The sequence below is a fragment of the Micrasema longulum genome, unplaced genomic scaffold (assembly GCF_059751315.1).
Source record: "Micrasema longulum isolate JH-2025_06_02 unplaced genomic scaffold, ASM5975131v1 h1tg001269l, whole genome shotgun sequence".
Lineage (NCBI taxonomy): Eukaryota > Metazoa > Arthropoda > Insecta > Trichoptera > Brachycentridae > Micrasema > Micrasema longulum.
The window spans coordinates 3,091-75,179 of record NW_028278456.1 but is presented as its reverse complement, the minus strand read 5'-3'; positions in this window follow the sequence as shown (position 1 = coordinate 75,179).

The window sequence follows — 72,089 nt, the reverse complement described above, 5'->3', positions numbered from 1 at the left end:
ATTGTATATAACAAACAAGAATTTTATTGTGTATTTGACCAGTTTCAAAGATTGTTAAAGTACCATAAGATTTTTATAGTTTTGTGGGTGTTTTCTGCAAATTGAGAAATGCCATTTTTGTGATCGACACCTTTTTCCGGAGGTAATTAATACAGTTTTTTTATATGAAAGCAGTCTGGCTGTTTTCAGCAGAACATAGAATCGACCTTATTGCACCCGATAACATAAATATCTCATTTTTCTGAAATTGTGGACTGGCTGCTTTCTGCATAACTACGTTCAATTATAGATTACCGATGAAGATACTTTAAAGGTTCATGCAAACATACTCATTTTTGTACACAAATATAGATAGACATTCGAAGATAACTCTGTCAACTTCCCATCTGGGCCCAGGTTACTTATAATAAAATAAATATTTTATACCCAAAGAAGCAATGAACCGATTGGAGAAGATTTCGCGAGATCGAGGTATATCAATAAACGCAAAAAAGCGGTAGATGGAAGCCCTGATATTCTCCGTTTTCCTATATGGGGCTGAAACGTGGACAATGCGTGCCTACGAGAGGATGAGGATCGATGTATTCGAAATGTGGTGATGGAGAAGGCTGCTGCGAGTGCCTTGGACAGCCAGAAGGACGAATGCATCCATACTGGAAGAGCTCCATATTACAACTCGTCTATCAGTGGTGTGTTTGAGAAGGATACTGTCTTTTTATGGACATATTGCTAGACGTGAGCCAGACAATCTAGAAAAGGCAATAATGTCTGGCCTAGTTGAAGGTAGGAGAAGCTGGGGTAGAATCCCAAATAGATGGACTGACCAAATAAATGTGGCTACGGGGCTAAAATTTGATGAGTCAGTACGTCGAGCTGAGAACAGACTGGAGTGGAACAGACTAATTAGAAGTGTTCATGGTGATTACAATCCTCAGCATTGAGGGACCGACTTGGAAGAAGAAGAATATGAAAGTGCAGTGATTGGTGTATGCTTAATGCATACCGTGCTTAAGGTCCCAATTTTGATCATTGACAGAGACGAAGTAATTTGTTTTAAAGCTGGCTTAACACTGAAATAATTAACATTTTGTCGTGAATAGTCTTGATAGTTGATAAGTCTCAACTTGAATAATGCCAGGTTTTAAAAAGGTTGATTCTACATTTTTCTCTTGAACATGATAATGAACCTACGAACTGTGATTTTCTCCAAGAATCAAAAGGTTTTTAATTTTGATAGGTGTCTGAATCCGAGTTTCTTTAACAACTTACTAACAACTTAATGAACTAACATACCGTATCACCGTAGCAATCGGGAAAGTAAGATTGGTGGTGATGGACAAATTGACTTTCTAGACTGAACTGCACTGACAGTTATAAAGCATTGAAAGTAGTTCCTATGTTCAGGTGGGTCACGACAAACAAAAGCTCATTTGTGGATTAAAGAATCACTCGTCTTTTATTTATATAATAAAAAAAAGCTCATTTGTTAAGATCTATAGAGTTATGAGCCTATTTGCTCAGCCGGTCAGACAGATAGATGCATAGTTGTCCCTGAATCGAAACAAAGATTACTATTGCGTTTCATTTTTTTTCAAAAAAGAAAAAAAATTGACAGTGCATTTGTTTAACAAAGGCCTTTTTTCTTGCTCATTTGAATGATTGAGAGTTTAAAAAAATATAGGCGGTTACGGTTAGTTATTTGTATCAAAGGAGATAATATCTAAGTAGCAAAAAAATACAAATCTGCTTTCTTTCCATATTTTTACTTTTATTTACTTTTTATATATCTTGATTTTATTATATATTTTTGTATTTTTTAATTAAAATATTTTTTACTCGTATTTCTTACTACAGTGTTGAGTGAGTGTGAAAAAAACTGTTGTCTTGTGCCTCGAAAGTGGTTCAGAATAGCACCCCAGATTTTTTGCAAAGCGTCTTTTCTCTCAAAATCTCAAATACGATCGATAAAAACATTTGTTAAAAACAGAAATATTTCACAACTTATTTCTTCCCACGCATAATAAGCTCTGTTATATGTAAAGATGAAATAAATAGAAAATATAAATAACTTCTAGTTATCCCAAAATTGTGCCTCGAGAGTGGTTCAAAATAGCACCCCAGATTTTTCGCAAAGTGTATTTTCTCTCAAAATCTCAAATACGATCGGTAAAAACATTTGTTAAAAACATAAATATTTCACAACTTATTTCTTCCCACGCATAATAAGCTCTGTTATATGTAAAGATGAAATAAATAGAAAATATAAATAACGTCTAGTTATCCCAAAATTGTGCCTCGAGAGTGGTTCAAAATAGCACCCCAGATTTTTCGCAAAGTGTATTTTCTCTCAAAATCTCAAATACGATCGGTAAAAACATTTGTTAAAAACAGAAATATTTCACAACTTATTTCTTCCCACGCATAATTAGCTCTGTCATACGTAAAGATGAAATAAATAGAAAATATAAATAACGCCTAGTTATCCCAAGACCGCTCCCCACAAACAAGAGATAATCATGTGACATTTTCTAAGAACAGAGTTATTATTACGGGCAATGGTGACCCGTAGGGAGCATCTTACACATATTAAACCCAGTTGGAGTCCAACCAACAAACTGTCGCGTATTAAGGCCCATGTTAATGAGTAGTCTAAATAAAATACTGGAATCTTCCATAACAATCTGATCGAGTGCGGCGTTTTGGATACTACTAACGACTCGCTAGGAGTGTGAGTCGAAGAGTTAAAACCTGTTTATGAAATGTGAGCCACCGTCGTGCTGGGAAATTCACCTTGCGCGAGGTAGTAAATGGATTTACCTGTTCTCGACTACAGTGGCGTCCCTTTCATATATGCAAATAAGCAGTGTTTATTATATTAAATACAAATAAATATACCATTCATGATCACATAACAGAGATGATACGGGCATATAGGACGGAGACCATCTGATCACACAGTTAAAAAAGCGATGCTATGGATCTTCCCCGAAAGTTATTCAGAGGAAGACTCAAGAACTCCCGGATAGCTCAATGCTCTAAAATCCTGCAGAAAAACGGACTAGACGAAAATAACTCAAAGAACCGAAGAATACTGCGTGGTATTTTTTGTGCCGTATATTTATCAAAACACTGAAGTAAATGAAAAATAGCGCTCTTCGAAGACTACAGATTACCCATAATGACAGTTTTAGTGACATCGACATATTACATTGTAAATACCATATTTTTATCAGATCTGTTAAAGACATTTTAAATTTATCTCCTGCTTGACTTTTAATTATTTTTTTAATTTTATATTTCAATTATAACTTTTTAATTTTAATTCTTAAGTTTAACTTTTAATTTAAACTTTTAATTTAAATTTTTACTTTTACTTTTGATTTTAATTTTAATTTTAACTTTTAATTTCAACTCTTAATATATACTTATTCATATAAACATCTACTACCTGCATATAATGAATTATTGTTGGTTGTGAATTTTCACAAAGAAATTTAAATGTTCATGGAAGCAGGGAGAGAGGGAGGAAAGTAGAGTTGGAGCTACAATGTCTTCTCCCTTTTATGTACTTTTTATTTAATATTCATATTTTTACTTCTTTAGAATTCAATTATTTTTCCCCTCTCCTCCTGCATTCATAATAAATTAGTGTGAAATCTGTAATTGGTCTTAATTTTTTTTTATTGTTCTTTTGTACCTTGTTTTATATAAAGACTGTATGATTTCATTAATAAATAAATTTAAAAAAATCAAATAGAGACGATGATTCATATAACGATATTTTGAAATTATGTTCTGAAAAATGAGGGCTGTCACGTAAACATTGCCGTGCAAAACGCGTAATAGAGTAAAAAAAACTAACTGACTATGCCAGTTTACTGTGAATTCAAAGCTGTATGTCGCGCCTTTTTACGCTGCTTCACGTTTACAAGTTAGGTTCTGTGTTAAATGGAACACAAAACGGGTGATTAGTGCCGCATCTAGTTTATATATATATACATATATATATTATATCAAAACATTTTTTTTTTCACATTTTAAATGTATTTATAATAGTAAATTGTTTAGAAAAATTGCAACATTGTGTATCAGATGGCATTGAAAACACTTTTTTTTTACAGATTCTGCCTTTTTGCGTGGAAGGGCAGAACATACAGTCTATGAAAGAGCCGACATCAACAACCTATCTAGACAATGCGTTGGGACAGTGCCAGGAAGAAGAAGATTTATCATCATCTCCTCCGCTTCACACCTGAAGTTGCAAGACAATATACAACATAAGTCATATATGCGATTTGCCAAGCTCACAGAAAAAGTTTTTATTAAAGCAATAGATATTGAAATTCATTGAGGAAATTCGTATTTTATAAATTAACTCGTTTATTGACAAAAAATGTTTCTTTAGTAGTAATGAGTGAAACTGATGAAAATACTCTTGGACTTTAAAATTGTTTTCGGGAATGTGGAGGAAGTGCTTTCATTGCAATGGGGCATAAGAAACTCCCTCGGTAATGAATAAAAATTAAGTGATCAGTCTTACGCTTCTGGTGCTGGTCCAGAGGTAATGAAATTTTGCAGTGCAAAACTACCCCCGAGTAGCAAAAGAGCGGAAACCTTTATTGATGTAGTCAGGTACATTTGATTGTACCGGGTAATAACTGAGAGTATTTTGATATTAGATACATTAATGAGGTGGAACTCAGCCTTGTCTATAATCATTTGGACATACTGAAAATAGTGTTTATTAAACTAACTGGTATAAAAACTAAAAATGAAAAATCTATGCGATGAATCTAGCCGTCAGGTTTTAAAAGTTTCAGGTCTTTAACTTTACGAAAATCAGCAAATGAAAAAGTTGAAGGAAATGTTTACAAATATTCGTAAAATGGTGAATGTTGCCGTGTGTAAAGTTATCACTTTAAACCAGCCAAAGATAGGCCGTAAGCCTTAACTTTCATATTTCCTTTTCAAAAACGTTTTCCCTCGCTATCCCAATCTCTAGCGGCCTTTATGACGTAATGATTAAGACGCTTGACTTTTACACGGAAAGTTCCGGGTTCGATTCCCGGTAAGAACATCAAACAAAAGTTATTTTTCTCAAGTCTGGGTGTTCTGTGATGTAATTCAACACTATAATTGAGCCTTTTGGCCAAAGTGATGCATTAAAAAATATATATACATCAATTTCAACATCGACTACAGTGAACGAACTACCGATTCAAAATACTTGTGTGAAGATAATTGTGGGGTATGATTTTACTTAACAGAATATATGTACTTATAAGGAATATGTATTACGTTATTTTTGTAACTGCATAGCCTGAGAACAACTCTGTTTACGCCACTGCTCAACTGCTTACAGTATTGTACAATATCGTACATATATAAATATTTGTACTGCTTACAATAATGTCAATCGTTCTGGTAGTTTCTAATTAAGGGTTTTTGACTAATTTCATGAAATCGTCGCCAACCTCCGGTAGAAGCGGCAAAAGAAGAAGAATCCATATTTCACAATCACAAACATTTTGTTCCCGCAAATGATTTTAATAAATGGTAAATTTTGCGTGTTTCTAGGGATTTTACCTATAATTCTTTAAATGGATATTATTATAAGTGTTTCTTATCAAGGTCACTAAATTAAACACATACATATATTAAAAATGTACATTGATAGATGTTGATGCTTCATCTGTTAAATATTGCCAATATGTTTAAGGATTTTATTAGTGTGTGGCCAAATATAATTACATTTATTTATATTTATTTATTTATATATATATATTGAACGGATAGTCTATTTAACAAAACAAAGAAATTATTCATCAAATAAAATACAAAACACTTGTGCAATGAAACAAAATGTAAAAAAAAACTTTCGATAAAAGAGTGGCAAATATAGATATTATTATTATTATTATTTATTTTATTTAGTTCTATGATTAAGATAGTCATATATTTATTTACAACTCAATATTTACATCTATACTTATTCTAACATTATTTATTACTATTACACACTATTACCCACTTAATATCCTAATTTATAATACTCACTGTTTCATATGTACATTTTCATTAATTATATTCACCATCTACACTATATATTACCTAATATTTTTCACAGATATACTTTTTACATTTAATTTTAAATATATTTACATTTATTTAATTTTTTATGCTTTCTGGCATTTCCTCAAATAATTGTATTCCCTTGTACATAAGGCAGTTCTGGGACATTGCTTTTGATTTCTTTTCCAGTCTTGTATTTTTAGATCCTCTTGTTGCACAGTTTCTTTGAAAAAACTCATTATTTTTTAGTTTATTTTGAAAATATCTCGGAACTATTCCTTTAATAATTTTGTTTATTTCATTAGCAACATTGAATTTGATTCTTTGATCAATTGTCGTGATATCTAGAAGTTAAATAATTTTCTTAACTTTTGTTCGTCTCTCACATCTTAATATTATCCTCATCGCTTTGTTTTGTATTATTTTGAGTCTCTTATTATATGACAAAATAAATTATAAATATTTTTACCTAAAACATACATAAGTATATCTTAATAGAATTACAAAAACATTATACAATTAATAATCATAATTTCTATTTTCACATCCAGTGGTGCAACGTATTTACATTATTTTGGTTTTGTGCAAAACAAGGTGATTAATTTTACTCATCAGATTCCAGTCTAGGACAATGAAACATTTAAGTGTAAAAATCGCAATTTAAATAAACATTTTTCGTCCACCTTGCCAGCTATCAAACCCTGGACCTCAAGCGTGGTAAGCAATTGCGCCAACCACTACACTACGAGGTGGACTTATCTCCACTCGAATTTCTTATTTGGGATTTTTCCTTGAGAGTATCTAATGACTCCAAAACATAAGTGCAAAACGCTGAATCTATTTCACATACATTTCGATCATTTGTTTCCAGAAAGTAATGCCAGTCCAGGAGCAGTTTTAAATTGCAATTCAAAACCATCTTCAAACAAAATATTTCGTATATAGTTCCCAGGAATCAAACCCAGAATCTCAAGCAAAGTAAACTGACTTTTTTCCGGACAATTTCGTTTTGCAGGATTTATTCCTCAGAGTAGCCATAGAGTCGAAAATACTCGTCCAGGATATTCTTTATCCTCCTGGACACAGACAATAATTGCCATGGTATAATGAATATCGCAAATTGTATTTTAAATGACGGCTTTATCAAAACAATAGTTTGTTTTTGAATTCATATCCGCCATAAATAAGCATTGATTCGATTTCTAAATTAGATTCTGGTTAGTAAAACTTAACTTATTATAGCAAAACATTAACATATCTTTCACATTTGTTTACGAATTCAAATAAATTTTCCATTGGCTCGTTTAGGAAGGTAATAGAAGCCGTGTGACAAGGATTAAATTACTTTTAAACAAAGAACTTGAAACCATCTCACATCTTGTTATATGTATGTACCAATATTCTAATTTCTAAATTGTTTGTTGTAAAATTTTATTAAATGCCGAATTTGGGTATTATTTTATGCAAATAAAAGAATATGTTTAAAAATAATGCCACCGATTTCCATCTAACTTATTGTTTACGTGAGATTCGGATAAATTTCGAATGGATAAATGTCACTGGAGACATTATATTTTATGATAATTTAGTAATCGTATTAAATTTATACGGTTTTACAAACAATTTCTACCAAAATTGGATGAGTTTTTCAAGAATAAGACCGTGACTTCTTTACAAATGGATTATTATAATTTATTTTACGGCGACAAAAATAAAAACATGTATTTTCATCTTATTTTGCATGTTTAGTATCTCTAAGTGACAGAGATTAAAGTTGTAATTAATTAAATATATTTTATGAGAGCTTCGTCTGCGAATATTAACATGTTTCCAAAAGAAACTATCAAATGAGCTCGGGTATTAATTTTAATTAAACTAACATTTCTAATACGTCTATATGGATATTTCAGAACATTTTAACAAAAAATAAGCATGGTTGACCTTGTTTGGCTGGCAAATTACAAAAACCGAATTAATGGTATTCAATATCATTTTCTGAATTGAATTCTAAAATCTAACCATTGGATAAACATTAGTTTTTAAATACGTCATATTATTTTATTTAATATTCTTCTCTTTAATGATCTCCAGGTAATCGTTATTTTATCGGAACAATATCGTAAATAAACTGAATAAAAATATATGTACATATTCGCATCAGCAGCGTCTCGGTTAGTGAAATCTAAATATTGAAAATTTACTAATCTTATCGATGGATTACTATTTTATTATTACTGAATTTATAGACGAAAGAAATGAATAATTAGACAGCATAAAACAACGTGGTCTCAGCATTTATAGCCAATGTTTGAATAGGGGTGATTGGATCCTCCCTTCAGTGGCTTGGAGAAGCGTATTTTGGAGCAACTTAGGTGCTCCAGGCTCTTTGGCGAGCAAAGGAGGGCAGCAAAAGAGTAAGCACACTTATTTTTTGTGACTTTTTTATGTTGAATTTGAAAAACAAGACGGTTATGCTTAGAAATTGGCTAACGGAAAATTATTTCAAACTAAAGAATAGTTTCACATTAGCATTGATCAATTAAGAGAGCCTTTTATTCAACAACTCGTGATATGATATAATAATCAAATTTAGTATATTTGTAAAAAAATGTCCCTTTATCAACATTTCTGTATTTATTTAACTTTTTGTGCATAATGTAAATTATACACTGGCGGGTATATTGCCAAATGGCAATTTCTTCCAAAATAATTGTTATATTTATATAATTTAAGTTACAAAACTGAAACCATATAAATTTTTTAAAAACCAAAGATATACTAAAATAGAAATAACTGTTTTTGTGTATTAATTACCCTAAATCAATACAATTACTCAATATTCAAATAACTTTTCAATACAGCCCATTATACGTTGCATCGTTAAAATGGTCACCCTATACCCAGTAAGTTTATACTCCTCCCTTCCTCTCCTTCCCCTTTTTTACAACTATTGTTAGACTATATTAAACATTAAACATAGTCGGCCTCGTAGTGTAGTGGTATGCGCGTTTGCCTACCATTCAAGAGGTCTCAGGTGCGATTGCCGACATGGTTGATTTGAAATATTTATTTAAAGGGGTGTTTTCACACTAGAATATTTCATAATCCCTGGACTGTTACCTGAAGCGAGGAACTGATCATCTTACCTTTATGCAAAAAAAATTTCAAGATACGCTGTGATTGGTATATCAATGCAGTTTTTACTATAATCAGTATTCGTTGGTGTTGCCTTCTGATACCGTGAGTCCTATAAGCACGTTGGTATTAAATTTATGTGCGTCTAACTTCATAATAGAGTGATGGTAATTATTGTCCTGACAATGGGTACGTCTCGAAGCCGGTAGACGTGGAAAATTTGGAACAGTAGTGTCATACATATTTTTAGATTTCTTTGGTTATTTTAACTAAACGATGTGAAAATATTTTTCGAATGTGGTATTCAATACACGACAAATTCTTTAATCATTTTAAATTATCCGTTTGGCTATGGACATTTTAAAATTAAATTATTAAAGCGTGTCAATTGTCTCTGCTAGCATCGGCATTTAGCTATCAGCCAGTAACGACATGGACCTCTTTAGATGGGATTAAATAGGTACTTGCCATCTTGTATTTGTACGAAAAAATAATTATTATTAATCATAAGCATGTCATAAATGCCTAGAAATTAGACGTCGAAGCGTGAAATAAAGGCGTGAATTACCACCGCACCATGCGGCACAGGGAATACTTTTCGATACTAATATCATAAACAGCGCCGCTGACAATTGATGATAAATGAGACTCATGAAGGGGTGCAAAACCGGTTCGAACCGGTATTTCATTTTCATTTATTCGTTTACAAAACAATCCACCAAAAAATCAGATAATCATACATAAATACAGGTCAAAAGTACTTACATACAAACATTATACCTACATTTTTTAAATGTATAATTGCTTTTTTAATTTTTTTTTATCATATATGCAAGTACAATTGTTTATACAAGGTGGCGCAAAAGTCATCACCTTATCGGAAGATGCCATAATTTTTGCAAATGGTGGCAAATGTAAGTTCTGCTTTGACGTTTGTGAAGAAAATAGATATAACATACACTCGCGACTCGGTAATAATTTATCGGTGGTGTTGGCGCAGCGAAAAATTAGGCGCAGATTTCCCGGTTGTCCAACGCCAACTAGGCAAACACTATAGCGTTTAGCCGCTCGTCTAAAAAAGTATGAGACAACACAAGATGCTGCCAGGTCTGGCCGGTGTTGGAGTAGCCATTCTGCTGAGACTTTCGTAATTGTAACTCAAGATGTCACAGAGGACCCCGAAGTATTGACCAGACGACGTACTATGCAATTCAGTATCAATTGGCGGTCTTTACAGAGAATTTTGGTAAAAGACTCGAAGATGTTCCTTGATAAAGTGCGAACAGTGCATCAACTGTTAGTCGTTGACCGCCAAGTGCGTTCATACAGTAAACATTTACAAAATAAATTATACTGTACAAATTTACAAGGAAGAAAAAATAAACGAATTTGAGATGAATAAGTCACTCAAATACCAAATTAATATCAAAATTTCTAAATTTCACACAAGTCGTTGTCAAAATAGTTTTGTCTTCAAAGAAATTAACAATTACAATAATCTCCCCAATGGACTTAAAACTATTAGAACTACATAAAATTATATTAGTAAATAAATTAAAAGTAAATTTAAAGAAATTTTCGGAACTCGAGTAAAAACAGCTTTCTGTTTTAATTAGTGTTAGTGTATTATTATTTTCTGTTTTTATTTTTATTTCGTTAGTCGTTGACCGCCAAGTGCGTGTAACCTATGTTCAAGCCACCCTTAATCTCAATCACAAGAAAGACAACACTTTATCGAAAATCATCATGAGCGACGAGGCCGATTTTCATCTCTGTGGATTTGTGAATGGGCAGAATTATCACTTCTAGGGCACTAAAATTTTGCGTTTAGCCTCCGAAAACCCATTACATTCGCTCAAAGTTACTACATGATGTGGTTTTTACGCTGGAGGCGTCATCGGGCCTAAACACCACGGGCCGAACGACTACTGTGGACGGCGAGAGCTACAGAGCCATGGACAACGACTTTTTCCTTTCTCAATTGGATGAATTGGAATTGAAAAACACGTGGTTCCAACATGATGGGTCCAATATGTATACTGCACGAGCCACAACCAATATTCTGAGGGCTGCATTTCCGGGTCGTCTAATCTCTCTTTTGGTGCTTTGCACTGACCGGTAAGATTGCCCGATTAAACCGTTCCAGTCTTTTTTTTGTAGAATTTCTTGAAGTTGCGAGTCTACGTCAACAAATTATAGACTATCAAAGCTCCCAAAAAGAACATCCATTCAGAATGCGAGAACCTATTGCCGGAAATTCTGTAAAGAGTGATGGAAAATGCCATAAATCGGGCCCACATGGTTATCAATTTTGGCGGCGGCCTCTTGGCCAATATCATTTTCTCGACATAATAAAAAAATAGTAAGACATCAAATAAACACATTTCAAAGGCAAAACTAACTTTTTTCATTCATAAAAAAAACTACACCATATGAACATCGGGTGACACTTTTGCGGCACCTTGTACATTCAAATTCAAAGATTTTTTTGAAACACGTAATATTACTAGCGCTTAGATATAAACAGTTTTATATAGGCATTGTCTTTTAAAGAAAAAGAACATACTTGTCTAAAGTTTATACATTCTACATTTGCCATACGAAGTATTTTGTTTATAAAGAATAGTAAAAACGGTTAATCTGTTTTTTTTTTTAGAAAAAACACCGTTAGTGGAATTTTACGGTGGAGTGGTGACCCTGTTTGAAGCCCCTACTAGCCGGAGTATTAGCGCCTCTCCTGAGACCAAACGTCTCGGGGCGGGTAATGACTCAATTTTGAGAGAACAATTAAACAAGCATTATTTCAAAATTGATCATTTAGCCGCGGCATTAGGAATAGCGGCGCCCGCGGCCATATTCATGGCGGTGCGATACTCGTATCGATATTACTACTCTAGGACCTATCTACCGAGGTGCAAATAACGGCTGACTCTACTAACTAAAACGGTTCTATGAAAATGACATTTTTCAACTCTTAAAAACATAAAATGGTCATAATTTAGACATGTTATTGTTATTGCGTACTAAGAAAAAAGAAAAAAATATGTAGAACACAATAATGTAAGTAAAAAATGTTTAGAAATTTATGGAGGATATCTTTTTTATTTTATTTTTTAATCTCAGATATCTGAGTAAGTTTAAAATAATTGCTTTCTTTTTAAATACGGTACTTATTTTTTAAATTAAAATTTTATTTTCAACTGGACAAAAATATTTCAGATAAGCTAAACGTAATAACGAAGTAACGATAATAGTTTTAATTTATTTTTTTCAATAACTGTACTGTATCGTTTCTGTATCGTAATACATCGTTTCTCCATTCACATTTAAAAAATGACAAAATAAACCATTTAATATTGTTATTTTGATTTATAACATATTAAAAATAACGATTTATTAAAATAAAAGTAATTGACCGTAGTTGTGCACAAAACAGTCAGTCTAAAATTATTTAAAAAAATGATATTGTTGTTATCAAGTTCAGAAAGGTCAATTCCATGTTCTGTTTAAAACAACCAGGTTTCTTTAATACTAAAAAATATAATGATCTTCTTCTGAAAATTCCATGATGTCAAAATGTCATGAAAATGAATGTCACCCCGTACATTCTGAGTTTGTACGAGGTTTTGTTCAATCAGTCAGCCAGACTTCAAAATTCATTAAATATTTTTACTTTATTAGCGTCACGATTTTATCAAAAAATATATAATTTGTCACTATCATATTTACAACTTACTCTATAGATTGTCAAAGTGTGCTTGGAAGAGAAGTATGCGTTTACTGTAGTATTTTTTTTTTTTTTTTATTTATTAATTACGTTATACATACATTTGTTAAGGACAGAGACATAATGTATAAAATATTTTATTTTTAAAAAAAGTTCTTATTATTTTAGAATTTAGTTAGAAACTTTAAATGAAGTCAACCAACTTGGTAACACTACACCACGAAAAAACCACAAATATCAGAAGAAATAAAACATATCTACAAATCAATTTTATTGAAATGAACGTTTCGACTGGTTAGGAAACTTAACCCCAAAGTGATTGCACGGTCGATAAAATTTAACACTGAGCTGAACGAAGACTCTACCATGAAGTCAGGGTAGTCAAGATTATTAAAATTAACGAATTGCGTTGGCTAGTGCATTTGCGCCGCACGGAAGATCTGAAGCTCCCGAAAATAATATTTTTTAACGACCCAGTAGGAAGTGTTGGCAGACTAAAACTACGACGATTGGGTGATGTCGTGACAGCGTTTCGGTCTCTGGAGCCGCAAAACTTGAACGTGACAGCCAGATACATCACAAGATGGAGACGTTTCGTGACCCACCATGTGGTAACGCTGTGAACATTGATTGCGCGGTCAAAGTTTCAAAATATTGTCGGAAATTTTGTATTAAGAACTTCGCCCTAATTCGCATTCTCTTTCAGTGAGTTATTTTTTACTCGTTGAAATACAACATTTTCCATTTGTGAAAGCTCGCACGTCACATACCGCACATCCCACCTGAAAACTTATTAACCTGGCCGCGTCCAAGTAAGAATTGCCGCCCACATTTGATGGAAGAGTTCAAGAAATGAGGATGTTTAAGCATATTCAGAATAGTGAATCTTACACGGAATGTAAAATGGCCACGAGTCAATGACAGGTTTTAAGCCCTGTAAATGCCTAGACTTCCATACTTCCTTTTCAAAAATGTGTTGCCTTATATAAAAACATTAGATCTAAATAACTCACTACTTTCTTGGACTTTTAGGCACACCCAAAAACATAGAATTAAGGATAGTCCAGAAACCGCGTACGCACATCAAACACTAGGCAACCAAACTACTCATAAATTAGTAGGTTTACGTTTTGACCTATTAGTTTCTTCGTAGACGTCGCTCAGTACGCAACTCCTGATTAGAATTCAACTATGCCGTGCTGTGTCCTTTTAAAGTGTAGAAAAACTGCTAGGATCTTTAAAAAATGATGGTATCACATTTCATGCGTAATAAACAAACGTATATTGAAGTAGCAAATGCATAACTTAAAAATTGAATTATTTTTCCATCTGTCAGATTGTCGAAAAAACAAAATGGAAATTTCGCTAGTGTTGCCAGGGTAGAAAATTTGTTTAGCCTACTTTGCTCATCTAATGAGAGAATTAATGAAAATTGAATCTCGTATTAAACAATTCTGTTTTGGACATTTGACCGACATTATCTTCAAAACATCAAATATTATTTGACATGACACAAAAATGTCCGTTTTATGTAAATGAAATTTTTTTTATATTTTAAGTTCAAAGTTCATTAATTCAATTACTCTTATTAAATGACCCTTTACTTATCTATTCTGTTGTGTCAATCAATGTTTCCGCGATCACAATAAAATTTTAGAGAAATTAACAGATTCCTTTTTTTTACCTTACATTTGTGATATGATTTTTTTTCCCCATCAAGCAACATTATGCTGCAACCTCACGAATGCGCGCGGCGAAAGTAGGGCATAGTGGGGGAATTATTAGACACAGTCTGATGTATTCAAATATGATTATACGCTCCTTCTGGACTAGTCTTAATTCCATGCCCAAAACATTGTCGAAAAAATTATCTTGCCACAGAAAAATATAAACATAAACTTTATCGAAGTTCGATTACTATTGGGTTAAACGACTAGCTTCATACCCCGTCCTTTAATTGCGTAGGATGATAAGAACATAGCATCACTACATCGCTATGTGACTTACTAATGTTCCCCGCCGTAGTATTTATGTTAATGGCGAAGATGTAATAATGGACCTGTTATTTCATGATTGGATTATACTATTATACAACTTGTTCTGCACCAATAACACGAGGACTATTGAGACAGAACGTTTTGAAACTAATCAACCGGATAATTGAGTTGGAATTCTGTAGTCAAGTGATTTTCTGCTCACCTAGTTAACGTAATAATTGTACCGATGAAGGTGTCATCTGACTTTAATTAATTTTAACTAACGAGGAAGCTGTTTTTGCCGATGACGAATTTTAATTTGGACTGAAAGGACTTTAATTAACATAACAAATCGATGCATTAATATTTTACACTAATACTACAAAACTGAATATTTTACAATAAATTTGATAATACAAATTAAAAATAAGTTTCCCAATATGCGGGTGAAATAATTCGGTGTAATTTCACTTACACCAAAAGAGGTTTCAACACTTAAATTTATTTCAACAGAGAGGGAAAACATTTTTGAGAAGGGAATATGGAAGTCTAGGCATTTACAGGGCTTATGACCTGTTATCGGCTGGTTTAAGTGGCCACTTTACACACTGTAACATTCACTATTATGCCCATGTTTGAACACCCACATTTCCTTACCTCTTCCATCTGTTGACTTTTGTGAAGTAAAAGAGCTGAAACCTTTATCACGTGGGTGAGATTCATCCGGCTGAACCAAATCACCTACTAGGCAACGCTTGAAAACAATTTTCCATTTTTTATGCTTCTTCTTTTACCCGGTAATTAATTCAACAATTTTTGAGTATGTCCAAATGATTGCAGACTGGTGGATTTTCTCCCTAAGGAGTCATTCATATTTCTAAATGCCCAGACTTCCATATTCCTTTCTCTAATAAATTGAAATATGAATAATTCCCTAGGGAAAAAAATCCAGCCAGTCTGCAAGCATTTGGACATACTCAAACATTGTTGAGGTTTCAACACTTTGACTCAACAGTATTATTCTTACATTAGATGTACTTGCATCAAATTAATGGTGCTAATGTACACAAAAATAATAACAAACAATGGTCTGCAGGATTTTGGGTTTTTCCAAATGTTTGTAGACAAAGACTGGATTTAACCTACTAGTGAATTATTAAGATTTACTTGATTGAAAAATGTTTCCAGACATTGCCTAGCTAATAGTATTTAATATGTCGCTGCCAAATGGCTAAATCAGCCACTCTTGGGCAGTTAGCTTAGCCAAAATATTGAAAGCATCGTTTACCGAAAGGGCTGATCGTCGCTAACCCTCGCTCATTTTATTACAACAATAATAATTATTTTATTCAAAAATAAAAATTAAATCTTCAGTTACGTTAAGTAAAGATAAGTTATTATATATAAACATAATAAAATAATAAAATAAAAACACTTAAGCTTAACTTCATCCATAACTTAACTGAATAAAATATGTAAAAAAACAATGTTTTTTTATTATTAAACGGAATGCAACCTTTCCTCACCTACCTGGCGGCTTTTAGTTTAGCCGTTTCCAAAAGGCTAACTTTCAACCAGCTAAGACGTTGAACGTTGAACTATCTTAATTGATTCAACGAAAGACCTAGCCGTTAATCTGAATGTCAGCATTTAACTAACAGCCTAGTCGCCCAATTGAGTAACTGAATTAACTATTTGGCGGCGACATATCTACTCTAAGTTACCTAGTTAGTGAAATAACTTAGTCATATAAATCTCCCCCGCATCAATAAAAATTAAAGTTCTATGATCTCACAAAAATTAATAGAAGAATTGAGGAAATATGTATGCTCAAATATAGGCTAAATGATGAATGTCACACAGTAGGTAAAATGGCTACTTAAACACGTTAATGACAGGTCAAAAGCCCTGTAAATGCCTTTAGTTTCATATTTTCTTGTCTAAAATGTTCTTTATCTCTATTGTAATATGTTAATTAATAACACTTTTTTTTTTATTATCCAACTAAAAAAATATATGCTAACAAGGTTTACGAAAAAATATATAGAATTTTAAAACATTTCTTTTTTATTTGTGGGTGTAGGCACTCCACTAGCCTAAACACATAAGTCACCACTCCATTGCATGCATAGTAATTTTATATTTTATTGTATGAAATATACATTTTTTTATTCTACCATTGCAATGTAATGAATGCACATATTATATGTAATTACGTACGGCACATAAATTTAGTATTTATTTTAGATTCCATAAGAAAACATAAAAGCTAGCCATCCCATAGGATTAGTTAAATGTTTTACCCCTTTATATTACATCATTTTACATAATTTAAGAAACGAGCACTTAAATTGTTTTATTTACAATCGTAAAAGTTTTACTAACAAGAGAATTAAACTGAATTTGCAATAATTTTAATATGTAAGTATTTTAGTTATCTTTTTTATTTTAATGGCGATTATAAATTAGCATTATCAATAATCAATTAGCAGGTGGTTTGAAATTATCATTCTTTAGTTTAAATAGTCTGGTTAATTTGTAATTCTACAACTGGGTTTCGTCTTATCTTAATAACTTCTGATGGCTCTGAGAATAAAAACTTATTTAAGTGTGTTTTTTATTGTTGTAAATTGGTGTGTGTCATATAATATAGTGAGCAATCACATATTAAAACAAAAATACGTACAACATCATCATAATACCTTATTAATATTAAATACGGTAACAATTCTGAATGGTTATAATTAACATGTTACAACAGAGATGATGAGCATTTTAGAAAATAGAAAATGGAATTTCAGGCATTTTCAGGATTTATGACCAGTGATTGATTGGTTTAAGTGGTCAAAAAACATATTTCGTTATATTCACTATTCTGTTTATATTCATTTTCATTATTATTTGTTTTAAAAAACAAACTTTTGCAAAACAGTTCTTATTATATTTATGTTGTCTGTCTCTAAATAAATAAAAAATCTGATCTTCTTATCTCACAAAAGCTTTGTAAAAAAATGCTTTAAAAGTTAAAAATATTGTGAACAATTAATCACGAAAGTTCTCGATGGTCAAAGTAAAGCAAACTAAAATTTGATTAATATTTTTATCAAAATCAATAACCTTGGAGTGTTATTAAAAAATACCCACAGAAAAATCAAGGGTATGTATTCAAGAGTGATTTGAGTGGGAAACTACTTGATGATTTTTCGAATGTTTGAGTTTACTGTTTACCATATTGATGTGTCATGTATTTATTTTTTTAATTATCATTTTATTTCTGATCCTATTTAATATTAATGGTGGTATACTCGTATGTCTGTGTTAACTAATAACCCGTCCCAACTCAACACAGGACTTTTTGTCCCATTGCGTTAGGACTAATGTTTAAAAAAATGTGTAATAAACTGTTTATAAATAAATCATTTTTAAAACATCCTGAACAAATGAATTGTAGGTGCCCACTCAATGTTAACACAGTGTGGAATAAAAATCAAGTGCATTTACTGACGTCATTATCTATTCCATGTCTACTTCATCAGAAGATAATAAATTATTGATTTGATGATCATCGGCTTAAGAGACATAGTGCATGATTAAATTTTTAATTTACATAATAATGGCGACATACCAAAATGTTTAACAATAAGATTTTGATTGCCAAATGTCATTAAACCTGGTGGGAAACTATTTCTCACGTGAATTTGGGAAGAGAAATATCAGGAGGTGAAGCCCTAGGGCTTCTACGATATTACTGAGTGGAGTGAACTGTATTTAATTACTCGATATGCTGTATGCAGTGTCAATCGATCACAACCTCAACAAATGAGGTGGATAGCGGAAAAAAGGTTTATGATGCGGCACACGTTCAACAAAATAAACGCTCAATGTACTACACGAGGCCTTAATGTGGCGGGTGAACAAAGGATACTAAGATGGGAAATTAACAGTGGTTGTGGGTACAAAGGATGTAAAAATTGTGACAATACTTGACTAATGCATACCCACATATTTTGCAACCAAAACCTTTATAGGACATCTAGAATAAAGTGGTTATTAAATACACCACCAGAATTGAGGTAAATATTTTAATATATTTTGTTATAAAAATAAGCTTTATGTCACAGGAGCATCATTTTAACATACACTGGTTATCAGTCTTCCACTCAGTTCTTTCAAACGCAATAGGTTTACATAAAGAAATTCTGATATTCGTGTTGAAGAACGTATTATGAGATATCTTCACAATAACAATTTCTTCTAATTTACCAATCACATAATCAATTTTAACTGACTTTAATAAAAATACAGGAGTTAAAATCTTAAATACAAATAAAAAAGTGTTAAAAGTAATAAATATGGAAATATTTTTCATTAGAACAAATAATGTTTCTTTGATCAATAAAATCAAACAACTTTTCAACATGGCCCGTTATACGATGTTCCATTGTAATGGTCATCCTATACCTATTAAACTTACGCCCCTTCCTTCCTCCTTTCCCTCTTTATTCAACTATTTCTCCCACAACATAAAATATTTTTATAACCTAATCAGTGCATGTAAGGGTGGGTTGTTAAAATGCATGTCGTGTTGGTTTTATATATTTGGGAAACAACTATGGTGAAGGTGTATAGTGGGTTTTGTATCTTAGTTTAATTGGTGTCCTGATAAAGAGCCGGGTACGTCTCAAAACCGGTAGGCATAAGAAAAGTCGGTTAGTGGTTATATAGAAATATTTAATAATATGTAGTTAAATGCTAGACCACAAAGATAATGCTTTAAATATTAGAAAAAAGTTTATTATTTTTTAAAATAATATGTTCCACTTGGTTAACAAGACGTAAATTAACGCTAAATAAGTGCTTCATAACGGGCTTAAACTCAAAAGATAAAATAATAGAAATATAAAATTTATTGTTTATTGGTCAGTGCGTTTCCCTACCATGCAAAAGGTCTCGGGTTCGATTCCCGACATGATTGATATGAAATATTTATTTAAAGGGGTGTTTTCACATTGGAACATTTCATAGTCCCTGGACTGGTAGCTGAAGCGTAAGACTGATCATCTTACCTTTAAGTAACAAAAATTATAAATATACGTTGCAATTGAGTACCAACGCAGTTCCCTATGCACCATTAGGTGCGGAAAGGAAATGATGATGATGACGATGATGTTTATTCCAAACTTATTTATTCAATCGACAAAAATAATAATGAACCTCCACCAATAGTTTTTACTCTTATTCTAAAAGTAAAATATTTTTAAGCAGTAAACAAGTGATTTTACTTACTGTAAATTGTTTATAACTATAAGTAATGTATCTTTACTGACACATTTTTCTAAATACGTAATAATAAAAAAACATTTTTGTAAAATACGTACTTTTATTTAAAGTGAAATTCAACGAAATTCGCATTTGTATTATTTCAAATAAAATGCAGTTCCACCAAAAAATGACAATAAATAAACTTAATTGAGTATATATTTAATGATTTTAAAGGATATATCAATCACCAATCGGGAGTTTTAACGATTAATATCAACGAAAACATCACTTTTAATCATTGGATATTTTATTGACTCTCCATTTTTTTTTTAAATAAGATCCATTTTATTTACAATCAAATAAAAGTAATTTTGCTGGAATTGTTTAATTTTTTATTTTGGTAATTCAAAATAATTTGCAAATCTCAACGACATGCTAGTATATTTTTTTGTAAATACTGTCTACGTCGGAAACTTAGATTAATGGGTATAATATTTTTGCCTAAAAAAGATTATAAATTGTAATATAACTTTAAGAGCGGAATCGTTATCTGTGGTCTGTACTCTCTAAAGTACATTTACAGGGACTGGACAGCCTGTTTTACCATCTAAGTCAAGAACTTGGAATAATGAGTATTGTAGTTTTGTTGAGAAAGTTAAGAACTATTGTTACTTTAAGACATATTGTTGCCTATAGGTACAATTATCAAGAATTTTTTATTTTATTTTATTTTATTTGGGATTTTTACAGCTATAACATAAACAAAATGAGTAGAAAAATATTAACAATAGTTAAGCTAATTAAAAAAATCCACTGTTAATCTAATGACAAATAATATATTAGAAAAGAGTTTACGTAATTGTATGTGAGTGACGTTTGTATTCATGTGTATGTGAATGTGTGTATGCGTAAATGAATGAGGAAGAGGGTGCGTGTATGTGGGTGCGTAAGCATAAAAAAATTATTATTTAAAGCTTGTAAATATATTAAAAATGGTACAAGAAAGAGCTTCGTAAAAAGTTTGAAACTTTATTGTTAAAATTTAAATCAAGAAATGTTATAAATTGTATTTTTTAAAAGTGTGTCAAATTTCAAAACCTATATTGTATTCTGAAAAATTAGCATTTTATTTTAAAATTCAACTGATACACGCTGGATGAATAATGTGTGACGAGTCTTATACAATACGAGTACGGTAAGTAACCACAAAATGCAGTAAATGCGATATAATATCAACAATAAAACAAGGTTATACGCCTTACCCTATAATTCCATATCGCAGTAATTAATGAACAGAGAAATAGTACACTTTTACATATTTGAAAAATACATTTCACGTAATGTCTGTAAAATTGTATAAATAACTCTAATTAATCTGATTAATGTGTTTGTTATTTGTATTTAGTGAAAAAAACGTGATAAAAATCGACGTATCTATCGTGCGTGATAGATCTAAAACTAGCGAAATCCGAAGCAAACACCTTTTAAATAACCTCATGACTTTGTAAATAATTAATGATAAAGGTTTTAGAAAAATAATTTATGCGCCATATCGATATATCATCCATCTCATCAGACAACAGTGATCCGTCGTAACCTTTATGTCCCATACGATGATTTGATAAAATTATCACAAAAAATAGCCGAATATTGATTGCCACTTCTTTGTAGGTATACAAGTAAGCATACATAGTACATACTATAGGTATATTGTATATCTTCATCTAAGACTTTAGAAGATTTATTAGTATGATAGTAGATACATCAAGGATGATACAGAAAAATGCGAAAATCTGCAAGAGAACACACTCAATTTATTATATTTAAATTGCAAATAGTGGCATGTTGAAAATAAAAAGGAAACATTAAAAAAATAACACATGTTTAGTCATGAAACTAAAATCCCAACCGTCTGTGTGCTCTGTAGTTGAAAGACGATTGGGGATATTAAAAAAAAGCCGCTTTATAAATTATCTCGTTTATTTATTAAGAAGTTCTAATAATAATGAAGAAAGTATGTAGTTCCTTTCAAAACGATGAACTAGGTAGAAAATTTAAAAATTATGTTAACCGTACGTAGACTAAAAAAATTTGAGTAGATTAATACTAGAGTCTTTTTTTATTTTTAACTTATCTACCAATGGTTTTAACATAAAAACCTATTTTAAAAGGTTTTTTCACACTATAATATTTCATAGTACTTGTACTGGCACCTGAAGCCTAAGACTGAACATCTGACCTTTATGTAACAAAACTGATTAAGATGCGCTGCGATTGGTCAACCAATGCAGTGCCCTATTCACCATTAAAGGCGGAAAGGGAATGCTGATGATGATGGATAAATAATCAAATATCATTTTAATATAGCCCACATTTTGAGTTCAACCAAAAGTGTAACTTTCAACCTCCTAGCTCTTCCTTTGTCCAAATCTCTACCCCCACCTATTTTCTAACATATCACTTAAATTATTAACTTTATTTCTAATTCATGTTCCTCTTTGACTCTACATGTTATTTGTATATTTTTTCGTAAATACTATGTATACTAAAGTGATGGTAAAGTTGGTGTAGTGTTTGTCCTGACGAAGAGACGAGTACGTCTCGAAACGGAGACACAATAGGTCAGTAAGTGGTTATATACCATTATTTACTTACATTAGTAACTTATTTTTACTCCGGGGCACAAAACATACATGGTACTTAGTATTCACAGCAAGCAAAACTATTTTAATTGTATTATTTCTGGAATTCGTTACAAATCTTTGCTCTCCATCTTATGTTGCTGGAATCTTCAGAAATATTACCCGATGTCAGTACTACCTCCTGTGGATTCCCATTTCCCTAATGGGCGCTAATGGCACTACCTGCTGACTCGATGTGCCCTCCCCCAATATTTTTAAATTTCCAGTTTTTCTGTCTTTATTTTCCAGAACGTGCAGATTCAATTTATTTTGCCGCTGTGGCCATTTGCGTCGCTTCAGTGTGTTCGTTCGCTGAAGAGAAATGTTGCAATGCCAAGTTGGGTTTTGAACTTTTATTTGTTGTTAAGAAGCCATTTTTTTTAAATCGTCTCTTTAATGTGAATAAAACTGTAATGATGGAATATTTTTTACACAATAGCATATATTTCGTTAATTTGAATAAAATCATTGTTGAGACAAAAATGATATATTTTTTCTTAAAAATAACTCGTATCTCAAAAAATATACATATTTCTTGAAATATAGCTTAAGTCAGTAAGTGGTCAGTAGTACAGTAATTCACATTTATTCATTATATAATTAATAACAATATATCAATTCTCAATAAATTTAAATTCTGTGTACAGTTTGTTTTATTTAATTTTGTCCGTGTCCGAGATAACGAAAAATACAATTCTGCGTATGAAAAATAAACAACCCCTGACAAATGTTTTCGACTCAACGGCTACTTACAGTTGAAATCCTGAAAAAAAAACGAGAGAGGTTACTCAGCCTCGCGGTTTAATTACTTATTTTTTCTTTTTGTGTGATTGTGATTTGTATGATTTCCCTTTGAGCAAAATGTTTTTAAAAACAATTCCTGCAATGGTTATTTATTTGTTCATTTTTAATTTATAAATTCCCCTTTTTACATTAAAAATAATGTTACTTCACTGGAATGTCTCGTGCTGAGGGAAACATTTTATATAATTTTGAAACATGCCTAACTAAACATTCTTAAATTATAATCTCAAAAACATGTAAAACATAATAAAAACACATTAAACATACAAACAAAAAGACTATAAATAAAAAAAAAAACAGTTTTTCACCTATTTAGCCTGCTCTACATATCAATATCTGCTGTTAAATGTTACCCGACATGTTTAATAAAGTATTATTGAAAATGAACCATCCGTCGGTTAAATATTAAGCAGTGTTCTAGAAAACAGATAGCGAGCAATATTTTATTCTCAATATGGACCGTAGAGATGACAGTGTTAAGAAGTACAGCGTACAAATTATGAGAAGATTATGGATCGCATATATCACAAAAGTAAACGCCAACTCTTTAAAATTTCTTTAGAAAATCAATTATCGGTGATAAAACTGTGTATTGTTGAAAACAAACCTGTTACCTATGTGAATACTACTACAAATTATTCAAATATCCGCGTCGTAATAATTTAGTACAATATAAAATTATAGCTCACGTATTCAACATTAACAATCTCTACTTTTTATACGTATACACCCAAGCAAGTAATTTTAACTATGGATAATAATGTAACACTCATCTGGAAATCAATGCATACTGTTATCTTACACACCTTTGTCTTTATGATAGTTCAGAAGGTAAATCATACAATTCCTGTATGTAAACAATAAAAATCCAAATTACTAATTACCTAGTACGGATGCCGAATTGCTGACAGTCAGGGAAATAGAAAGAGAGCTCGATTCCCCACCACTTTTGGACAACTATTATATAAGAAGAATTGAAGAAATATGGATGTTCAAACATAGGCAAAATGGTGAATGTTACACAGTGTGTAAAGTGGCCACTTAAACCAGCCAATGACAGGTCATAAGCCCTGTATATGCCTTGACTTCCATATTCCCTTAATTAAGGTATTCTCTATCCTTGTTGTAATTTGTTAAACTTAATGACCCCCGAGGGGGTGCAGTCTTTTGTCTACGAACATTTGGACAAACTCAAATATTGTAATGAAACCGACTGGTCCAAAAAGGAGTTTAAAAATTGAAAAATTGTTTTCGGGCGTTGCCTAGTAAATGAAATAATTCAGTCAGATGAATCTCTTCACAACAATAAAGGTTTCAGCACTTTAACTTCACTAAAATCAACAAATGGAAGAATTGAAGAAATATGGATATTCAAACATGGAAAAATTTAAGAAATATGGAAGTCTAGGCATTTATAGGGATTATGACCTGTCATTGGCTAGTTTAAGTGACCACTTTACACACTGTGTAACATTTAGTATTCTGCCTATGTTTAAACATCCACATCTCCTTAACTCTTGCATCTGTTAACTTTTGAGAAGAAAAAAATGCTAAAAAGCGCATTTATAGACTTCTATATTATAATCTTAAAAATGTTTTCCATCTCTGTTGCAACACATTTAGATCAACTCTCTAGTTAGGAAATCCAGCCGGTCTGCAAACATTTGGACATACTCAAAACACTGTTGAAAGGCTAATATCGTTCAGATTGACAATTTGCAGACATAGAAAAATAAAAAAAGAGAGTATCCCATCTGATTCTGTACGCCACAAATATAATTTACTGGTTATTTATAGAAAAATATCGCCTTTAGTATCTGCAGAGTCATAAACTGCTTTTAAAACTAGCTCGCTCGTAATAAATAATTTATATGAGTGATCGATTTAGTGAATTAAAAGCGTGTGAAAACTAGACATCCATTAAAATTATTAAACACTAAAGAAAAAAAGAGAGCTGTATTCTTTTAAATCAAAATTCTGTCTGATGTTTTAGCTTGTGTGCGTTGTTCATCATTTAGTTTGTGTGCGTAATATTACAAATATCGGTATTTTTCTGACGATTTTATTGAAAATAATGTGTATCCATGTTTTGATCTGTTATTTCAACAGTCGCGTTTATATGAAGGAAACCTGCGTCGGAACGAAATTCGCTCCCTTTCATTATTATTTTTTTGCACCGCATTAGGCCAGGAGGCCCAATTACAGTGGTGAATTATAGCACAGAACACCTAGGCTTTTTTAGCGATCTTACTGGGAATTAACCCAGAACCCTTCGTGGTTGAATCTTTACTTTACGGAGGCCGCTTATTTCCACGGAGGGACAATCTCATTAAATTGATCGAATCGTGTGTTAATATTGATATTTTTTAGTAGGTATTTTGTGAAAATACAATATAGTTAAGGATTTTTACAAAAACATCAATTAAGTTCACAGCTTTTATTCTACTGTACATAAATGTAATACTTCCCTGATTCTTATCTCCTAAAACTTATATATAAGTCAATAATGTTGTAAACGATTTACTAGTCACATACACACTCAATCATCATCACTGTTTAAAAATAAATATTAAATCAATAAGAGTCTATGAAATACTGCAGAGTAAAATGTTTTTATTTTTTTGTACTTAGTGGCACAAAAGATATTTGTATATTAAACATTTTAATTCCCGCGAAAACGGTTTATTGCATTGAATGCGTCACGATTCGGTAAAATCTTGAACTTTGTTTGTGATCGTTTAAATTTGAATAGAATTGTTACAATTATCAAGGCAAAACATGTCGTGTTTTTGGGGGTGAATATTTTTTAATAATTAATTTTAAAAATAATAAGTTATGGATGAAGACATTTCTCGACAATATCCATATTGATTTGGAAGATACAATTAATTTTTCGGAATCCATTTTATATATTTTTTATCGGTATTTGTATGAACGTGATTTATTTTTCTATTCAATGCTTTTAAAAATCTGCTTATATTCGTTATAAATTATTTTTATACACAGTATAACTCCGTTCTCCGAACTCCATTCATCCGGATTGCCAAATACCCCGACCGTTTTTGGGAAATAAAAAATAAAGGTGTTATCATAACGATTAATAAATTTCTTTGCCAAAACAATTAACTTTGCATGACATGTACAAGTATATTTTTAATGTGATTCCAATTCGCTGTATTATTACAAAAGCAATAAAAAAGTTATCTTAGAGTAAATTTCATCCTTTTTTGTCATTTAGTATTATCATAAATTGTTTTAATTTAACAAAGTTTTGAGTATGTCCAAATGTTTGCGGACTGGCTGGATTTTATCCTGGAGGGAGTTATTTAGTCACAAGCCCTGTAAATACCTAGACTTCCATAATCCCTTCTCAAAAATGTTTTCCCTCTCTGTTGCAACAAATTTAAATTGTTTTTATTTATTTATTAATACGTTATTTTTTTCGATTTGATTTATAGCAACAGAATATTCCTATTCATCTTTTTTTTATCAATATTTTTAAATTTATACCTTTGTTTTTTTTTAATATTTAAATCGTCGCATTAGGGTTCCACCAAACAAAACATGTTTTTTTACATTTAATTTTTATTATATTTTGATTTAAATATCTGTTCTATCTGCATCAAAATTTGAAGGAAAAACTAAATCAATCCTTTATTATTGTTATGTTTATAAAGACAATAGCTATACAAAATATTAGATAAAATAATGTCTCCATTTCAAATTTTTATGTCTTCAAAAAATATAATCTACGTAGAACCTTGTTTCACTCATGCGATGAAGTGTTTTTCATATACAACCTTTCACTGTTAGCATTTTTTTTTTTAAATTCTATATTTTGCTTATAACGCCTTAACTTAACTCAACTTACATGTATTATTTCAAATAAATATTAAGATGTATTTTTTACTTGTACGTACAAAGCACTAAATACCGCTTATATGAATAAAATAAAATTGAATGATTAACCTAATTATCATTATTTCTGCACAGCTGGGTAACGTCCGGCACGCATTAATCCGGATAATTACATTTTTAAACTTATAACAATACAATACGGTTTATGTTAATATATTTAATTTTAAAACACATAAATCTTTAAAGATATTACCTTAAATAAATCAATTGTAGGTAATAGTATTTTTAAATAAGAATGTCGGCATTCGAGCCTTTCTTTGTTTCATATGATTCCACAAAGTCATATTTCACACAATTTTGTGACAAATAAAATAATGTTCTTTAGCTTGAAGCAATGACACCGTACCGATAACTCAAGGTTTTGAAGCCCATAGTAAAAGAGGAGAGAGGAGTGATATTGGTAATTGGGTTTGGCTATTGTTGTTCGGCGACTTTTTCACTCTTTTCACCGCAAGCTAATCCCCGCGTTCTAAATGTTGCTGTGGGGGTCCACGGCGTAGAAATTATTTCTGGATAATTGATGTATATGTAACACCTTCATATATTATCTTACGGCGAGGATTACTCCACTAATGGTCCACTAATAAACAACGAAACACCTCTCGCATGTTTCTCAGTGGGCACCCCTAACTTAACCAATCGAATACATCTCACATACAACACCTCAGAAAATTTGATACGGTTAAGTTTAGAGTATTTTTACATTATTTCTATTTGTCATAATCTTTTCATTGATAGAATTCTCACTTTTCCGATAATTTATTTGGTTTCCCATTACATTGCTGGTTTTGTTTCGATGCATATTTTGTTAATTGTTTTTATTAGTATTCTATGAATTGTTTTTATTAGTTTTATATTAGTGAATGATTTTCAAAAAAAAAAAAAATTTAGATAATTTTTATTGTTCATTTTATTTAAATACGTATTTTATTCATGTTTATTTTATTATTAATTCGTACAATTTTTGCAATTTTACTAAAAATTTTACAATAATTTAAATTCAATTTAATCATTTATTTTGCTAATTTTATATAAATATGTATTAAGTAAGTGTTTACATGTAATTGATGAAAAATAATTAGTGTCTAATTTTTTTTATTGTTTCAATATTTATGTGTATTATTTTTTCATTGTTAGTAAACTAAATAAATAAACATCGCTTCATTTTTCTTGACATCATTACTTTTATTCTTGGTTTTAAAAAGTCAACCTGATTTTCAGTTCTTTACCATTTTTTATTTATTGCAAAAAATAAATAAATTACAAATGTTTTGTACATAGATAATTAATAATAGCGTTTCTACCCCTCTAATAGAGTAAAAACAAGAGTTTAGAGAATGAGTTCGTTTTACATTTATTTTTATTTACATATTATATATATTTGTTATACATATATGTTTTATATTTTATTTTCATTTCACTTTTACTATCTTAAACATTTTCCTTCAAATTAGATATTATATCCTTAAAGATACACAATTTTCTGCTGTATAGAGTTCAGGATGGGGTGGGTCTCATGTGTTTTTTAAATTTACAAAATGACACTCTAGTACTTGTTGTGGGATTACATGTTGACTGAAGCATAATCAAACTATTATTAAGTAAATAAAAGTTACATAAAAAATGTATAAATATATATATGTGTGCATATCCATAACATTGTATTATATTATTGATTCCCTTTCGTGGTGCGACGGATATCCTAATCAATCTTCTGAACACATCATGTGATCATGTCTCTTTTTTCCTCTCTCTGATTACCGAATGGAGCTTTTTGCTACTATCTGTGGCCTTGTTATAGGTTCTGTCAGATAAACACTTCTAGTGGCTTCCGAAAACAATTTTATAACTTTTAAAAAGTTTTTGTAATCATTTCGGCGAATTGATTGTGTCAAACCCATTTAATCCCAATCATTGAAGAAGTCAATTCCCTTTTTTCTTTAATCCAATGAAGTACATATTAGGTACTTCTGTTTTGCCTTCTTCCAGCACAAATATGCTAAGGCTAACAGATTACAGAGAGCTCCTTCGGAAAGCTTTTTTCAACTCAGCTATTTTTCTGTGTACATGGGCACCGCCAAGAAGACTTATGTTCTTAGATGCGGTGTGCGGTATGTGGTGGGCAAGTTGTTGTTGCATATAACATGGTGGTAAGATTGATAGGTAAAATAAATTAACATTTGAAGTTGCAAAAAAAAACTAAATTCTCATAAAATATATATTGCAGTTAAAAATTCAATTCAATTAACAAATGTTAGTTAATATTTACATATAACCACTGAGCAAAGGTCTCCCGGCTTTGAGAAGTTCTCGTCTCTTTGTTAGGACACAAATCACACTAACATGCTAATCCCACTATAGCCCTACGCCATAGTACTTGTTTAAATATCAGAAATAAATTATTACAAATTGCGATTGGAGAACCGATGCAGTGACCTATGCACCGCTAATTGCGGATAGATAAATGATGATGCTAAATAATTTTTCGGTTAAACTAAAAACGTGTTGATCCACATTTTTCTAAACCAAAAAATAAAACGAACGTCATGGTCTTTGAAAGAAATGTAGCTATGACTGAATGTAAGATTGTAGTAAATGGAGATAGTTTGAAACAGGTCGAAGAATTTGTATATCTGGGTAGTATGTTTACTAGAGATGGAAATATGGACAAGGATATTGAAAGGAGGGTCAGTGCCGGTAACAGAGTTAATGGTGCCTTAAAGTCTGTCGTAGCAAATAAGTGTCTATCGCAAGAGGCTAAATTAGCAGTTCATAATGGAGTTCTGGTACCAACCCTAATGTATGGAAGCGAAGCATGGAGTTGGAAAAAAAGGGACGAAAGTAGACTGAATGCTGTTGAAATGCGATCCCTCAGGCGAATGTGCGGAAAAACAATGTATGATAGGTGCCCTAATGTCGAAATTAGAGCAGAATGCAAGGCTGAGTTAAGCATTATCGACAAAATTAAGAAAGGTCTTTTGCGATGGTTCGGTCATGTGGAGCGAATGAATGATGAAAGAACGGCTAAAAAGATTTATGATGCGAATGTGTCTGGTTGTAGAAGTCGAGGAAGGCCGAGAAAGACATGGCATGATCAAGTACAACAAATTCTTGAAAGTGGTCATGTGAAAAGTCGGAATAATCGACGTGCGTGCATGAGAAGATGTATGAATGTGAAGGAAGCAAAGGAAGTGTGCCAGGACAGAGTGGTGTGGCGTTCTATCCTCTCTGCCTACCCCTCTGGGGAAATGGCGTGATGGTTAGTTAGTTAGTTAGTTAAAAAATAAAATAGCTGTTTTTTAATGAACAAAGTTACATAATGTCAAATGCATTACAAGGAAATTCTTGTCTCAACGTTGATTGTCATCAAGCTTAATCTCTTTTATCAAAATGCATGAAAACCCAAATAAGAGAAACAGTCTTTTCATCATGGTTAAACTGTACCCAATGGGGGGTTTCGTGGCTCTTAATATCAATTATTTCCTGTCAAAATTTGTTTTATATTCAAGAGTTAGAGTTTGATTTTCAAAACCCGAACGTACTCTTAAATTATACTCAATATTATTTCAGTGATCATAAATTTAATTCTCACCTTAAAGGAATTTCACGTATTAAATTTACACATTTTTTTCTATCGATTTGAGATATCTATCTTGCAATTTATTAGTAAAGCGCATTGCACAGTTAAGATTAAATGTCAATTCGATTAATTAATCATGAATATCTGAGATTCCTTTCATTTTTTCAATTAAATCTTTCTGTCTTTTTACAATATTAATTTATCGTAATTTACATCAAGCTGAAAATGAATTATATTATTGTGTGATATGTAGGTGAAATAATTCAGCCGGACGAATCTCACCATGAATAATTGGTTTAGCTTATTTACTTATAAGTCGTACTTGGAATATTGTTTTTACATAAACCAAACAAAGTGATACTATGCTTGAAGTTCTGAGTTCGATTCCTGGGAAGGTCAACAAGAAATATTTGTTTATAAGGTGGTTTTACACAGCAATATTTCACTGTCCATGTACTAGCACCTGAAACGTGAGGCTGATCAGTTAATTTTTATGACAAGAAATTGAGAGATGCTGAATTAATGTTATCAATTTAGTGTCCTTTACACCATCAAGTTCGAATAAAAGTTTGATGATGATGAATAAAGGATTTTTTTTTAGGAATCAGAAGATTTTCATTATTACTCATTCCCTTTACGCACCTAATGGTGCAAAGGGCACTGCATTGGTACACCAATCGCAGCGTATCTTAATCACTTGATAGAAGGCAAGATGATCAATCTTACGCTTAGATTGCCAGTCTAGGGACTATGAAATATTTTCATATAAAATGGCAGCTTTTAAAATAAATATTTCGTGTCAACCATGTCGGGAACTGAACCCAAGACCTCTTGCATGGTAAGCAAGTGTGCTGACCACTAAACCACGAGGCGGATAAGAAAGAAGATACTTATGTAAAACAAATAGCTTTACATGAATCATGTAAAATATTATGTTCATAAAGGGTAGTACAATAATTTGTTGATTATGTCCAAATAATTGCAGACAAGGCTCGATTTCACTCACAAAGGAGTTTTTATTTTCATTTGTGTCCGAGCGTATTAGAAATACAATTATCTGTGTGAAATAGAATCAGAATTCTGGACAAGTGTTTTCTTCTCTCACGTAAAAATGTCCGACTCGTAGTGCAGTGATTGGCGTGTTCGCCTACGATGCTTAAAGTCCTGACTTGGTTTTCCGTCGTACGACATGCAATTTATAAGTTAATATGGTTGATGGGTAAACGAATCCCCACGCGGGTGCGGGGCGAGAAATAGCGGGGAGCGAAGCCCTAGGGCTTCTACAATATTATTAAGCGGAGTGAACTGTATTTTAATTTGAATGAAATAAGTGAATATCCTCGATATGTGGTATGCAGTGTCAATCGGTCACAACCCAACAAATGGAATGGATTAGGAATGGATGGCACTAATCTAGTACGTTCTTGGTGGGATTGCGGTGGTCTGGCTGGTCAATTGCGAGCGGTTCCAACACTAAGACAGGCCCTCAATCTGGAACTGAACACTGGTAGCTGGTGGAAACAAAGCCTATGATGCGGCACACGTTCAACAAAATAAACGCGCAATTTACTACACGAGGTCTCAATGTGACGGATGATCAAAGGATACTGAGGTGGGATGTGAACAGTTGTTGTGGGTAAAAGGGATTTTGGAGTGTGACAATTTTTTAACAATATATACCAACATAATTCGCAACTAATGGTTTCTACATAAATATTTCATTGTACCTTGACTGGACCCTGAAGCATAAGACTGATCACCTTACCATTCAGATGATTGTGATGTGCTGCATTTGATTTAACAGTACAGTACCATATGCATCAATGGGTGCTGATAAGGTTTTGATTATGTTAACTCAATAAATTTACTTCAGAATACATGCATAAGGTACATTTTTGGTCTTGGGAAATATGACCACATTTCTGATTATTGCAGGCAACTGAAATGGCTCAAAATTAGACGGCAGAGAGACTATCACTCCCTCTCACTTCTGTTCAATGTACTTCATAGTCCTAACGCTCCTATATACCTGCGTGAAAAATTTCAACGCTTATCAGTTCATGGTCCACCTCTTCGTTCTAATTCTCAAGGCACTCTTTTAATACCCATCCACAATTCCTCTTTCTTCTCTAACTCATACAGTGTCCATGCGGCTCGACTGTGGAATCATCTCCCATCCACCATCAAAGATGTTACTACATTATCTCTGTTTAAATCACGTCTGAAGAAACAAATTCTTTCTCTTCCTTAATCTTTCCTCCTTTACTTTTTCCTCTTTCCTCTTTTTTTCCTTTTTCCCATTGAGTAATAGTTTTGATTTAAGGTAATTTAAAAACAAATACGTTTATTTCTATTTTTATATATTTTAATCTTTTTTTTCTATAGAATATGTTCTGTAACTTGAATTATAAAAATAAAACTTTTATTTTATTGGTTGGTTGGAAAAAATTGCCATTTGGCAATAAGCCCGCCAATTTACAAATAACATTATGTACAAAAAGTTAATTAATAATTATTATTTTTTAATATTTTTACAAAGATCTTCAAACACAACATTCTTTGAGAGAGAGATATATAAATATACGCATCCACTATGCCTATGATCTGTTATTAGTTTATTCAATTCAATACGTACTTAACCAAAAACATTGTTTTATTCAAATTGACCTTTTTTATTACAATGAAAAGAGCAGTTTTGAATTTTAATCAAGTTGTGTTTTGTTCATTTATTTTTAATTTTGTAATAATATCTCTTCTTTCTCTCTATCTTTTTTAATTTAAATTTTCATATGTTTTTTTCTCAATAATTATTTTTTCCATTTCGTAATACTTTTTAATTGCTTTAAATAAAATTGAATTTTGTGACTTTGCCTTTTTCCTAAATGGAAGTCTAATTTTGTTCTTTTCTCTAGTATTGTAATCGTGTTCATGCTGGTTCCGATCAATTTTTTTCCAAAATTCTGTTTTTTTATTAGAGTTTATAATTTTATGAACAAATATCATTGTATTGTAAAATATTATTTGTTTATATGTTAATAATTTCATTTCATTTACCGTCGACTTTACCCTCGTGTATCTGTTTTTTTTTCAAAATGATTCTTAAGGTTTTATTTTGTAATACAGTTAGTTTATCTATGTTTTCTTTTCTAATATTATGCCATGAGGTTTTTAAATTTTTTGATTGTAAATGTTTTTTTTCCATTATTCTTAATATTATGAATTTGGAACACCTTTCTATCCGTGTGTCTTATTTTGAATTCAAATTTCGAATGGAACCATAAACAAGTTCGTATTAAATCATGTCGCTCCTTATCAACAAATTATTCAACTTGTTCAGAATTTCAACAAAATAATTTATTTGTGTTCAGAAGAAGCATAAAACAAAATGAATAATTTATTAAAAATAAAGATATATTGGAATGTTCTTTTTATCCATTTTAACATTTTAATTTGGGAAATAAAATTTATGTTACTCGATTCGTAGGTACCTAAATATTCGGCTAATAAACGAAGTACTTAGTCAATAATATAACGGGTTTTATAGAATAGGGGATTTTCATAAATACTGTTAACAATATTTTGTATATTTTTCTGGCGGATTTTTACGATTTAAATGTTAAAATAACTATCAACGTGTTCCATATTTTTTTTATTTATATTTTTTTGGAAATAAACATGAGCACATACAAAACGGCTCACAGTTAGCATCACGTTATTTTGACGTCACGCGTCCTGCCCGCCGACTACGCTTTTAATAAACATTGCGTACAAGCACGTCGCGAAAACGTCACACGTGCCGTTTTTCCCATAGGGCGAGAAACGCCTGGTTTTCGGGTAATTCAAAATACACATATTTTAAACCTTTGTACAAATTTACCCGGCGTCGCACGAGAAAACTAATTAAACTATTCTTTCTAATGTAAATAGTTTTCGCTCAGCATGAGTTTTAACATACGGAGCTAAAATGCAGTTTTATGTATATTAAAATACTTATTTTTTATATTAAAATAAAAAAATTAAAATATATATTAAAAATGTTTTAAGTTAGATTCTTGATATGGTTAACATGAAATATTGATTTAAAAATATGTTTTTAAACTAGAATATTTTATAGTCCCAGGACAGATATCTAAAGCGTGCCTAACTTATGTTACCTTCATGTAACAAAATGATCAAAGTACGATACGGATGATGTACCAATGCAGTATCCTATGAACCAATAAAATAATTATGATTAAATTCAATTATTCAAATCAATTAATTTATTTTGAAAATTTAACAAATACATTACAAAAATATGTTCAATACGTATATATTATAAAAAAGAAAAAAAATACACGAAAGAGACTCATGTCAAAGTAGTAAAAGAATCCTGCTCCGGAAAACCCCTTCAAATACATGGAACAGATCAATATCCAGAGCGATGTTGTTCAGCATAGCGGTAGCCCTTCCAACAGGCATAACCATAGGCAGGTTGGTCCTGAATATCGGAATATGAAACAATCTATGCTGACGCTGTCTTAGGTAATTATCAGGAACATACAAACCAATGCTCATCATAATTTCAGAATTATCGATCATACCGCGCAACAATCGATAAAAATGTGGAGTCAAATACACATTCCTTCTTGTCTCTAAACTGTTGTAGCCAAGCATACCCTGGAGAAACTCGGTCGGGTAGAGCCAAGGATAATACCCGCACTCTCTCATGTAGAGATATCTCAGAAACATCTTTTGAATTTTCTCTATCATAAGAGAGTACTTCAGTTCATGTGGCCCTCAAATCATCGAGCCACTCTCGAGTCTACTTCGCACCAAGGAGTTGTAAAGAGTTCTCAGTACGCGGGTATTTTCGAAAACCTGGCAGTACGCAGAACAAATCCTAACATCTTCAATGCATTACCACTGATTGTCTCTATGTGTTCATGAAATGTCAGAGCGCTTACAAATCTAACGCCCAGATCCTTAACATTCGATGTTCGTATCAGATTCTGGTCATTCATTTTGTAGCGAAAAAAAAGAATTTTTGGGCCCTAGTGACGGACGTGACCGAACACTTGGAAATATTAAACCCAAGTTTGTTTCGCCTTCCCCATTCAGATATATTAGATATATTTGCTTGGAGAAGACGAAAATCGTCAGAAGTTGTCACCTTTAAGAACAGTTTTAAGTCATCCGCAAACAACAGAAAACGCGAGTTCAAAATTACATTTTTAATATTATTAATGAAAATTGAGAACAACAATGATGATGGGTTTGTATTCTTATTTATCAGAATATTAAACGTTATCCATTTAAGATCATTTCACATTTTTTTAAGCAAAAAGTTACAATGGTAACGGTATCAATATTTTTTTTGTGCGACGTTGGATAAAGTAACTACAAGGGTTTAAAGTATGCATATTTTGAATTACCTGAAAACGAGACGTTTCGAACTCTGCGGAACAAACGGCACGCATGACGTTTTTTGAATACCTCAATAGGAAAACCCGTGCCCAGAAAGACACACTAATAGTTTAGTTTGATTATTTTGTCATTTACAAATATAATCAATTTTTTAGCGAACTTCAATATTAATTTACAATAAATAAAGGTGATTATTATTATTCGTTGTGGGCTGGCAGCCTTTGCTGGTGCACCTATATCCAATGTACTGCTTTTTGTCTACATTCTTATTTCTTTTTAAAAAAATCCAAACGATTTTTGAGATAGTTGACTGAAATGTAACGAATGTCTTGTTAACCTAATTAGACTTAGAAATTTATTCCAGTCTGAAACCACCCTGCTGGAGAGGACGTTTTTTTTAGATGGAAGTGGAATTAGGGACGATAGAGCGTTCAATTACTACCACGTAAATTTGTGTCGGGATTTCATTAATCTGTGTTGGAATTTAAGAATACGAATCTTTAATGGTCTGGTCTCCATTTTAATATGTCAATCGCATAAATCATATTGAATCAGTCCAACATCGCTTGCTTCGAAAAGTAGCGTGGATCCTTGGACTAATTAAAATTAAAATTTCTAGTCTACAAAAACGTAGAACCAATATTGACTCCATATATATGTTCGGCATACTAAATGGTAAAATCGATGTTCCATCATTACTGGGACAAGTAAAATTCCGACTCGTTGGTTGAGAAACAATGAAGTACTATTCATCGATCAACATAGAACAAACTATAACCTTAATTCTCCAATGACCCGTCTTTGTCGTATTGTTAACTCAAGTCAAGATCTGGACTTTTTTGGTTTGAGTTTACAACGATTTAAACGAACACTAAATAAATAGTCCAAATCTTGTCTTTATGTCCCTTATGTCAATGCTTATTTTCTCCTTTTTTTAAAATGTTTTTAACTATTCTTTTATTGTAATGTTTAAACCCTTTAAATTGTACACATGGACAATATCCGTTAATAAATAAATAAATATGTTTTTATCAAGTTCCCTCTCTTCCGTCGTTCTTTCAATTATCTAAACCCTAGTGCTCTTAATCTACCGTGAAAGGGCATCCTTTTGAATAATTTGGAGATTTTCGTAACACGTCTTTGGACTTTTTCCAGTAACTTGAAGTATTTAGTGAAGTAAGGACTCCATACTTGATATCCATACTTCAATAAAGGTCTTGTATATTTTAATAAATGTCTTTGGAGTAATACTTTGGAATGCCTTTTAAATCAAATTATATGATTATGCCAAGATCTTTTTGACGCTTTAAGGGTTTGAGTTAGAATATAAGTATACATATTGATTTTTATTTTAAATATGTTGTTAAAAATCTCAATTATTAGACTTGTTCATCACATATTCGACATATAGCGTTTACGTTTAAATGTTTATATATAATTGTACAACGCACGTACAAAAACGTCATCATCCTAAATAATAAAAATTCAACATAATTTTTAGTTTATCCAAATCTTTGTAGAAAAAAACTGGATTACACCCTGTTCATAATTATTAAACCAGTTTTAATTATTTGTACTATTAATTATTTAGAATATAGCATTTTAAATTTATTACAGAAACAACTTAAATTTAACAAACAATGTAAAAAGAGAAAAATAATTGAGTGGCTACTCGTTTAAAAGTTTATAAATATATATATATAGTTACTTGTGAAAATAAATTAAAATATTAAAATTGCAAAAATGTATGGTACCTAATGTAAATAAATCAAAATAATAAAAAAAGACAATGACTGGTCATAAGCTTTGTAATTGGTTAGACCTCTTAATTCTCTTTACCTCTGTAAAACGTTATTTATATATAATGTAAAACATTAAATAAGAGTTAACCTCAATTATTGGTTTACCAATAAAGTGCCTTATGGAACAAACGACAAAAACAGAGAAATTATACAGATATTTCATACAAATTTGGCTTAGCTAGAATAATTTCCAACATACATTATGCATGTTTGTAGCTTTCCGTTGTACGTAGGCATATTTTTTCCAATTTATTGCGGAGTACGAACAGAAAACACATAAATAATTATTTACCGTAGATGAGTTTTACGAGCATAACCAAGGTTCATACGAACCGACCGGCAACATTGTTTCTTTAAGAAGGCAGAAATAATCATTCAATAAGAGCACATCGACTACGAAGAGCTTCCAAGAAGCACTTAAATAATTATTGTAGTTATGTGTGTTTTAAAACATGGCTTATAAAACCAGCCGAGCCATACAAAAGTAACCAGTAAACATAATTATGGATTATTTAACGTGCTAAGAATCTAATCAAAGTGTCTATGGAAATCTCAAATTGCTTCAAGACGTTGTAAATTATTTGAAAACTATTATTTCTATTGCTTGTACCATGTACCAGTATGTTCAAATTAATGCACTTGCATTTTTTTTCACTAAAAACCTCGCAAATGAATCGTTTATATGTAATGCCTTAATTAATACTTTAGTAGCGTTGGGGAAAATTTATGTCTAGCAAGTATTAAAAACGAAATATTATAAATTCATTAATCTTTAATGAACTATACAGAGATGACAAACAAATAAAGCTGTGAAATTTTTTATTTAATGTTTTAGTTATCGATCAAAATTGGTTTACAAAATAACAATAAAATTATATACGGTGTGTAGATACACAAATTATTATAACGTTACTACCTCTAAAATAGAGTGAAAACTCGTGTAGAGAGGGGGTTTGTTTTACACTCATTTTAAAAATAAGAAAGAAGAAAAATGAAAAAAAAAGTTCTCCTAAAGCTTAAGTTGCATCTATGCAAAAAAAAAATGTTTGGAAATCAAGGTTTCCGAGAATTTTGTAAATAAGTGTTTTTGTTTTCCTTGAAAGTTTGTTTAGTTTATCCTTTTTTTTAAGGTTACTTATTAAACTCCTGAATAATACCTTATTTTTCAACTAATGTCTTAAGACAAATAAAAATAAAAATATTAACAATTTCATTCATTTTGATAGAATGAAACATCAAATAAGAATTAAAAAACAGTATTCTTAGAGCTGTCATGCAAGTTTAATTATGACAAAATACTTTCCAGACATGACATTATTAAACAATGTTTTGAGTATGTCCAAATATTTGTAGACAGGCTTGATTTTAGTCCCTGGAGAATAACTTAAATCTAAATTTATTGCAACATATATGAAAAACATAAAAATATGAAAATTGAAAGGTGTTTTCAGGCGTTGCCTAGTACGTGAAATAGTGCAGCCAGATCATTCTTACCCACATTAATAAAGGTTTCAGCCCTTTTATTTCAACAAAGTCAAACAGGCGGAAGAAATTAGGAAATGTGGATGTTTAAACATAGGCAGAATTATAAATGTTATACAGCGTCCTGTAAGTCATGTAAATGCCTAGACTTCCTTATTAATTATTATTTCTCGAAAAAGGTTTTCCCTCACTCTTGCAATAAATTGAGTTCATTACTTTTAGCTGTAATTAATAATATTGGTCACTGTCACATATTATGTTAGATAAAGTTTAAAAATTTAAAAGTTTAAGAAGCTCCTGAAACAGGTCAAAGCCGAAACATCCCACCGATCCTTACATAATATATCAACTAAATAACTAAACAAAGTTTTTCATTGAAGTAAATTTAATAGATTTTTTTTTTTTAAGTTATCAAATAAATAACTATCCCTTTGAAGTAAATAAAAACCTTGTACATTACAAGCAAGGTAAAAGAATAATGCAACTCACATATTTAAAAAATAAAAGTTTAAAAATGTAATTAAAGTTTCTAACGGGATCCGAAAGCCGTGACCGAGCAGAAAGGAGGAAGCGATGCAGGACTTTGCTGCTTCTGATCCTCTATCCTCAGGATTGAAGTTGTAGAAGAAGACCAGAATCGATTTAGCAAATTATTTATAGGAAGTGTGGTACCTTTTACATACGCGAAAACGTGTTATTGGTTTGAATTTTCGTAAATCTTTTCATCATCGAACTACTTTTACTACTAATGTGAATAATTACATCGGCCCAAGATCTTAGGGTTTTTAATTGCTTACTGTATGCAAACTGAGGCTCACTTCATTTTCTGACACAAGAAATACAATTCAATACTTGAAATGGATTTAAAGGGTTTTTGAAAGAATATTTAAGTGCGCACTGGAATCTTTGCAAAAGGGGGATATTTTGTGGTTCATAAATAATTCCGTTTACAAGTGGAGCCTTTGAGTGCCTTCACAAAAGCGGGCATTAAACAAGGCGAACATCAACGGGGTCATCCGTTCTATATCTCCTATCGCAGGAGTCGGCAGACGGTGGTTGATGAGCTATAAGGACTCCTCTAAATCATTCCACTGCTGCTCAAAACGCAAAAGCGTAGTACTCTGCCGTCTAACAAATCCTTAAATTTATTTATTTTACCTAAACGGCATAAATAGCCTTTAACATATTTTAAACGTTAATAAGGAAAAAAAAATACATATTTAAAAACATAACAAAAAATTATAAAATTGCATAACTAAAACAATAGTAACAAGTAGGTAAATACACATAAGCAACCAAAAATATTAACGAAAAAAATACATAAATATTAAAAAACAAAAAAAGGAAAAACATTTTTAAATATAAAGAAAAGTTTAAAAATAATATTGCGAGAGAAAAAAAGAAATCAAACTCATTTTATAACTATCAAGTCCAGAACCAAATATATCAGCCTTGTCCTCATACTGATTGTCATATCTATGGAGTCTAGGGATAGGCGAGTGCATGTGATAGTTGGTTCTAGAACTTGCAAAACAAAAAGGAGATCTGTGGCGGGTTTGTCGACCAGGTACACGGAAACACACCAACTCCATCAAATCTGGACAGTCAATTAATGAATTGATCACCTTAAAAAGTAATATTATGTCAGTTAGGATTCTTCTGTCAGAAAGCCTTAAAAGATTTGCTGAAGACAACAATTGATTATAATTAAATAAAGCAGCTGAAATATGAAGTTTTAAATTAATATATTTTAGACATTTCTTCTGGACGCGCTCGAGTGAATCAGAATGTAAACAATAATGGGGCGACCAGCGACCAGACTGGAGAAATATATTCTAAACGACTTCTAACTAGGGAGCAATAAAGTGACTTGATTGGTGCGATACTTTCAAATTTATTAGTAACCCTAAAAATAAATCCCAACATACTTAGCGCCTCATTTGAAATCTTGTCAATATGTTTGATAAATGTAAGTTTATCATTAAAAACTACGCCAAGATCCCTAATGAAATCAACTCTTTCAATTGTTGCGTGGTTCAACAAATAGTTAAAAATTAAAGGTTTCTTACTTTTAGAAAAGGAAATAACCTGGCATTTATCTATATTGAGAAAAAGATTATTTTTATTGCACCACTCGTAAATTCTGTTGAGATTCATCTGCAGGGTATTGCAATCATCAGTATTATTTACAATCCTATAAAGTTTAAGGTCGTCAGCAAAAAGTAAATATTGTATATCGCTAAAAATTTCAACAATATCATTTATATAAATTAAAAATAAAATAGGTCCTAAGTGTGATCTTTGGGGTACGCCGCTTGTTGCTAAAAAACTATAGGAGATATGAGAATTTATTTTAACTTCTATTTTTCTATTATATAAGTAACTAATGAACCATTTTAAGAGTTCATCGCGTATTCCCAGTCGACCAAATTTCTGCAACAAGTTAGAGTGGCAAACTTTGTCAAAGGCTTTACTGAAGTCGGTGTATATAGCGTCGACCTGATGCATCTTATGAAGTGCACTAGCAATAAAATTCTCGTACAAAATGAGATTGGTGACTGTTGAACGACCTGTAATAAACCCATGTTGCTCAGGAGCAATTGTTTGTTTTAAAGGTATAATTAAGTCATCAAGTACAAGTTTTTAAATGGAGTATCTATGAAGTTAAATTTATGATATTTTCTTTTTTTATAAGAAGTGAACTGACCTATTGCAGTATTTAAATCCCATGTACATTTTTTGCATTCTATACGTTTGTTTTTAGAGATGAACTTAGTGAACTAACCGATGGCATTAGCATAAATGGACAAGTTTTAAATAATATCCGATACGCGGATGATACTGTTCTCCTAGCAGACGGTATGGAAAGGTTGTAGCTATTATTGGACAAAATACACACGACTAGTTTAAATAAAATGTTTTAAATTTACATTTGTTTGAAAATGCCCTAACAAGGCGAAACAATTGTCACGAAATTTTCGTTTTTATATTTGTAAAAATAAAATAAAGTGTTCAGTAGACTCAAATCAGTGTTTGATTTCTAATATTATGAGTTTATATAATTTTGAATACGAGAACATGAGAAAAAAATAAAAACATAAGATATATAAAGAAAAATCATAAAACAATAATACATTCATACCAATTAAAATTTAATGTAGTTTTTACACGTGTTCGAAATTTTTTTTAGATTTACTTTAAATTTATTTTTTGATATTTAATTTTTTAGTTAAATATTTAAAATTAAATAGTTTTAATCAATATTTTAGTCAAACTTTTTAACTGAATTCTCTCTCTCTCCTTTTTGAGGCATGTTTTGAAAATTTGTTTACCCGTTTTGTAACTTTTCCCTAGAAAGTCTTCTAACCCCTGTTCTTTATGAACTCTGCGCCAGCAAAGCTGCCTTTGGACAGCCTAGCAATAGAATCATAATAAAATACTGCCGACCGGCAACATTGTCCGTGCGTGATGGTGCCTGAGTTATAGGTCATATATCACTTAACTAATAATGGATGCAGAGAGAAGTCATACGTATTTGCTAGCACACAACTTTTCTCAGATTTACAATAAAACTCTTATTTGAATATACAAGTGTGCATTAGTACGAGTATGACTATGGAGTGCGTATTAAAACCGACGAATCCATAGATTCTTAAGAATATATATATATATATATATATATTTTTTTTAAATTTAAATTTCATTGATAAACCCTTACGGGTTACATACATTTAACAAAATATTTTTACATTTATAATTCACATTCTATTGTTAATAATAATATTTTTAACATCTTTTGTAAAGGTTGTCTGAGTCATTTGTTTAGTTTTGTCTGGCAGTTTATTGTATAATTTCAGTCCATGGTTTATTAGTTTCGATTGTCCTTTTAAAAGGTATTATATGATATTTTTATGATATTCTCGTATGGTGATCATGTTTACTACAGTTTTTTTTTCAGTTTTAATTCTTCGTCTACAATTACATCAGTGGCTAATTTATGAATAAATTTTAAGGTTTCTAGTTTAAAAAAATATTATCTAAGTTTAAAGAATAAGAATAATTTCTACATACACGATAAATCATTATGAATATTTTACTATTTTTAACTTTTATAATTACCCATAACACTTTGTAAGAATGTTCTTTAGTCAAAAATAGTTTAATTCAATTGATATTATATAATTTTGAATTCTCTATCCTTACTGTCATTGTAAAAATAAATTGAATTTTATAATACAGATGCCAATCTTAAAAATCTCTTTAAAGCGATGAAACCAGTTGCTAGATATTTTTATTAGGTTAAACAAATTCCTAGAGTGTTAAACCCACTTATTTGCAAACAAAGTCAAACATATTATTTGTTTTTGTTATTTTTAATTGGTAATAAGTTACTGTGGTAAAGTGAGGTACGAACCTATGACCCCCAGTCTGTTACACTACCATAAAGCCCGCAAACTGGCTGACATTTTTGGAAAAAAAAAAAAAACTCATGTTATTTTACCAGTCTGACGATGTTACCAGAGCGATGACATCAGTATTGTCGAAACAAAGTGGATTTGAGTATCAATTTTTACTTTAAGACTGCCTCTAAAGCATGTTTTTAATGACATTTTTTTTTCTCATGTAGTAGGTATGTATTCCTGGTGTAGATTATTTAGAGCGATCATTAAATTTAAAAACTCACGAATCATCTATTCACTCTGATGATGATTTTTTTGTTTTAAGATATGTTTTCAATAACACTACCTTTGCATTATTGTTTTAATGTTTTCAACTGTGACTTTTTTCGGACATTTTTTACTAATTTTTTAGAGTTTACTGGTCATCATCGTTTTGACAGAAGATTTTTGACATAAATCAATATTAAAACAAAGCCCATAGTAAACTGTTATCAATCAACAGGGCGTGTGAAAAACATTTCAGATGCCTATCAATAAAACAAATTGACGTTTGTATTACACCTTACCCTTTATTGTCTTATGAAAATATCAGTGACGCTAACGATAATTTCACAAATAAGTACAATTTAATGCCATTTCACTGTATGGGCGGGTACAAAGGAAAGAACACAGATGGCTTAACTATTTATCTTTAAATACAAAATATATGCAATTTTTAATTCACCCAAGCTGATTATTCTGACTTCGTCTTCACCTGATTCGTCACTGCTGATTACTTTTTAATATATGTACCTACGAGTATGTAAAACTTACATATTAAAATTTTCACGAATTTAGCGTGTTCCTTAAGATTATGTATCAGGCTCCGTAGAACGTGCATCTGTTTATGCCTTTATGAGAGCCTGCTATACATCATTCGTATGCTAATATAAAAAAAATATGTATTTAATTACAATAGACCTGAATAAATAAATTATCCAATTACGCTTGCAGGTAGCCAAAGATTGTCTGGTAAGTTAGACGTAACGCCTCTCGCTTTTCTTAATGTAAATGGTACCAATATCCAATATGAAAATTCTGTAAAAAAATTACAAATTCGACAAATTCTACACTCACTTAGAAGGCTTCAAAAATACGTAATAATTAGTACAAAATTCTCACTTACACAAACATAATTCATAAACATTCTTTATTACGCTGATATTTGCAAATCTGATTTCAGCCGTTATCTGATTGGTAAACTCGAACAACTTCAGAATACGTGCACTAAATATGTATTTGGTCTTTTAAAATATGACCGCATATCTAATTATCGTAGATAACTAGAATGGCTCTTAATTAGAGAGCGGAGAACCACTCACTTCTGTTTAATAGTCCTAACGCTCCACTTTACCTTCGTGAAAAATACTTATTTGATCATGGTTTACAACTTTGCTGACATTCAACCTCTCAAAAGCAACCTCTTGATTCCAATCTATGTGTTTTCCTTATTTTTATGCTGTTTTTATCGCATACGCTTCAAACCTAAAGAAATAAAGAAAACATTTAATTTTATTAATAAATTAATTAGAAGAACTTTCTAATTGCTAAATTGGCAATAAGCCTATAATAAATATTAAAAAAAACAGTCTTATGAAATAAATAAAAGAAATAAATCAATGTTTTAAAATTCCTCGGCGCTTTGAAGGGTTTGTGAAATTATTCCAGCTCAATTACATTAGGCTTGTTGAATGCAAGCGATATAAAGTGCCGACTGAGAGATCTGATTGACAGATCTTTATCTACCCTTTGCTCCCTGCACGGATTCTCAATAGCCCCGATAGGCTCCATCGCTTCAATAGGAATATAACAATGTGTTACAACACTGATTCACGATCCCAATGGGTATTAATAATATCGCACCATAAAAAGGTGAACACACATAGACATTACACAGTTTTCCAATATCTGGGTATAACCTACAACCTCTGCATTCTCTACTAGGATATTCACATACACAAAAGATTTTTAAATGTTAAAACATCAAACGCAACTAACCAATTTATTTCTGAATATTAATGTGCATATTGTAATTAGTTTTGAATTATTATGGATATTTAAAAATGTTACTATTAATTATTATTGATTCTCAGTTTTTAAAAATCTTAAAAATTTTATTACTTAATTTTTTTAATTTTAAATGGCAATCATCTGCAATCTGGATGTTTTTGTATCATAATATCAAGTTATAACATTATTAACATACATAATTATTGTAAACAACAAAGTTGGTTTCTATATTTCAAAAGAATTAATATAATATGAAAATAAACAGGAGCAAAACCAAAGTAATGACTGTGGCCCGTAATGAGCAACGAATGAATATAGTAATGTCAGTGGCAACTCTGAAAAACGCAAAAGAGTTTGTGTACCTTGGAAGCAGGATCACTTGGGATGGGAGAACAAAAAGAGAAGTCGACTGCCGCATACACCACGCAAGGCTTGCGTTTAACAAAAAATCAAAGATTTTTTAGTCAAATAATATCAATCTAAAACTCCGCAAGCAACTTGCCAAGACATATGTATGGAGCATATTGATGTACGGTTGCGAGACATGGTGCCTTACCGAAAGAGATAAAAAAAACTAGAGGCCTTTGAGATGTGGTGCTACAGAAAAATATTAGGAATTTGCTGGAGAGACCACATCATTAATGATGAAGTTCTCAACAGAATCGAAGAAGGTAGGCACCTAATCAAAACCATCTCAGACAGGCAAGCCCGATGGATCGGCCACATTATGCGCCATGAGGGTCTCCTGCACGACATCATAGAGGGAATGGCTGAGGGGACAAATTATAGAGGGCCCCCCCGACGGGAATATTTGGAGCAAGTGTGCGAAGATTTAAACTGCGCCTCATATGTCGAGCTGAAGAGGGCTGCAGAAAATAGAGACGCAGGACTTTGCTGCAAACCAATCCCCAGGATTGAGACTACGAAGAAGAAGAACTGAAACAATTTGGTAATTGGGATCAGAAGCAAGAGTAGATATTTGGATTGGTGAGGGAATTTTTAGTTTTATTAAATATTCAAAGAATTTGTCTTTATCTTCTGTGAGTGGACATTGGAGAAAATATAATTTGGTTTACCGGTGTCCTGACTACATTCACAAAATGGAGAGGTTACACATTTTATTTTAAAGAGTTCAGTCAAATATTAACATTTATAAATGTTTTTTATGAATGCCTATTAATCACTCGCACTCCTCTGCCTTCACCAGCTTTCCAGCTCACAACTTGTTGGTATTTCCGTAATTTTGTAATTGAAATGTTTTAGCACATCGTTAATACTCTAAATATTTATAAAAACATATTTCTGATACACTGTCTGAAGTTTAACTGCAGGGAAAGGAAGTATAAAATCAGGTTGTGGTCCTGTGGCTAGTGTCTCGGACTCACGGACCAAAGGTCCGTGGTTCACATCCCCCTCTACCCCAACTCGATTCCCATTTTCTAGTAGTGAGTTATTTACAACTCGTTGAAAATGGCCCTATAAATAAAATATTTGTGTAAATCATAAGAACGCAAATATTTATTTTTCTTTGAAAAAAAATTAAAAATCATAATAATTTAAAACATAATAGCTAGATCGCATTAAAATCAGTTTTTGATGCTTCTTTATGAAATTTCGAGATTGATATAAATACATACTACGTTCATTAAATTTCTACCAGACAATGAAAAATGATGCAAAATGATTTGAAATTAGGAATTATATTATTAACAAACAGAATGAAAAACATTGTCTTAATGAAGTTATAATTCGTTCACTTGCTTTAAAAGTAATAAGATTATCTTAATTTACTTTTTATTAACGGTTATAGCAATAATTTGTACAGATTAAATGTAATCATAATCATCCTCTTATAAAATTTCTTGATTTAGTTTCTTAATAACATCATTTAAACGCCACTTTAATTTAACCCTTTAAAGTTAACACTCCAGGAAGCCGTCAATTATCTCATTTAAAACCTTGGGCCAAAGATTGATTTCTAGTTTTACTGGTAATGACTTAGGATTTAGGAATTAGTGCATTTTTTTTTTATCTGTAAGTGAGGCCCACACAAAGAGGGTGGACATGTGTGTAAATATTGCACAAGTGTCAAGTGTCGAAAATATTAATATATTTAAAATATTGAGAATTAGAGATAAAATATAATAAAATAAAATAAGATAAAATAAGACTTTATTATTGAAACTAAGTATAAGACAAAAAAGTATGTTTTAAGACGCGCATTTTAAATGTTATTTTTTTACAATCAAATGGATCAATAAGGGGAAAGTTCAAATTATATTCACTAACCAAACGTATAAGTGGAGAGTTCTGGGCATAGTTCGTACGAACTGCTGGCACATGAAATAGAGAGCTCGACGTGTGACGGGTGCGGTAGCCGGGGACATTTAATGATAACTCTGACAAAAGAGCCGGACTATCAAGGCGTCCACTGAGTATGTCATGAAGCACCCCCATGTCCAACAGTAGACGGCGATCTTCTAAAGTAAGCAAGTGGTGTTTTTTGCAGGAAGACATATAATTGAGATCGGTATACCTGCATCTCCAGTTAAGATGTCTAAGAAATGTCCATTGAATTTTCTCAAACTTTTCTTTATGTGTGACATATTGTGGAGACCAAACAGAAGAGGCATACTCGAGCAAACTGCGAACATGAGCAAAGTAGACCATTTTAATACACGCGATATCTTTAAATACCTGACATGTACGAAGTACAAAACCAAGGTTTCTATGTGCACGGGTCAGTATGTCATCGAAGTGACTCTCAAATGTTATTTTATGTGTGCTCTAATAATAATAATAATGTTAATACATATTATATCCTATTTAATTAGTTTAAATCATGTGCCTTAACTTTAATGACGACGACGCGAACTACAAACAGTAAACACGACAAGAATGTTAAAAATTTTAAATAAGTGAATACAATATGAAAAATGTGTTAAAGTAAAAGATTTACATATTGATTTGTTTAAAAAAGTGAGATTGAATCGATAAAATAATTAGTTTAATCATTAATCAACAATAAATGTGCGAAAAAAAGGATTTTACAAACTTTTGACAGCAGTGTTAGTCATAGATATTGACATCTAAACAGACAGGTGACGCTTGACCGAAAACTGTATTCCATAGAAACTACTCAGAAGTAGAAAAGTGCAAAGAAGAAATAAATAATCAGAAGTACCTAACTCTCCAAAATGGATCCACAGATATACATTACTAAAGCCATTGATTCTATAAAGCAATTGCAAAGTTGCATTATAGATTCCGGAACAAAATTAAGCAAAGAACAAATAAATAAACTGAATCCGAAAGTTTTGAATGTCATGGGAGTTATTGGTGAAATGACTACAAAAATGGCAGAAGTAATTACGGAAAACAAAATGCTAAAAGAAATAGCGTCCAAAGGAAATACAAAATTGAATAGAAATGTTGGGGAAATGATAGTTATCTCACCAAAAGAAGAACAGACATCAGAAAAAACAAAAGAGGATTTAAAAAAAAACATTAATCCAATAGAAAACGGAATAATCAATCTAAAAAACTCAAAAGACGGAAAAATGATTCTAACGTGCAAAAATAATGAATCATCAGAAAAATTACAAGAAGAAATAAAAAACATATTTTCCGATAAATATCAAACAAATGTACAAAAAAAACGAATGCCATGTATAAAAATTATAGGAGTCTCACATAAAATGTCAGACGAAGAAATCGTTCAGAATATTAAAGCTCAAAACGATTTTATTGAACAACCGAAAGTAATGAAAGTGGGTGCGGTCAGAGATAAAAAAAGTCTAACAGGAAAAGAATACACAATTTATCTGGAAGTTGACTACAAAACACACGATGTAATGATTAAAATGGAAAAAATCAATATCGGATGGGAAAGAGTTAAGATTTTTGATGCTTTTAATATAAAAAGATGCTTTAAATGCTTTGGGTTTAACCATAAAGGTATTGACTGTAAAAACGATAAACAAGTTTGTCCCAAATGCACAGAAGATCATACAAGTGAAAAATGTATCAACTGTATTAATACCGGTAACAAACTTAAACTTAACTACCACTTAGGAAAAAAACAAAATCACAAAATAGCTTAATGTATAAAGGGTTAAAACTGTATGATGAGATGCCTGAAAGTATGAAGAATGAAAGAAAACTTACGGATTTAAAAAAAAAATGTTATATTTATTGTAATAATGTAGTTATGTAAGAAATATTTAATAAGTATTTGTTATAATTGTAAATATATTAGTTAATATACAATGTAATATTAACTAACTTAAGTAAATAAATAAAAAAAAAATAAAAAATTTTGAATTTCGATATGATTTAATGAATCTTTTTTCTAATGTATTACTCTGCAGCACTATTCAAATTTTTAAAAGTTTGTTTAATGTTTTATTTTTTATTTATCATCTTACATTTATATTTTAATTTATATTTACCTTTAAAATACTAATTTTAAAAATGAGAAAACTATCGAAATTTTTAAGCACTAGTCAAAATGGAAATTTTTCCGAATGTAGGAACGGATATAACTATTTAAAAAAAAAAAAAAACAACTAAAAGAAGTACTCTTAAATTACTGTCGTTTTTTGAACAAAAGTTTCTATATATGCTTATCATTGACATTTTTTCTCGTCTCCTTTATACACTCTAATTGCATGGTATACCAATTTTAATAAGTATATTGATCACTGATTTGTTTCTGAAATACTTTATTTAAAAAACGCTGTTTCTACAAGCGTTTACTGAAATTAATCCCAAGACCTCATGCATAGCGAACAAATCCATAAACCTTTTTACCGCGAGGCCAACTATTGATTCAATAAACAACAATTATCTTAGATCAATTTTTCATTACCTAAACCGTATTTTTAGGAATCACCTCATTCATCAGACATTCTAATCACTTGCATAAGAAATCTGGGTCTTTTATTCGGGGATATTGATTTATAAAGGGTTAAGTGATGGCTTCGTAGTGCGGGTAATATTCCAAACAAAACGAGGCACAGCCGAGCGTAGAATCCATGACCCCTGACCTGACAAATTACGAAGACTATCATTACACTTAAGGAGTTTTTTTGGACTCGTCCGAAGTCGAATCGCTTTTGGCAGCTCTATTTCTATGATTCATTTATCACTTTCGGATCACGTCAAATTGAATGATAAATAAACGGTTCGCATGTGGTTTTGCTTGACCCAACTGGCTAAGCTTTCTTCTTCGTTTACGAGGTGGGAATACCTTCGAAGCTACTGTAGCGGATATCATTGATTCAGTGTGACAGGCGTTTGCTTATATTGACATTTTTTTAAACGGTTTTTGATTAAGCTTAACAATAAAGACAAGTATATTCGAGAGGTGAGCTGTTCTTTCTCTCCTTTAACCAGGGCCGTCTTAAACCATGCAGGGGCTCTTGGGCAAACAGAGGTTTGGGTTTTTAGAAAATGGTCCTTTTATAACTTCGAAGCCCCATGTTCCCCCATGGAAAAGATAGCCCTGCCTTTAACACACCTTAACTTAATATTATATCAATACCAGGTGTATCTGGGACGTCCAGTATTAATATATTTATTTCATGCTGTTTAGCTTTAATCAATGCTCCAATCTTAAAGAACTTTTTATATTTAGGAAGTTCAAAAGCATTGTAGTGGTCGTCTTCTGAAATAATAATTATCGTATATTTTTTGTGTTCTATATCTTACTAGTTATTTTCACCATACCGCAGTCGTCTAAAATCTTTTAAATCGTTTTTTTGCATTGGAATTTTAATACTAGGTTAGCAAATAATTTCAGTCGCACGCCATCATTTCTAGCTAAGCTATTAAGGAATTGTAAATTAAGTTTAAATTCTTACTTCCTTAACGATGCATGCTTGGTGATTCTCAGATAATTTATATTTTTGCATGAGGGCGATTCCAATCTCCTCATAAGTCACAATAATCCTGATTTTAAATTAAATAATTGCACATAACCACTTTTCAGCGATTTTTTTAAGGTCTACCCGTCTCTTCTTAAGGACACAAATTATACTGACATGCAAATTACCCAAAAATGTGTACCATTATCATTCAAAGTTCCTCAAAAGTGAATTCTTTTTATTTATATTTTTTTATTATCATAGAGAATATCTCATATGAGAGAAGCAGAAATGACTCGTTGGTTTAATAAATATGTGAGGCTATCGAATATCTATTCTTCTTTTACCTCCTGGCTGTATGTCCCATTTACTTGGGGTCAGCCTTCCTAGTCTTCAGTCTACTTGAGAGATTTGTTGGTTGAAGACTAGGGGGAGGAGATTTGTTATTTGGTTTCTGTTTTACGGCCGGCGGCACCGAGACAGTAACTCCTTTTGCTAACTGGGGCTCACGATGCCACCGTTGACTATTGTTCCTCAGCTGCCATCCTCAACACAACGCCCTGCCCGATGCATCTTATCAAACATCTGTTACAAAAAAGAAAACGCATTTTTTTTTAGTAACGACTTTTTAGCTTGCAGAGCAGTAGAGTGACACGATGTCTCAAAACTGATAGACATAGTAAAGTGAGTGATTAAAGTAAATTATTTACTAACGTTTAATAAAATGTTTAACCGCAAATTAATTATTTTATTTATTTTTCATATTAAACTCTTACAAACTATAAACAATAATAAAAATAATGTGACCTCACTGGGGTTACCCGTGCCGAGGACACTTAACAATATACTTTTTTGAAATGTTTTTACATTTGAGAATAAACAAAAAAAAACTAGCTTAATAAACATAGATAATTAATAAAATATTGAGACTGTTTTAAAAACTAGGTAGATATGTACATCTATATTATTTATATTACAAAACGCACAATGAAAATAAAAAAAACCTAACATAAGCTAACACTTGTGGAGCGATTGATTCAATATTGGTTTGAGCGAATGAGACAATCCATTTTACTTCTACCTAGCTCCACTATCCATTTTTTATAGCATTTTAAAACATTTTCTCGTTACTAATTGTTTTAATAAATAGTGGAAGTAGGTTATAGATTATAATTCAATAATACTCAAAATCCCTTTCTCCGAAAGTAGTATTAGTTTGTATTTGTTTAAATTGTCTTCGTGTTGAGGATCTAGTAATTATATTATTTGTATGTGATGTATTGTAGGGTATTGTCTTTAATTATTAACAATAGTTCGTGTATTGACATTTATCGTCGGCCTCGTGGTGTAGTAGTCAGCACGTTTGCCTACCGTCCAAGAGGCCTCGGGTTCGATTCCCGACATAATTGACATGCAATATTTATTTAAAAATGTGTTTTTACATTAAAATATTTCATGGTCTATGGACCGTAAAACAGATCCTTATCTTTATGTAACAAAAATGATCTAGATATGCTGCGAATGGTGTACCAAGACAGTTCCCTATGCACCATTAGGTGCGTTAAGGGGACGATGACGATGATAATTGTATTGACATTAGTTTAGGTATCTATATAGAGGCGAAAAAGCCGATAAAAGATGAAAAAACGATAATAAATAACTATTACTCTATGTTTTGGTGGAGAAAAATGTTTTTATTACTTTTTACAAACACGAATAATTTTAGTTAAAGTGCATTAAATTTCACCTATTCTAGAAACTTCTCAATTGACGGCTTTTGTTTATTTCATAAGCTGTAAGTGCTCAAATCACGTGTATTTAAAAAAGCATTTATAATACTGATTTTGAAGTATTAAAACGCCTTCTTAGCGCGATCAGTCCATTTTCACTTATTTTATTATTCATAGGGAATAAATCACCCGAGAACGAGCATCGGATTATCGCTCTTATTTACATAATATATTTGTATCTGTACTTTAGTTTAGGATTGCCATATAACCATTTATTACGGAATAAACGGTAATATTCAAATTATCCCGAACAAATTACCGAATATTGTTGATTAATTTGGTCGGATCGACGACCGCCTCCCCGAGCATGCGTATTGCTGTTAAACTTTAATCAACTGGGTGGTTAAAAATATACACAATACAATCATTACTTTGTTATTTGTTTATTTATTTTATTGACATAAACGATAAATCTGCATTTTACAAAAATTTATAATACTAACATTTTGGCTCAATATTTATTTAAAAAAAAACATAAATTTCCTTTTACCCAAAATTTGTAAACAAAATTAAATCTAAAATTTATCCAAGATTTATAAAACAAAATGAATCTAAAAATTATACATTATATTCAGTAGAAAGTTTAAACAATTCAAAAATAAATGTAAAAAACAAATTAAATAATAAGATATTTTAAAGTAATATAACAAGAAAATCGTAATTACTGTTTTATACAGATTGGCAAAGTGAACAAAAAAATATTATATTATTATTATTATTTGTTATCGCAGAACTTAAATTTATTTACTAAAAAACGAGAAAGTTCAGCGGTTTTTTTGTTATTTTATTTATGCATAGACTATCAAACTAACCAAATTACTATTTTTAATTTATCGCCATTGTAGAGGATTTATTATTATACTCTACTTGATAGTAGCTATTTGTTAGTTCATGTAAAACATATTATGGTTGAATGGATTTATTGAATTTAACCCTAAGGAATAAATAAATAAAATAATTTAAGTTACTTACAATTGTTGGTTTATTACACACAAAAATACAAAGATTACACAAATAATATTTTAGAGTGAATCGCATACTGGTGAAGACAGAGAAGGGCAAGTGACGTGTTACATCATTTTGCAAAAACGTTAGAGATGGGACAAATTGATCAACGTAAATTGATCGAATAAAAAAATATTCCATTTGATGTTGTTCATGAAAAAAGTATAAATGTCTCATTTTTTTGTGAATAATTGTGTTAAACACACTATAATAGGCTTGTTTTTGCACACTATAATAGGCTTGAGTTTCATGATTGCATGGAATAACTGATACAATTGATTTGATCAGTTTTCAGTAATTTCATCACTAATGAAATTAGTTTGACTAATCAAGCTATATTTTAAGGACTTTAGTTACTCAAACTATTCGGCGCATTTGCAAGATTTTTTTTTCTCTATTGGTCTGGGTGTTGTGGTGTATTTTTCGTAACTTTTTTCCATACCTCCTCTTTCTCACCTGGTGACAAGTCTCTTAAATAAAAACTTAGCAGGTTATTCCTTTTAAAAAATATATTTATTGGATTTCGTTATTTCGACCAACATAATAAAAATATTTTCCGACCACCCTGTTATCGCCGGTCGCCTCACGTGGACAGAGAGTAACATGTAATCCTGATATATTCAGAGAGTCTCCATAAGCTCTCATTATAATTTCATGGATCAGTAGAGAATTATTGGCTTATTTGTTGCTCTTCGGTTCACGTGTCACCATTCGAGTCTCGGTGTACCCGACGGCAGGTTAAAAAGGTTCCATTTCGTAAGTAATGCAGGTTTTTTATGGTGTCTCTTTAACACTGAAACGTGTTAATTTTACAAATTTTAACAGTATTTTGGATATCTCAAAATGTTTGTAAATATAGGCAAATTTTTTTTTTAACTTGCATAAATATGATAGTATTTTTTGTTTCCGCAAAGCCGAGGCTTGTCCATGGGTTACATTATTTTGTTTGTGTTTTCAAATATTTTATATTAGAACTAGCGGACCCGACAGATGTTTTTTTAATGTTTTTATTTGATAGTTGAATTTTTTTTTTACCTTGCTTATAATATACAAGGTTTATATTTCAAAGGAGGATTTTTGACATTGATTGATTTTTGACCCGACAGTCGTTGTCTTGCCCGAATGTTAGATTGCCTGCTATTAGCTTGTTCAGCGATGTATTTTCGATATTTGAATTTTCGGTAAACTATATACCAAGTGGTGTAATGGTCAGCGCGTTTGCCTACCATGCGAGAGGTCTCGGGTTCGATTCCCAACATGGTTGATATGAAATATTTATTTAAAATATGTTTATTAGAATATTTCATAATCCTTGGACTGGCACCTGAAGCGTAGGACTGATCATCTTACCTTCATGTAACAAAAAATGATCAAAATATTCTGCGATTGGTGAACTAATGCAGTGTCCTATGCACCTTTAGGTGCGGAAAGGGAATGAATGAATATACCAAGTGACATTTGACATTGAGTTTGACATTTCATTCTTTTCGTTTTATCATTATGTGATTTGCTGTTGCCCAAAGCAAAACCAAAAAAAGAGTGCAATATCTCGTATCTGCAATATAATACATATTAAGCAAAGAGAAGTCTTCAGCGTGTCTCAAATCAAAATCGTGCAAAAATCACTGCTCTAGTTCCTGATCCAGAGGGAAATACGGGAATACGTGTTCATGAAGAAAAGTAACACCGCGTTTTATCCTGAGCCCTAAAAATTATGACACTCAACTCATGTCCAACGTGAATAGTCATTCTTTAACCGCCAGCCGGGCTTTGATTATGCTTGACATTTAATTCGAAATCAATATAAATAACCTGAGGGCCTGCAAAACCGATAAGGATAAAAGAAAAAAGAATTTTCATTAATAACCAAGCTACTTGTTAATGATTGAATTCCAAAATTATTAATATTCCAATGTTGAAATTAAGTAGATACCTAGGAACTTTTTTATGGTTGAATTCCATAACAAAATAAATATTTTTTAAATTCAAAATTGTTTTTGCAAATGTCAAACTTTTCTCTTTCAACAACACGGGTGCATTTATTTAGGATTGCTATTTTCAAAAACGTATTGAATGTCAGTTAATATTATTTTAGTATAACCAAAAATCCACTAAAAAGAAATAAGAAGTTACAAGTTACAAGAAATTTAAGAAAGAAATGTGATAGAGATTCACAAAAACAAATACTGTTTGTAAACATTTAAATACAAACTTTTTATGTAGGTATGAAAAAAAAACATCTTCGTTATTTTTTTGTATATGCATTCTCGTCGAATGCAACCCTGGTAGGTCGATGAATAAAACATTTATGCTCTTAACGTTTATTTTACAGCTTAGATTGAAAAATTTAAGATCTACAAACATGCGCAGCGTAAAGCTCATTAATATGCGAAAACCCGTACGTAAATCGGATAAGCCGTTTAGTAGAAGTTTAGTGACATCACACGTACAGAAAAATTATATATAATGTAAAAATATTTTACTTTAAATTAAAAAATAGTTTCTAAATAACACATTACAGTAAAACTCCAACTATTTGGATTAATGAGTACCAGACGTTATCCGTATATGCAAAAATTAAGATAATTGAATTAATCATTAAAATAACGCAATTTTTAGAAAGAAAACGAATCATTTAATCCAGGATCACTTTTTAATTGCTTTTGAAATAAAACAGCAAATTTAAAAAAAAACTTATTTAAACATGTCCAGCAAATTTCCGAAGATTTTTATATTTTTTATTAAAACATATCTTTTTTTGCATATTTTATGATAACGATCCGGATATTTAGCAATCCGGATGACTGTAGTTTAGATATACGGAGATCTACTGTATAGAGTAGAACACTAATTGTGTTTTCTATCTCTCTCTTTTCCACATCCGCTCAAGTGGAGCATGTGGACATCACCAGTTGCCTCCAGGAGACCCTATCGCCAGCCAGCACTCTCGCCTCCTCCTACGTCAATCTAGCGCCCCTTAGTTCCGCCGAATAAAGTCGAAAGATCGTCATCGACAGCCTTCCAGGGCGGCGTGAGCCCAAAGGTTTATAGAAGAGGCAACTTGGGTTTAGGTTCTCCTGAGGCATGCGCAGCGCGTGCCAAGCCAGGTTCACTGCCGCATCTTCAAGACGCTCGTTATAGAAGGCTGCTGCGTCCGTTCACGGACTTCAATGTTAGTTATAAAATCGAACCACCTTATACCTTATATTCTTCTCAAGCACTTACTCTCAACACTTAGAAGTTTAGTGTTTTGAGCTTTAGTAAGGTGCCAAGATTCGCACCCATATAGGAGTACTGACACTATACAAGAGTTGAATAATCGGCATTTCGTTTTGACCGAGTTCCAGACAACACGCATGTTATGAGTTGCTCCAGCAACTCCTAGGCGGATTGCACGCTCTTTGTGCATGGTCCCATCCTTAGTTAAGTGAACTTCCAAGTATTTAAAGCTGTCAACTTTCTCAATCCTCTGTCCATTATTATAGAGAGGCTGATCAGGGTCAGGACAGGATTCGTTGCACATAATTTGAGTCTTTTCTGTATTGACATTAAGACCGAGACGAGTTGAGTTTTTCTGTCTTGTTCCTGTCTTGTTCCTGAATTGCCTTTTAATAAGGTTTTAATATGTTTTTTAAAATTTGTTTATATCTTTTTCTTAGTTAATATTATTTTCTCTCAGATTAAATCAGTCAATGACAGGTCATAAGCTCAGTAAATGTGTGGACTGTCCTACTCCCATACATTTTCAAAAAAGTTTTCCATCGTTGTAATATGTTAAAAATGGTAAAAATCACTAGCACCAAATTTTACGACAGAGATGGAGAACATTATTCAATGAATTGTTTTTAAAAAAACAATGACATATTTAACTTCAGTAAACTCACTTTTAAAACCAAAATTAAAAAACAATAATATGAAAAAAAATATGTTTCTTTATAAAAAAAATAATATTTTTACATCATAAATTTAAGTTGTTTCTATTCACTCATATCAAACACACAATCACCCTGTCCATAAACCTACCCTCACACTCATATACATTCACACACATATTCACATACCTACCAAAACCACACTCCACTTTTTTACACACGCATCTTCACACAAAAAAAACTCGCACACATGCACTTCTATCTAACTGAACTGGATTTTTATAATTGTATTTATGTGTAAAACTGATTTGGCTTTATTTTATGTTTTTTTTTATAATGTTGTGTACATTTTTTTGTATTGCTGTTGTTTTTCTGATAAACAAAATTAAATTAAAATTAAAATTAAATTTACAGGGCTAATGAACTGTCGTTGGCTGGTTTAAATGGCCACAAAAAGTGTGTAACATTCAACATTATGCCTATATTTGAACGTGCATATTTCTTAAATTCTTCCATCTGTTTATTTTTGAGAAGTTAAAAAGCTGAAACCCTTTTTTATGCGAGTGAGGTTCATCTCACTGAGTTGTTTATCCTACTAAGCAACGCCTGAAAACATTTTTCAATTTTCATACTTGTTGAACTATTTGCTCGATAAAGGCGAAGTGCCTTTAACACAAGTTCTAACCACTTTACACACTTAGTAAGACTCACTATTTTACTTACGTTTGAATATCTATAATTATCAATTCATTAGTTGATTTTTGCAAAGGGCTAAGACCTTTATTGATATAAGCCTTGTAAATGCCAACACCTTTATATTCTCTTCACATGGCGTTTTCGGAAAAAAGTAAAAACTTTTGAAATAGGCCTATATCTAGCAGTGAACAGAACAATGGCTAAAGAAGAAGAAAAGCTAAGATAATTTCAATATCTATTTCTAAATAACTCTTTAGGGGTTAAACTCCGATACTTGTCTACAAACGTTTGGACATTCTTGAATTATTAATCAGCAGTAATTTTATTACATCCAAATCAGTGTTTTTAGGAGTATCAAGTGTGATTAAGATTTTCATATACTCCTCATTACTGTTTTTTTTTTAAGAAATATATTTGCGTTCTTATGATCAAACCAAATATTTCAATTTTGGGTACATTTTCAACGAGTTGTTAATAACTTACTTTCAATCAAGTAGGGGGTTCGAACCTCGAACCTCTGATTCGTGAGACCACAACCACTAGCCATGGGACCACAGCGCGATTCAAAATTACTGAAGTACAGACTTTTTTTAACTCGTTATTTTCTTTCTAATCAAGATTAATTTATTTTTTGTTACCTACAAATAATCTCATTATATTTCAAATACACTGAGTTGATTTCATTTTTACAGTTTGAATTTTTTCAATGGAAAACGAATGCTGGATCCAATCTACTTTTTTATAATAACATAACCTTACAAAATAAACCACATTAAATGATAATTATAACTCTTCCTTCTCCACGTTCTAAGAATCGTTAATGATAAAAGTCAATGCATATCAAACAAAATCATTTATCAATTTCGTACTCTGATTTTTTCCAACCAATTTGAAGATACTTTATCATTCCAATCTTCAATAGCTTCTATCGAAAATAGACTAGCATTTTCTCATATTCAACAGCGAGAGCCGTAGTAAGGCGATATTATTTCATTATGTAGGCTTTTTTTATGTGCGTTATATTTTTTAAATGCGTAAATTTTCGGCAACTCTACAAATGCCTAGGATGCTTTTATAATTTTAAAAAATTATGTTGCCTACTTTGTTATGCATACTGATTACGTGACAACATCTAAGCCAATATTAAATTTATAAGATTCACTAAAAATAATAGATTATATAACTGTGTCTTATAAAATAGTCAAGACCTGAATATTTTTGTGAATCTTAATGGACTGTGCTAAAAAATCCCTCTGGAAACGGTGATGTAAATCCGTGTTACCTTACCTTAAGCAAAATACGATATGTGTTACAGGTGTATTACAGGAATTACAGGTGTTAGAGAATAAAAACCTAACACCTATAAACTGCTTAACAACCTATTTCTCACAATTGAAAAAAAGATGTCCGTGAAAGAAAAATACGATTTTGTTATTTAAAAAAAAATGTAGGTATTTTTTAAAAAGGAATAACCCGTTAAGCTTCTATCAAGAGGGTTGTCAGAGGGTAGAAACGAGGAAATATGGAAGGAGATTATAAAAAAATACCTGTCTTTAAAATGCAAATAAAATACTTGGCCAGGTTTCCTTGTCTGTTTAATATATATTGGACGATTTTTGGGATTTATTCGGCTAAACTAAGGGACGTGGGGTTAACGTGGGAGGAGGCGAGAGTGCTGGTCAGGGTCTCTTGGAGGTTTCTGGCGATGTCCACATCATCCAATTAGGAGTGGATGTGGAAAAAGAAGAAGTTTAATTTTAACGGAATATATTTGAAACCTAGCCTTGAATGTGAAACGAGTCTATAAGGAGAACAAAAATTTGCTCTAAAAAAAACTGGCCAGAATCCAGTGTCAAACTAAAAACCGTTTTTTTCTGTGAATACCAACTGCTTTCATTAGCAAAACAAAAAAGAGAATTACTTAGGGTTAGTTAACAGTAAATAAAAAATAGATTCACCGCCTTTATATTTCAGTAGGTACTGGAGTAAAAAAATCCTCAATTTTGTGTTAATTTTTTTTTTTTTACATATGAACACCTTACTAGACACAATCCGTGTCGCGACATTATTTTTTATTATTTATGTTATGTTTTCAGTTGTAATAACAGTTGTTACCTAAATAATATATGCATATACATATACATACATAAATGTTTACTTACATATGTACAAACACGCATAAATAGTAATAATATAAGCACAAAACATAAGCACTGTGCAGATTTGAGCCGGGAAACAAGCGACCGTGGCCGGCTATTATGCACCTCTACTCCGGCCAGCTCCCGGTACTCCAACATCTGCACAAATACTTATATACATACTAGCGGACCCGACAGACGTTGTCCTGCCCGAATGTTGGCTTGCCTGCTATTACCTTAGAAAAAAACTTTTCATTGAAAAGTAGGTACCTAGGTACTTGTTTATGATTGAATTTGAAAACTAAAATAATTAATTTTCAAATATGGAATTATTCTTGCAAATGCCTTCTTACCAACAGGGGTGCATTTTATTCATGAATGTGATCTTTAAAAATGTATTTAATGTCAGTAAAAAGAAACAAGTGAAAAGAAATTATAAGAAATGTAAGGAAATAATCTGATTGAGGTCTATAAAAAAACTAATGTTGTTTGTAAACATTCAAAAACAAACTTTTTTAAACACAAAGAAACAACATCCTTCCATTTTTTTGTACATGCATTCTGGTAGGTCGATGAAAAAAAGATTTTTGCTTCTATGTTTTTTTAATAGATTTAATTGAAAATTTTAATATCTACGAACACGCGCAGCACAAAGATCTACATTCCGCTGAAAACTGCACGTAAATCGGTTAAGCCGTTTAAGGGAAGTGCAGTGACATCACACGTACAGAAGACTTATATATATAAAGATATGAAAATGTTATAGATAGTCATTAATCAATCAAAAGAATTTATCAATTTTAATATACACCCGTGCTGACAGGTTTGCTGAAAAAAAAATTACTCCAAAATACTAAAATTCGGAAATGTGTCGGCTTTTGACGAAACTGATTTTTTATTTTTGACTTTTGCCTTGTCTGTAAAGTATCCTAAAGCTTTTTAATATCTACATCGTCTTACTAGTTACCCGATGAACCGATAATGATGAAAGAGTAAGCGCATATCTCGCCCTATTAGACCATCCAATACAATTTAAGTTGAAATGTCACACACCTTATTAATGGCGTAACTCCCCGCGGCTCGCCTAAATTACGACCTATGTTAATCAACTGCCCAATGAACATACATATTATATAATTCTTTCTTTTGAACACAAAAAGCATAAATACTCGCTCTTGGAGCCTCGCACGTAGCGGAATGTGAAATATAGACAATTTTACTTACAACACCTTAACAAATGTCGCGAATGATAAGGTGTTTTTAGTTCTTTCGCGTATTTCTTACCTTACACCGTCAAGGGCCTCGAGACTCTGGCCAATACGCATACGTATTGACAAGCGCATTGGTGAGCGTGTAGAGGCCAGCCACGAATATCCATTTGTGGCTGGCAGAGCTTTCACACACGCTGGCACATACGCTGGCGTGCGATCTATCTGTTGTCAACTTTTCAGCACACATTTTAGGGCACTGGCTGAACGCTGGTCATCGTATACACACGTTGGCTCAGATTTTAGTTTGCTACGAACTACCGGAAAGGGGCAAATTTATTTTTTGTTCGGTTTTGACTTCGGCATATTGGCCCGTACCGACAGATATTTAACGACTCGCTAACGTGCGGGAAACTTTACCGATTGATGTTTACCTTGGGGTTAAAACTGTCAGAAGGGTCGCAGTGAGTCACATCTTGCTGGAAAATGTGATTCTATAAAATGCTGCGAACGCCCAGTTGCATTCTACCGGCAACACTACTGACTAGTCCAACTTGTTAGCGTCCACGTCGCGAACCCCGGGCAATGGGATCACACTCATAACGGTGCGATCAGATTACGAGAGGATGAAAGGCGAGTTTTTGGCGCTTCAAAACCAAAACCAACCAGCTAAAGGAAGGTAACCCCGACAGAAAATCCACCAGAGAAGACAACGGGAAACCACTCTGGTCATCTTTTCCCAGGAATCGCTACGGCGGGTACATCAATAAGCAATCGTCCTGGCTGCGAAATGTAAAATAAGTGCAGGACAGATTCATATGCTTTCGTTGTACTGATCGCCAACGTCGAGGGGACCCGGCAAGGCACTAGAAGTGCGAGTATCTTGGTAATAGAACCCGTGTTTCATAGTTTGCCGTCCAACCAACGTGCCGTTCGCATTATTATTCAATATACTACCGAAATTTTAATTTTAATTATTTTTTTGCACTTCAACAGGCCTTGAGACTCAATCACAGCTCTTTACACCCAAGCATGAGAAAAATTACATTTAATTTTTGTGTCCTCGTCGAGAATTGAATTTAGAACCTCTGTGTGTGAGTCAAGTGTCTTAACCACTACACCACGGAGGTCACCTATTTTACGCTATATAGCGTAAATACATATTTAGACATTTTCCATTTATACAATTTATAGGATTTAAATATTACAATAAAAGAAAAGTTTTAAAAAAAAAATAAGAAAGAAAAGAAGCATTTTCAAACATACTGGACATCAAAACAAGATCTGGACTATTTATTTAGTGCTTGTTTAAATCTCTGTAAACTTAAACCAAAAAAGTCTAATGTCATGTTTTGATCGAATGCCAATGACGTATAAATAAATAAACACTTTATCGAGAGCATTTTTATTCGAAGGTAATAGCCTTTCTTGACATAGTTTTCTAGCAAAACTTCATCGTGAAAGACGGGACGCTTTGCAAAAAATTTAATGTACATAGCAAAACAGATTTCTCATCTAATTCGCAAATACGTACAATCTAATAGCGATGAATTAATTAATGAGTTGCAAATAACATTAAATTATTTTTCACAATTTCAAAGCACATACCTAAATAAAAAACTAACAGCTAGTGTATTAACAACTATGATAAAAAGTTACAAAGTAATATGTATTTGCATTTATTTTACTCACATAAATGTTTACGTATCGCGATTTCCTAGCCCTTTTTTTTGTTAAGAGGAAACGCGGACTGGATTTTCTTTAAACAATCGTATTCTCGTATTTTCTCCCTGGATTATGACACTAGAGCAGTGATTTTTTTAACACACCCAAGATATTTATCATTGGCGTGTCCAGTGTCCATTCTTTTGCTTCGTCAAACTACGCCAAGCGGTACAATTGCGAAGCTTTTCTTCCTTACTTTCTGCGCTGATAGAAATACGTGTTTAGAACATAATAAATTTGAGCTAATATTATTTTTTATTCCCCAAAATTCCGTGAAAATAAATGAATATGTTGAAATTTTAGGGAATTTAAGGAAATAACTGATCCACCAAAAGCTAATTTCGATTTTAATGTTAAAATACAAACTTTTTCGTCTACCGAAAATAAGTATCCATTAACTTTTGGTAACATATGCATGATCAATAAATGCTTCTTTTAAGCAAACATAGTAATTATGGGTACGTTTTCGTGTTCCTACTTTTAAAAATATTTTACTCTTATTGGCGCGTCTATGTATTAATGTGTCAATGGTCAATGCGTATTAAAAGTTTTTCATAATTGAATAGGGAGATTCTTAGCCTTTCTGTATTTAATGCTTATATAATTAACTTCAATAGGTTTATGCTCTAGCTATCGTGTGAGGGTCTGGTTAGATACTATATACTATCGTCTTCAGTAACGGCAGAAGTATAAAGGTCATAAAAATGTAAATAAGATGTTGTTTTAAATTAAATATTACAACCAGAATTATCTTCTTAAAAAAAAATAGAATACGGTTCTATAAAAAAGGTTTAATTAAAATATTTCAAAATATATTTTTTTAAAGTATTACCGAATGCATAATTTTACGTAGAAATAAACGAAAATGTCACAAAAATGTATGTGATTTAAAATGCTTGTAAATCTTTTCAGAATCAAAAAATTAAAATTTGGCTCTGGCCACTTTCATGGTCAGTTTATTTTTTTTAAATTATTAAAGAAAAATTTAGTTCAATACTTTATTTCCATCGAGATCCCAGATACCTAATTACAGTCTAAATTTAAAATAGCGTAATCTGCCGGTCTAAAAGTAATTATATTTTAGTTACTTAAAACTTTAAAGTATTTTTTTTTACAAAAATACCTTTAAAATATTGCTTTTATCTAATTTTATTATTTTTATTTTTTATACTTGTTTTAAAATGGCAAAATCGTATGATTTCCTAATTTTGCGTTCGTTTTACCAGACTACACTAAACAGGTCTTCCGATACACCAGAGCTTTCGACATTTTGTGCTCTGATTTAGTTTTTACTTCATTTTTTTACTAATAATATTTGTTGGTAATAAACGTATAACTTTACTGAATCAAAAAATCAATTATGAAACCCTTATCAGCACACGATAGTCCACAGGGCACTACATTGTTAAATAAAATGCAGCGTTTCTCGATCATCTGTGACAGGAAGGTAAGTCAGTCAGATCAGTCTTATTCTTCAGGTGCTAGTCCAAAGACAGTGAAATATTGCAGTAAAAGCACTCCCTCCACGTAGGCGAAAAACCGTTTAAAATACCGGGGGTCTTCCTATCGGTTTCGTTCATACTAAAAAGCAATGTCTTTTTTGTCAATTAACAAGTTAGTATTTCAAATTTGCTCGTCCCATCTCAACACAGGACTTTTAGTCCCGTGGAGTTAGGACTTATTGTCTCAAATAATGAACAATCAACTTATGTATGTAAATAAATAAATAAAAACATTTAAATCTAAATTTAGAAAACATATAAGAGCCACCCTATCCTGAACTTGATACAATAGAAAACTGTGTATATTTTAGAAAGTATTATCTGAATTAATTAAAATCTCTGCAGATGCAGAAAACGAGAAGGAACCGAGAAAGACATGGCACGATCAAGTCCAGCAAATACTTGAAGGTGGACATGTCAAAAGTAGGAATAATCGGCGTGCGTGCATGAGAAGATGTATGAATGTAGAGGAAGCGAGGTCCGTATCCCCAAGGTCGAGTGATATGACGTTCTACCCTCTCTGCTTACTTCTACGGGGAAACGGCGTGAAGGTTTGTTTGACTTTAAATCTAATACTTTAACTGCCCCCCACAATGTGAGTTTGGCAAATCTCATGTATGACCTTTTACAGATAAAGTCATTATTTCTCATGACCATATTACAAATACGAATGGTAGCAAAACTGTGTTGACTTGTATCAAATTCGTTTATAAAAGTCTATGTCCATTATAAATACTTAAATTGATTGATTTTAGAGTACCTGCTGTAAACACTAGGAGTACTTTATTGTTTCACTGCTCCAGTACTTCTTCCAACCAACAAAACGATTCATTGATACCGAGACTGCATAGGTTAGGTATCACTTATGGAACGGCTGCAGACATCCTGTCCAATTCTTTACCATCTTATAAGTCCACAATATCAAGTTTATTTGTAGCTGCTCGTCAAACTATTATTGACAATTCAATTCCATAAATTAAAAAATTACTTGTTTATTTTTATTACCATATACTTGTTTTTTATTTTTTACTCTTATATCAAATTGCATTGTAGTATTGGCAAATACGCATTTCATAGATACATATTTTTATTTCTTATTTTTTCGTGATAATATATGCTTGCTTGTTTATTGATTTACCTTAAAAATGTCTTTCTTGCTTACCGTAACACTTTATTTATTGTTTGCTTTACAGAATTTATTTCATAAGCTTATATCTTTGCATTTTTTGTTTATATGCTTACTGTTTTTTCTTGCATACCTTTGTTATTATTGTTATTTTTTTTTTATTTTGTAATACTTTTTATTATATCCTTTTTAAATAGTTTCACATATTTTTTCTGTATATTCTGTGTTTATTAATTAGTATGTTAGAATGTATATCATTTTTATTTTTTGTAAATGCCTTTTGGGCGTTATTGAACAAAATAAATAAATAATACTTCTATACATTAAATTGAAATACTTCAGTGTGAAACCGCCATTGAAAACAAATATTTCATGCCAACCTTCCACCCAGAAATCGAACCCTGGATTTCAAGCATGGTAGACGAATGCGCCAACGGTTATTTTTCATATATACTTTTCTGCATTCGATAACGTTTTTCAGGATTCTCACCCGAGAGCACACTGGTTTTGAGCATGTTGATTCAATTACAAGCACAGAACTGTATTCTTAATCCGCCCGGATACGGACCGGCTACTAAAACATATGTTAATTTGATGTTTAGAAAAATAGTAAATTATTGTAATCGTTGTATGCGTCATATAACTATAAAAACGACGCTGTAGATATATTTATCACGCTATTGTTATTCTTAATTACAAATTATTATAAACAATTTTACGCATTCCTTGCTACGATTTTAAGCATTAATCTCACGCGACCAATATATGTGAACTTTCTACACTAAAATGTTATTTCAAATTAAGTGTTCGAGTGCTATATTATGCATTCGTGGTCTCGAGATGGGAAAAATAGGTCTTATATCGTAAGAATCTCCAGGTGGTAATTTTGTATAAGTCACACCTTTGCGTACATACAAATTTCCCATATATCAATATTTTTTTACAGCCTTATTCTTTAAGTGTTTTTTTTCAAAGAATTTAAACAGTATTTCTATGACCTCTGATATTAACATCACAAAAGATATATCTAAATCACTAGCGCATACATTTATTTATTATAATATTTGTATTGGGATGCGAGGGCCTTTTAAAATGTGATTGTTTGGTGTTAATAACGCCTTTTCGTTGTTATTTAAACAAAAATAAAGCTACTGTAATGCACTATAAAAATATTCAAACAGAGTTAAAATTTAATTCTCAAATTGTTAATTACTGTTTTTTTATTTATTTTTGTAAAAATAACAAACACTTGAAACACTCAAATAGACACCAAACAAAATATGACTAGGATTGTAATTTTTTAGTCGACCTTACGATGTAGTGATCAGCGCGTTTGCCTACTATGCAAGAGGTCTCGGGTTCGATTCCCGACGTGATTGACATGAAATATTCATTTAAAAAGGGTGTTTTTACACTAAATTATTTCATAGTCACTTGACCGGAACCTGAAGCGTAAGACTGATCATCTTTCCTTTATAAAACAAAAATGATCAAGATACTCTGCGATTGATGTAACAATGCATTATATTAAATTATCACTTTATTCCAAGTATTTAACTGACATCCATCCTTTATCCCCTGTAAATATTTTATTTTTTCCACATAATAAACAATGATTAATACAAATAATATGATCTCACTGGGGTTACCCGTGCCGAGGACACTTAACAATATATTTTTTTATAATTAAGTTATCTTGTTCAATCGTCTTAGAAAATACGGCATTTGAAAAAAATATATTCAACAGAAATGTAGATCTTGTGAACTGCCGTCATACGCAATTATCAGTTTGAAACACTTTATGGATAATTGATATCCAACGATTACTTAAGTATTTTAATTTAATATTTACGTATATGTAAACACCTACACGCAAATATTCAATAATTAAAAATATAACTTTAATCATAAAATTCCTTTATGTATTTTTTTAACGAAAAATTGTAAGTACTACTGAGTTATTACTTAAAATGAACATATTACATATAACGAACAATATTTCTGAGAGAAAAATAAAACTCAATAATTTTTTCCGCATTATTCAAATCACCATAATTATTCACGCTCTAATTTATTTTCCCTTAAATATCAAAGCAGATAGGTTATAATGAAAACAATATTCATTTTAATGTGTGTTACCTTTACAGTAATTTTAGGTTACACCTTCGTGCATAATCACGAAATAAAAATTATTTTCGAAAAATATGTTTTTGATTTAAATTCAAATGTCAAGGTCCAAATGCGTGAACACTGCAATAATGTATAACAATGTTTTTATTACTATCGAAATATTCAGAAGTTTGCTTTTTAGAAAAATTCACTAAGGTTTTTATTACAAGAACAACCTTCCAGTATTAGCGAATAACTAATGAGTATTTTTTAAGAGGAATAACTTACTTGTTGGTAATAGTAAAAAATATCTTTTTTACCCATAAAATCTTATTTAATATTAATGAGAACACAACAAATTTCAAGTATTCAAAATCAAAATTACCCATCATCAGGAGTAAATATAAACCTGATCATGGCTTATACTCATTACCTGAAACATGTTGTCATCTTAAGAGTATTAGCTTGGCTACAACTGTTTAAAGACTAGAAGGAATGTGTATTTGACTACACATTTTTATCGATTGTTGCGCGGTATTGTCGATAATCCTGAGATTATGACGAGCATTGGTTTGTATGTTCCTGATAATTACCTAAGACAGCGTCAGCATAGATTGTTTCATATTAGGATATACAGGACCAACCTGCCGATGGTTACGCCTGTTAGAAGAGCTACCGCTATGCTGAACAACATCGCTCTGGATATTGATCTGTTCCATGTGTCCGAAGGGGTTTTCCGGAGCAGGATTCTCCTACTACTTTGACATGAATCTCTTTCATGTTTTTTTTTATTTTTATAATATGTACGTATTAAATGTATGTTTGTAATGTATATGTTATATTTAAATAAATTAATTGAATTGAATTGAATGTGAACGCAGGTGTGAAGAAAAACCAACTCTGCCAGCAAGTGTCCAAGCCAGGTCCACCATCGCACTCTCTAAACACTCATTATAGGAGGCTGCTGCGTCCGTTCTCGGACTTCAATATTAGTTATGAAATCGAATCACCTTATGCCTAATATTCTCCCCAAGCACTTACTCTCAAAACCAAGAACTTTGGTGTTTCAAGAGCCGAAACCATATATATATTTTTTTAACTTCTCAACAGAGCTAAGGTCATAAGACCTGTCGTTTTCTGGTTTAAGTGGGATTGAACAAGGGTACTAAAAATGTTGTTGGATGTAAAACAATAAAATTATTACGTAATTTTTTATGTTCTTGTACTGTCCTCTTAAGACATGTTTAAAAGAGGTCATCAGGGCGAACCTATCCAGGAAGACATTAAATAAAGTATAATTAAATCACCTTTATAATATGAACATGAAATTAACGATTAACCTGTACCTGTGGATTCTCCGTAACCAAATTTAGAGATATTACCTTTTTAAATCAACTCGAGGTCAATCGACGCTTTTTTAAATCTACTAAAATTATTGTAAGCATCGATATAAACGCATTATAATAAAACTCGTATTTCGTGTACATATATGTATACATAGTTATATTTTTTTTATGTTTACTATTAATAGTAATACATTTCAATGTATGTACATGACATTAAAAATAAAATTTAAAAACATAAAAATAACGTGTTTTCTGTAATATATAAAACCTGCAGGTTAGTGCATTCGAATAATTTATTTATTTAAATCCTTTCCTACTTTCATTTCCTCTCTTAAATAAATTTATAAATTTACAATAGATATTACTCACATTATATTATGTACCTCCTATGTAGGTACAAATATATGATATTTTTTTATAGCTTACCTGTAAATAAAATCACCATTCGCCACTGGGCCACAATGATGATTCAACGTCAAATGACGTAAAATAAACAGTTTTATAACTGACGTTTCATAGTTGGACATTGTAAAACTGTTTAAAAAACGGAAAAAAACAATACGATCTGGTCAATTCAACGTAACTAAGTATTTTGGGTAACGCTTAATGTCGCAATAATTTTCTACGTAAAAATCGTCATCTTTGGTTTAACGTGTTTGTTACATAGTTATTTCACGATTAATCATAATTGTACTAATGTACAAAGCAAAGTGTAGTCGCATGCACAAAACTAAAATTACGTCATTTTTTTCTTCTCTACTTCCGTGAAAAGATTCAGAATAACACCCAAGGAATAATGGAATATTGCTTATTTAAAAAAAATGTATTTCACGTTCACCCTGCCAAGAATCGAACCCTGGATCTCAAGAATGGTAGGCGAACGCGTCAATCACTACACAACGAAGAAGACTTATTCCCACTCGATTTCCTTAATCAGATTTTTTAAATGAAAGCACGGTACTGTTACTGCGCCGTTTGCAGAGGGATTTTTAGCACAGTCTTTTAAGAGTTAAAATAACGATAGGTAGGTATTAAAGTTATGGTGTTAAGCCGAAGATCAGCGTCTTTCAACTGTATCAATTGGAAATTATGTGACAGAATACAACAATAAGACGATTTACATTTTGGATGCGGAAACGAACTGGATTATATTAAATCCAACGCAGTCTCTTATACCGGCATATCAATGGATCACCTTCTCGTACATCACAATCCTTATTTGGCAACACAATAGATTTAGGGAAACAGAAATTTCCTTTGAATCCTAACTATCCCTATTCCATCACTGAGGAATTATTTACTCGGTACAAAATTAGCATATCGACGAGGAAGGAATAGCGTACATAATATAGCCTTAAAATCATTTAACAGATAACATTAGTTTCCCTGTTTTACGAATTTTTCATATATT